Source organism: Eucyclogobius newberryi, unplaced genomic scaffold (genome assembly GCF_026437365.1).
Source record: "Eucyclogobius newberryi isolate DKJ021-1_F unplaced genomic scaffold, fEucNew1.0.hap1 SCAF_6, whole genome shotgun sequence".
Classification (NCBI taxonomy): Eukaryota; Metazoa; Chordata; class Actinopteri; order Gobiiformes; family Gobiidae; genus Eucyclogobius; species Eucyclogobius newberryi.
In genome coordinates this window covers 24,439,161-24,511,249 of record NW_027316278.1, presented here as the reverse complement: position 1 = coordinate 24,511,249, position 72,089 = coordinate 24,439,161, and the positions used below count along the sequence as shown (strand labels likewise).

General features: G+C 40.2%; 1 protein-coding gene across 1 annotated transcript; it reads left to right on the top strand.

Annotated features, from left to right (window-relative positions):
- Window positions 1-21,252: 21,252 nt before the first annotated feature.
- On the top strand, window positions 21,253-59,730 carry cabp7a (calcium binding protein 7a). The gene is made up of 5 exons (XM_072433766.1): window positions 21,253-21,899; window positions 53,107-53,250; window positions 54,339-54,448; window positions 57,531-57,681; window positions 58,896-59,730. Exons 1-5 carry the CDS (start codon window positions 21,791-21,793, stop codon window positions 59,024-59,026), a joined length of 645 nt encoding a protein of 214 aa, XP_072289867.1. The 5' UTR covers window positions 21,253-21,790; the 3' UTR covers window positions 59,027-59,730.
- The last annotated feature ends 12,359 nt before the right edge of the window (window positions 59,731-72,089 follow it).

The window sequence follows — 72,089 nt, the reverse complement described above, 5'->3', positions numbered from 1 at the left end:
ACTTTGTTGTTTCTGCATAAACGTTTACTGACCAATTAATCTCATCTCAGCTTGCCACTTTGACAGGCTTCTGCACCTGCACTGCTACTGTGGCTTAAACCCATGACTTCTACAGTCTTACATCTGATCATTTGATTGAATGGCAAAGGTCTGAACCAGAGATGCACAATATGAGAAAAAGTTCAGATATTCGATGTGATAATGTTTTAATATACTTTGTAAAACAACAAGTTCCTTTAAATTAAAAGGAAAATATGTATGCCTTAATTCCCTCATCAAAATAGAAACTTAACAGTGACCAAAACAAGGCTAAAGAAAAATCATAAATAAAAGCTTCCCTTTTTCATTTTACGACTGTAACTATAAAATGATGCCAGTTAGAGAATGTTGTCTTTGTTGCAGTTTCTTTCTCCAGCTGAACTCAGTCAAGACTGAAGTAATTATCTTTTGCCCACAGAAATGAAGAGAAAGTTTCAGCAGTCAGTCACCTGCAGTCTGACAAATCAAAAGAGAAATGTAGGAGTTATAATTGACTCAACCTTGAACTTTTAACATCGCCAAAATCAAACCAGACTTATCCATGCGTTTGTCTCCAGTAGATTAGACTACTGTAACGGCCTGCTCACTGGTCTCTCCAAACGAGTTGTAAAACAGCTGCAGTACATCCAGAACGCTGCTGCTCGGGTCCTGACTAGAACCAGGAAGTACCATCATTAGTCCTGTTCTCAGGTCTCTGCACTGGCCCCTGTGGCTCAGAGAATAGACTTTAAAGCAGCTCTGCTTGTGTACAAGTCTCTCCATGGCCTAGCACCAAAGTACATCTTGGATATGTTAGTGCCATATGAACCATCTCGGACTCTGAGGACCTCAGGGACCGGCCTTCTGCTGGTGCCAGAGTCAGGACTAAACATGGACCGGCCTCCTGCTGGTGCCCAGAGTCAGGACTAAACATGGACCGGCCTCCTGCTGGTGCCAGAGTCAAGACTAAACATGGACTGGCCTCCTGCTGGTGCCAGAGTCAGGACTAAACATGGACCGGCCTCCTGCTGGTGCCAGAGTCAGGACTAAACATGGACCGGCCTCCTGCTGGTGCCAGAGTCAGGACTAAACATGGACCGGTCTCCTGCTGGTGCCAGAGTCAGGACTAAACATGGACCGGCCTCCTGCTGGTGCCCAGAGTCAGGATTAAACATGGACCGGCCTCCTGCTGGTACCAGAGTCAGGACTAAACATGGACCGGCCTCCTGCTGGTGCTAGAGTCAGGACTAAACATGGACCGGCCTCCTGCTGGTACCAGAGTCAGGACTAAACATGGACCGGCCTCCTGCTGGTGCCCAGAGTCAGGACTAAACATGGACCGGCCTCCTGCTGGTGCACAGAGTCAGGATTAAACATGGACCGGCCTCCTGCTGGTGCTCAGAGTCAGGACTAAACATGGACCGGCCTCCTGCTGGTGCCCAGAGTCAGGATTAAACATGGACCGGCCTCCTGCTGGTGCACAGAGTCAGGATTAAACATGGACCGGCCTCCTGCTGGTGCCAGAGTCAGGACTAAACATGGACCGGTCTCCTGCTGGTGCCAGAGTCAGGACTAAACATGGACCGGCCTCCTGCTGGTGCCCAGAGTCAGGATTAAACATGGACCGGCCTCCTGCTGGTGCCAGAGTCAGGACTAAACATGGACCGGCCTCCTGCTGGTGCACAGAGTCAGGACTAAACATGGACCGGCCTCCTGCTGGTGCCAGAGTCAGGACTAAACATGGACCAGCCTCCTGCTGGTGCCAGAGTCAGGACTAAACATGAGGATCTGCGTTTTAGTTTTATGCAGCTAAAATCTGGAACAGTCTTCCTGAAGCTGTGAGTGAACTGGAAGGATTTTATTAGTACTCGTATTGTGATTTTAAGGCATATTATGTTTTATGGTTTCCTTTTCAAAAGTTGTGGCTATACTGTGGGATCATGTGTTTTATGATTGACTAAATGCAGTACCAAAATAGAACCATGGAAAAGTATAGCATGGCTGAATTTCACTTACCTTTTTGAATTTGAAACACAATGAATCAGTGTAATTTCTCATTTGCATATCAAAGCCTTTGCAATGTATGCAAGAGATAATATAAGCGCCTAACTCAAGTATGTACTGCAAAATTTCAATATTTTCTGTATATGCTTGAAAGCCTTAAACAAATGAAGTGCATCAAGTAAATAATCCTGGATAGTTTACGTCTAACATTTCCTTTTCCCTCAATGATGAATCCATACAGGGTATCAAGGTGCTCAAATGACTCCTCTGTTTGAAGTCAAGGAGATGCATCTGTCTTGTTACAGGAATCATTACGATGCAAATTACAGGAAAATGACATTCATCACGAAAACCAGAAAAAAAATGCAATTTAGATTGGGCTACATGGTGAGGAGAGCTGAGCTGGGCTGAATGCTAATAATGTACCTATGCACACACAACGATCCCCCACGTTGCCACGCTCTAGTTCACTGGACTGATCGAGTCGCATGCTAATAAAGTGTACGAGCTGGTAGAGCACAAAAGATGCCACATTTTGACAGAATTGGCAAGACATTGTGACCACCCGATTAATATGCACACACAGCCAAACTATTATATAATTTATTGTCGCACTAGAAGCCAGATAGTCCACCCAAGTATGAGTTTAATGTTATTACTCAAGAAGAAGTAAAAAAGTAGTGGTCCAAGAACGCATTAGAGTGTTTGGGGCACTTAACATGTCATTTTACATGTAAAGTAACTGGACGGACAAAAGATCAAATCATTCATAGATTCTGGTACTAATAGACGGATTCAGTAGAAGACTAATTCATATCTGAAGAAAAGTAACAACTTTAAGCTTTTGTCACTCACAGTGTGAAGAGTAACCAAAACCATTTCTTACTGTTAAATACGTGCATAAATAATAGCTAATACAATGTCACCATATGTTTTCAACTGTTTATATGATGATGCATAAACAAATTAATAAATAAATAAACAGCATATAAATTATGACATACATAAGCTTATTGTACATTAATTATGTCCAGGGAGTTGCTTTATAGGAAGTTTTAGTGTGATCATTACTATCCAATAAAGGCATTCAAACATAATATGATCATAAGGCCATACCTGCTTGTCAGATCACTTTTGTCCTTAGGCGAGACACTTCAACCACATTGCTTAGTATGAATGTAGTTGTTATTAATATTCATAATAATGGTAATAATAATGATTTTGATCAAAAGAGATACTGACGACCCTGTTCAGGCTTTTTTTATTGAACAACTAAAAGTTAAGGATAGATGGTCTGATGTCAATGTTCGAAAACAAAACGTTTGGCACAGACTATATATTTCACACTCTATGCTACATTTTTACTCCACCTGCCAGTAGCTGTAGTGTTATGTGTGATTTCTGTATTGTTATATAATGTGGAGCCACCGCAGCACAACATTGTTCATTTGGTATTCAGGACAAAGCGAACACAATGTGATGGAAGTGAGAGAAACCTTTAACTGCTAAGAAAGTGTGGGTCTTTCAGATTCTATTCACGGCAATGATTATCTCCTGGTTCATGCTGTAAAGAAGTCTGAAAATCTGTTAACGTATCAAGTGCTCTCAAGCAACTGGAACGGAGCACCAAACTAAAGGGAGACATAATGTTCTTGGTTGAATAGCTGCATTAATTCAAGAAAGCAGCACATTTTGATTTGGTTGTGTTACTAACAATGCTCGGCTCTAGGGTTGTAATAAAAAACTCATATTGAAAAGTTTGAAAAAAAATCACATGCATAAGAAAATTGGATCTACCCTGAATAGTTTTAGAATAGCCTAAAATATGTATCAGAACTAGTAGAGGACCACCTGATACATAAACCACTGATAATTGTCTAAAAAATATGTAACATTGTGATATCAAAATTGGTAACAAGCCTTTTAACACAAAGATGTACACTGTGCTGTGAATGTAGACTCTTAAGTGAACCAGTGGATCTTGTGTAAAGATTTGAGAGCAGAAAGTGCTGCAGAGAGGCTCAATCTGGCTCAACTGTGCACTTCCATCACGCTAAGGTATATTTGTCTGTACATTTGAATTGTGTTTTTCTTGAATTAAAAAAAAAAATCTTCAAATGGAAGCAAGTCAGCCCTCACTTATCTGTCCAGCCATGGGATTTGATGTCTCCTTCACCTTTTCTCATTTTTATCCCCATCATCCTTGCTGAGAAGGAAGGTCAAAGGGCAGGAGGTGCCTTAGACCAGGGGTGTTTTTTCATCAAGGGCCACATATCGAAGTATGTACGGAGCAGTGGGTCATAGACTTGTCAATGCAGTCGATCGTACAAATATTGGCATTTTGAACAAGTCTGACCAAATCACCACATCTTAATTCAGGCTTGAAATTAGATACAGACCAATATATACATATATCTATTGGCTGATACACTGAGTGATAATTGTATCGGTAAAGCTCAAGCAGAGGCCAATATTCAGTTTGGGCCAAACAGCTGCCTAAAGAATACAGATGCTTTATATAATGTATTGCATTATAGTGCAAAGAGGGAACTCCACAACTGTCTAATCCAGTTTGTAGTGAAACAGGTTTTTGGAAGTGTTTTGTAGGAAATTGAAATTATGTAATTTGGGAAAAATAATCAAAACTGGCCCTACATTTCGGCTCAAAAATACCAGCAGAGTTTACCAGTCATGGGCTTCTCTGGATTCTGATTGGTATCAACACCGGCCTTGAACAACAATCAATCAATATCTACTTGGAACCAAAATAGAAGAGCTGTCTCACACAAAAATGTGAAAATACCAAGGCTATGATGGTGGAGCAAAAATATCCAAGATAATTTGGGCCAACTGACGAGGAAGCTTGGGCGACAACAAATATCCTGGTACTCATGTAGGGCTACAGTTTGTCTTAGAGCTTTCTGTGAATGGCAATTTGCATGTATTTTATTAACCAATGATTTTGTACATTTCTGTTTAAATAAAATGCAAAAATGAAACCCTGCGAGGCGACTGCTGTCGTGATTCTGAACTTTACAAAAACAAATTTAACTGAACCAGCAGCTGTTGTATTATGGTGTAGTAACCAGATTGATCTGTGTCTCACCATGAATTTAGCTTTTCACGTAAATCAGTCTGGAAAGGCTCTCGCTAAAAGGGGTCAGGGTGTTAAAAAAATGCATCACGCTGATTGGTCGAAGCGGAAGAAGCAGAAAAATCTAAATTGTGTTAAATTCAGAGAAAGCACAGTCCTATTTCTCATCTACAAATGTACAAAGTGTGTGTGCACATTTTTGAAAAACAAAACGTTCTGTATTACTCCTAAAACAGAACATGTTTGTTTTGCCTTTTGCTCAAACCACAATGCTGCTCTGTGATTGGTTCCAGTCCCGCCGGGGGGCCCTGAATGTCATGTGATTGGCCGGTAAATCACATGGTGCAGACTGCAAACAAATAGCAGGAGCCTAACAAATTGCGAGAATTCATCTTGCTAGCAAAGTTAGGTCCAGAGTACCTAGTGTGTAGATTAACCTATTCGGCATGTTTTAATTTAGAAGAGGAAAACATTCAGACATTGTGAAATATTCACAAAGGCGTTTCACAGACCTTAATTGGGCATTTTTATTTTTGTTTGGTGTGTATAGCCTCTCTAATAGATGTGTTAAAATATTTGAATCCCTTTAATAACTCCCACAGGGACTCCGATAACGTCCCATTCACCACCTTCCTTTGTGTGTTTTCACAGATATCGATGCAGACTGACTAAATTTAACCACCAGCCCAATCTCACTGGTGCAGTTATCAGTGAAAACGAATCCATGACGCACAGCTTAGAGGACACGGCAAATGCTGAGGAAGACATCATTAGGGAAATAACATTTTACTGTTTTATTCTTATAGTTATTTTGATAGCATCTTTATTTTTTTTCTGTGGCTCATAGGTCTTTGGGTCATGTTTTCTCAGAAATAGGATAGAGCTAGTGATGGAGATGCTGAAAAAGATGAGTGAATATAAAATCCTTTTCCGTTTTGATGTGACTGTTCATTTTTGTCAGCACAACATGGATTGAATCACAATTTTCTATGTGGAATGTTTGCACCTTTTGACACAATCCTAGCATTCCACTGGTGCCACCTGTCAGAAATATACGTATTGTTTATTGTACATAGTACAATTTACCTTCTGTACTATATCCATCCTTTAATGCCACAGTAATTAATGCCACAATAACACATTATTCTTAGAAATGAGAAGATGCTTTGCACCAGCTTTATCAAAGGAATACTTTCCATCCACAGTCCCTGGGCAGGTGCATACTAAATGTAAAACATATAAAAAATAATCATATCAGGCAGACCGGTCAACCATAATGCAAAGTGGTCATGCGCCGCTCTCTAACATGAGCTTTTAGAACCAGAGGCGAAAACAGCTTCTTTTCGAGATCTGCACATGTGCTCTGAGGACGACAAACCCTCAAACCCTGTCCATGCTCAAACCACACAGAATAAACCTGTGTGAGAATCAGGGACGTTTGCAGGTTTTGCCCTAACTGAGCATGTGCAAGGAGAAGTGAAGCAACAGCAGCACCAAGTTTCAACAAACTAAAACAAGACTAAAAAAATATATTTTTGAGACCAGTCTTTGTCCGTAGCTAAGGCTCTGTTCCAGTTCACAATGACTAGATGTTAGTTAAAAATACAGCCAGTCATTTAACAATCTGTGTACTCAATTGGTCAATTAAGTCAGCTTATTTATCCATTCAGCACACTCATAGGGTATGAGAGGTTTGCTCAATAGGATAGATCTTCGCCCCTTCACGTGGGATACCGGATTGGAAGCCCACCCTTCCATTATTATTATTTTCTATCATCCACTAAATATTACTGAACACCCCAGGTCTGCTTGCCCATCCATAAATAAAAGTCACTGTACACCACTGAATCACACCATGACCTCTTCAACTATACCCTTTTAATTTGTCATGCTCGCTAAAACAAATTACTTTGGATTCTTTGCTCATTGCCTTATCTGCAAACCCTTTTGCACAGATATACTGTAAATGCTTGTGCTTTTGTTCAAAGTAGCCTGAGCCAACTGCTAGAACTCTGGTGAAGGTTGTGCTTATTAATTCCTCCCAAAGGTAATGAGTTTTGTATACAAAGAAAAAAGGTAATTATCCTCACCTGCAAGCGAAGGCTTTTTGGTGCCAATACTGGTTAGTTTTTCTACACAAAATAGTCTTTTATGTTAGAATAACTCAATTACTAGAGAGTGGACAAAGTTGTTTCACAATTTGGTGCATTATCCATTCACTCCTCAGAAACAGCTGTTGAAGAAAAACTTTTTCCACAGCCACAACTGACACATATCTCCAACCTACTACTACAGATCACATATACATTATACATATACATACATTACACTGTCCTACATGCTGGCGTAACTGTGTTTTCAACCGTAGTGACTAAATCTACATTCTTTATGCTTGAAACCCTGTATTACGGTTTTAGTTCCTAATATCTTTTATCTTTTCTTAGTTCTGACAAGTGTGATTGAATGGAAACATGCATTCAGAACTTGTTCTCAGCTGGAAGTCTTGACAAAAGCTCCACTGAGAAGATGTAACCTTTCCCTATCTGAAGCAGCAGGCCTTTTCAGCCAGACCCATTTTCTCCCAGTGTCCTCCCCACCTCCCCCTTTGCCCCTCTGTGAAAAACGGTCTTAGCCTGAACCTCCTCCTTCTGCATTCTCATGCTCCTCATCTTGTAAAAACTGCCACAGCCCCAACATCCCTTGAGATGACTGTAAATAATTGATTTGAACCACTGAGACATTCTTATTTTCCCTGCATTTCCATATAGAGGAGGTGATTCAATAGTCGACTGATCCATGCAACACTTTGTAAAAAGTTTGGGTAAAGTAGCATATGTTTGTGTCCCGAAGGATTTTAAAGACATTGTACAAGTTCTAGTCGGAAACCTTTTGTGAATATTTCTACCACACGCATGTAATTACTAATCTAGTTTCATATGCATGTACGAAACCCGTCGTTATTTCCATGACATACGGGACTTCGGCTGGGATTTCTTCAGCAGTAGCAAGGAAATGTACGCAGAACAGAATCGCTCTACTTATAACGGTTATCCAATCACACCTTACTTCTTCAGCGAACCGAGAGTTTGTTTAATTATATTTCCCCATATAAAAATCCCTTAGGCTGTCAGTGATTCTTTTATTTCTGGGTCACGTGAGGAAATGGAGGTAAACATGACGCCTGTTCTAGCCGCTTCCTTTCCCACTTTGATGTGAGGGAGATGGAATTGACATGCAGCTGGCAGAACTCGCTGGTGCTTATGTGTCTCATATCTGATATACTCCGAACCAGAAGCTAAAGGCAAAATAATAATAGAGGGGAATTTGGGAGCGCAGCAGTGCTCAGAAGATAGTGTTGCCGCTGGCTTAAGCTAACATGTGCCGCCCGATTCTGAGGGTGGTACTTTTAGGTCTGTATGTACTGCTAGTTTTCATTTTAAGCTTCCATACCTAAGTTTTCATATACTATTACATTTGTTTTGCTCTTTCCCATTAGCTGTGGACAATGTGTCATCTTGAATCAGCATAGGTTTTACATAGCGACATGATGCTAACAGATGACACGGGTGGTCATTTGAATCATTTTGTACTACCATTTGAAAATGGATAAAAATCGTCTTTTTAATGTAATGGAAGTCGCAGTAAACAAACAAGTTGGGAGGGGGTTTCCATTGCTCACACACAAATTGCTCACACACAAATTGCTCACACACAAATTGCTCACACACAAAATGGTAGTAATTACAAACATGTCTTTATTTTTAGTCACGTGCAAATCGTCCATGTCTGTGAATATTATTCTCCCATATTAGCTATATTTCAGCACACTGAAAGGTTCTATAAAACTAAATCTAATTTAAATTTGATAGACATTTTGGTAAAACTATTCCTTCCTGTGCGAATATGGCTTCAATCAGCTTCAAAAGTTTTATTTGGTATTTTTTTAAGACCAAACTATTTTATGTTAACTTAAAAAACAACAACATTTTAAATAAATAAGGCTTAGCAATCAGAAATCCATCCCATATTGGAAAGTTTGTTCACAGGGCTTGGGTTTGAAAAACATATGGTCTTCTGTGTCCACTCTGAAGAACACAGGGAAAGGCCGTGGCTAAAATGGTTTCAGAATCTTTTAAAATGTGATTAAAGTGCTTTAAAGGGACGTTTCATAGAATGACTGTGGGGTAACCCTGCATTGAGGGAGTTTTAATGAGCAGCTCCGGCTGAGGTTTGGCAGCCGCTGTGCTAACTCCACAGCTTAATTTTGCCTCATTTACTCTTAACATTTTTGGAGCAAATCATCACCCTTGCCTTCTCATAGCAAACTTGTCTAATTGTCTATTCCTCTGGAGTTGTAACAGCATATTCATCTATTTTGCATCTAGAACTTGCACAATACTTAAGAGCTGGCTTTTTTCTACAGGACTGATTTATGGAATAATATATTTTAACTCCACGGCAACAAAAACATACTTTGTGATGAGTTTGACATTCTCTATACAATAGCCATCAAGATGCTTTTGTGATTGTAGAATTACAAGGATCCATATTCTGGTTGTACAGTCCAAAAAGCAGAGTTTCAGTGTATGTAACTACACTGTTGTCTTGCCTCCATACACAACAGTTGCCTTCTCAAAGCTCTCTGAGTGCACGGTTCGGTGCAGACTTGTTTGATTCGCTTTGGGAGATCAAAGGCGTGTTGTCCAGTTGGGAGTAAGCCTCCTGCCTGCTCCACCACCAGGGGTTGCTGTTGTTTTTTTCCTCCAAACAAAAGAGCGTTTCCATTCTTCCAAATCTTTTTCCCTCCTGTGTGCCTCCCTGCAGAAACTCCCCAAATAGCTCTGCAGCACTTCAAACAGCCTCCGACATCCTCTAAGTCATCAATAGGGTCCAGCTTGAGGCTGCCCAGCAAAGAGGGGGAAGGAGGAACAGAGAGTGAAGGGCATATCTGGAGATAAACACAAGCCAAACAAGTCAGACTGTGTGTTTAGGCCCGCAGTGCGGCTTCTGCTGATCCTCAGCCGCAGTCAGAAGCAGACTATTTTCTCCTTCAGACTCCAGCTCTGCTCCTTTGATTCTGGAAAATGGCAGTAGCAGGTCATGCGTTTAGGGCAAAGGTGGGCTCTGAACTCATGGGGTCTGACATGGGCCGGTTTTGAGACAATCTGTATAAAACATTCATACTATCTTCTTTTTAAGCTGCTCAAAACTGTCTTATTGACAGACAAAAGGGAAAATGCTACAGGGTCAATTGTGCTGAAAGTATAGTTTACCACATTTAGAGAGGCCATCAAGACCCGGACCTGAACCGAGCAACTGAACGTACACCTTACATCACAACACAATACAATAACTGCAATATTATCTCACAAATGGTCTGTTCAGACATTACAAATGAAAAGGTGAACAGAAACCTATAATTATGTGTTGATAGAATATTTATACAAAAATATACATACAATAATATAAACAAGTTATTAGTGGTAGATTTAACACTAACAGAGTGAGCCCCAGTGGGAAATTAATTTGGATTTTTCTTGCATTAAGTAATAGAGAAAATGCTTGTATTTTACCATACACATTTTGTAGTAAAATTAAAGAATTCTATCTTAAAATATTACATAACATAATAAATATTATAATATATTGCAAGATACAATAAATGTTATTTCTGTGGAACTAAAAGTGAAAATGAATTAATCTTATTGTTGCTCTTTCTCTCTAGTGGATGAATGGGATAAAATCTACTAATCAAATACCAAAAATCAAAACCTTGTTTTGAATAATTATTGTTTGAATACAATAGTTAAATTGTCACCTTAAAAGCAAAAAAAAATATATCTTATTATTAATTGTTACAAATACAGTCTTTTGACCAATTGAAGTAAGCAAGATCTGCAGATCATATATTGATAAAAAAATCTTTGTCTTTAAAAACATTCAGTCAGACTGAACCAGACCCAATCAATTGCTTCTAAAGTATAAGTGTGAAGCGATGAGGGCCAGGTAACATAACTATTTAAATTTAAAGATAATGATATCATGCTTGGACCTGGCAGGTGGCTTAGACCCTGGCAGGATGGATGAGCACATAGATTTGTCAGAGATTCTTCAGAAAAATAAAACATCTCTGAGATTTTGGCGATTGCATTGCTGGGGTGTGCAGTGCTTTGAAATGACCACATCTATCTTTGTTTCTCCCCGAACACACAAAATCTGCCCCTTCTTCATCTGCCGCTCTGGCCCCACGCTCATACTCTGGCCACGGCTGAATGGGCTCTCAGCTGGAGCCATTATTCACTTCAATATGTTTCAGCGCTGTGTTCAATGGCCAAGGACAATCCAAGTGCTGTCTTTATTCCTGCGCTGGAGAGAGATCGGACCAAAGAGCAGGCACTGTGCACTCAAATGACACTGTAGTGGTAACAGCACAGCGTACAGTTTGTCAGCCTTTCCATTTGAAGGTTAGTAAATCTTCCTAAAACAATATCGTTCAAACACAAGTGTCAGATATCAAATGACAGCCTATCTCGCTTTCCCTTTAATCTGAGATAATTCAATCAGGTGCAGTGGATGCTGTGAACGCTACTCAGCACTTTCTTGTCTCCTCGTGCTGTTCTGGTGTCTTGTTGTAGAAATCAAAGCAAATCAAAAAACTGTTTTGTTTAGCTGTGCATATGACTGGAATGTCGGTGTAATCCCTCATTCGTCCAGGCGTGTTTCATTGTAGAAAAAGCTTCAGTTGTAGTCATCTGGACTCAGTTAGAAAAATTAGACGTTTCGACTCTCATCCAAGAGTCATTGTCAATAAGAGAATTTAGGTCGAGAACTCCGATATTTGTACTATTCTGTGGTAAGTCCAGTCCATTGGGCGGAGCCTTCCTGAAGTGGAAAGAGTTGTTTGTTTCAACCGAAACTTACCCTCTTTGTATCTACCGAGCCTATTCAGTCCTTTAATGGGCTATTAGTCTCCTCTTTGTCTTTGTGAGACCCTGGCTCACCCACCCTGAGTACCTGATTAGCATCTAAATGTCCTGGTCCTCTACCTCTCCAGGGGTTCAATATTCCAATTGTAGACTACAGGAAGGTTGAATCTTAGCCCTCCATTTCTGTTTAAAGAAGGTCTTTCTTTTATAACAAAAATAGCTTCCTTAACTCCTCTTTCAAACCATCTTTTCTCCCTGCTTAAAATCTTCACCTCACCGTCTTCAAACGAGTGATTAGAGGCTTCAAGATGGAGATGCACGGCACTCTGTGGTCTTGAACTAGTATTTCTTCCGCTGATAGAGCCTCTTGTGTAGAGGCTGTTTAGTCTCACCTATGTAACGTTCTTTACAACTTTCTTCACTGCATTGGATAGAATAAACTACATTGCTCTGTTTTTGAGTCTGCAACTTGTCCTTAGGATGAACCAGTTTTTGTCTTAAAGTGTTTCCTGGTTTAAAATAAACAGGGACTTCATGTTGTCTAAAAATTCTCTGCAGTTTTTCCGACAGTCCAGACACATAAGGGATAGAAACACCCTTCCTTCTCTGTTCAGTTTCCATTTTCTCCTGCTTCTTGGTTCTCTTCACTCTGTTGAGAGCCCAAGCGGGGTGACCACAGGCTGAGAGGGCATTACGGACATGTTTTTCCTCTTTCTTCTTGCCCTCTGAGCTGGTGGGCACACCTTGAGCTCTGTGTTGTAAGGTTCTGATCACCCCCAGCTTGTGCTGTAGTGGGTGGTTGGAACAAAAGAGCAGATACTGATCCGTGTGTGTAGGTTTCCTATATACTTCTATTTGGAGCTTCCCGTCCTCTCCTCTGATCGTGGAACAATCAAGAAAGGCCAAGCGATTCTCCTTAGCGTCTTCTCTTGTAAACCTGATATGTGGGTCCACAGCATTGATGTGATCAGAGAAGGCTTCTAGCTCTTGTTTCTTAATTGTTACAAAAGTATCATCGACATAGCAAAGCCACAGTTTCGGGGCTATGCCTGAGAATGAGGCCAGTGCCTTCTTCTCAAAGTGCTCCATGTACAGGTTGGCCACTATGGGAGAGACGGGCGAGACCATGGCACAGCCATGAATCTGTCTGTAAAATTGTCCCCGGAATTGAAAGTAAGTGGTGTTCAGACAGATGTCCAACAGTTTACATATGTGTTCAGGTGTCAGTTTGGTCCTTTCCTGTAGGGTGGTGTCTTCCTGTAGTCTGTTCCTCACTGCTGCTACTTACTCAGTGGTTGGGATGCAGGTAAAAAGGGACACAACATCATATGAAATCATGAGGTCATCTGGGTCCAGTTGGAGATGTTTCACTTTGGCCACAAAGTTATGCGTTTCAATGATTGAAGACGGTGAGGTGAATATTTTAAGCAGGGAGAAAAGATGGTTTGAAAGAGGAGTTAAGGGAGCTAAGAAAGACCTTCTTTAAACAGAAATGGAGGGCTAAGATTCAACCTTCCTGTAGTCTACAATTGGAATCTTGAACCCCTGGAGAGTTAAAGGACCAGGTAGGGATGCATACCTAAACCCACGTTCAGGTTCAAGTCCGGATTCGAATCCAGAGGTTTAGGTTCAGGTCCGGACCTAATGAGTCCGGCTGAACTCATGCCATTTTTGCATAATGTTATAACAGCATAACACAAGCTACTTGGCTAAATTAAGTTGAAGACACATGAACAAGGACGACTATCAAACACAAGACTTAACTGCAGATTGAAATAAACTCAATTTATCTGGTTTATTCACTGTTTTTAACAGAAGTTACAACTTACAAATCACAAGCTACGAGCTAGCTAACACACATTCATGTGTTTTACTTGAAGAACAACTTCCGAACAAGAGCAAGTTGAGTATTGGTATTGGGGCAGCTGTTTCAGCTGATACTATGTTTGTCAAGTGTATTACTGGTTTGACTGGGCTGTTTCCCACACCTGAAGTTTAATGCTTTTAGATACATTTCCACTCTTTAATTTTGCAGATCCATTGGCATCAAAGTCAGGTAAAAACCTTCAAAAACTAGCATAAAAGTCAACTCGAACCACTATAAATCAATAAACTTAGCAGTATCAAAAATAGAATATGAAAATATTTTACACTACACACAATACATCATATTAACAGCATTAAACACAAGACCATATTTAACAACTGTAGAATACAAATACTATTACAAAATATAAGCTCCAATTAATGAATCCAGCAATTAAACAATATTACTTTGACTTAGTATTTACTTAGATGTATGAATATGTATCTGGCACATGAACCCACCTAAATAAATGCTACATCACACCACAACATAACAGTTATTTTATTCATATTGTAGCGACCCTAGTCTCTAGTGCGCGTTCTCTGGGGCGGAGCTAAGAGCGGCTCAGGAGACAAGGTGGTTTTTGATGTTCCTGTTCCATCACCATGGTTACGGCCAACAGTAACCAACTCTGTTCAAGAAATAAAGTGACAACTTGTGAGCACTAAACCAGCATTGCTGACCTGAGCGAGAAATTACAATATTTACACCCAAACCAAAGCACAACCCGCTCCTTTAACAAGCGTTAAACTAACTCACGGAGCGGCACAAGCGGCAACGCACGCGGCGGCTAAGACGGTTCAAATAAAGTCAGCTCTCTTACAGCTGCCGCTTCAATGGTCGGTCTCTCGCGTCTTTAAACTCATTGCGCCGGCTTCAACTTCTGCCGCGCGGAAGACGCGTGCGTCGCTGATGGCTCCGGGTCGCGCCATTGACAGCGATGTCAGTGTTTACGTCTTTTCTAGCGCAAATTTCGCGATCTATGGAAGGTTTCAGATGGTTTAGATTCTAGATCGTAAAGGATATAGAATGTGAGTGGTAGATTTTTAATGAGCCCAGAACCGAATCACCGGGGTTTCGGTTTTTTTGGACCTGAACCGAAACGTTTTTACAAGTCCAGATCCGGTCCGTCGTAGCGGTACGCATCCCTAGGACCAGGACATTTAGATGCTAATCAGGTACTCAGGGTGGGTGAGCCAGGGTCTCACAAAGACAAAGAGGAGACTAATAGCCCATTAAAGGACTGAATAGGCTCAGTAGATACAAAGAGGGTAAGTTTCTGTTGAAACGAACAACTCTTTCCACTTCAGGAAGGCTCCGCCCAATGGGCTGGACTAGAATAGTACAAATATCGGAGTTCTCGACCTAAATTCTCTTATTGACAATGACTCTTGGATGAGAGTCGAAACGTCTAACTGAGTCCAGATGACTACAATGATTGGAATGATTTTCTGGAATGATTTTCTATGCACTCTTCTATGTCTTAAACTATTTTGTGATTTCTGTCATGTCTTTGTGATTTTAATGCATTTTTTCCTGTTGTCTGAAGCACTTTGAATTGCCACAAATTGTGCTCTACAAATAAACTTGCCTTGCCAAGAGTGAGACCAACAGAGAAAAGATTCTAAAAGTTAAACTAAGGAAATGCAAAACCGCGGATGATATTTTTCCAATGCCTTGGGAGAGAAAAAATGATAAGGCATAAATGTTTTAAGCGCTCATGTCTTGGGAACCCTAAGTTTTAAAAGGGAGCAAAACTATTTAAGGTGACTCTTATGAGGGGAAACTCCTTTTTACTGCACTGCACTTTTTGGCTTGCCTCCTGCTTGTTTGTGCTTCGCTCTTTGATTCTGCTTAAACACAGGATATTTTTCAATCCCTGTGATCTTTTTTTCCCTTTTCTTTTTTATTCTCATAAGCAGCCATATTTTTTTTTAATACAGATGGACCATGCGTATCTTTGGCTAATCCACATGTAAATCCTGCTCATCTAAACTCGAGGAGATGAAACCGATGACTAGACTCACATGTAAATGTGGCAAGCGACGAGTAATATTTTACATTTGCTTTAAAATAAAATTAATCAATAAAAAGACCAGCAATGCCACTCCATTAATGGATGGATATAATAAATAAACAGTAAAGAGCATTCATTTTTAATAGAATGAGACAAGGTCAAAAACCGATCAACATTTGTTTGGTACAATAAATTAGGATAGAAAGCGAAAATTCATTGGTTTGTCAATTTCATGAAGTACAATTTCCTTGAAGTATTCCAGAATATGTTGGATGACAGAAAAAAAAGCAAGTCCAAAAGACACCAGAGCACAACGACAACTCTCCCTCGACTTTAGGTCAAAGGTTAACACAAGTTGCAACGCTGCGAGGGATCTGGCTCCCGTTCACACACAGGTGCAGTAGCCGAGGTTCAAGCATCACAGACAAGACTTGACAGACACATTAACCTCAGCACAGAGCCACAAACACCAGACTAAACCATGAGCAACAAATAATCTCCATACTACAATAATAAACACCATCCCAGGGAAACATGAGCACACAGCCACTCAGGGGCAAAGAGAGGTTTGGCCAGAGGCCGAAGAAGAGAAAACACCCTCCTTTTCTACCCAGCGCCAACTGGTGACACCACTTGACCTGGATCTGACCAATATTGATAACAGAGACAGGGAAATTATATTATTACAATATTTATAATTGCTCACAGGAACATTTAAGACTCTGAAGCTTCCCATTAAAACAATCATGCTCCTACAAACCCTAGCCCTCTCTTTTCCCTCCTCGCGCCTGCAAAATGATCAATTATTTTCTCTTATCCTTATTCACACTACACACAACTCAAATCCTGATAACATAAAACATCCACTTTGAACATGATTTGAAGCATCATTTTTCTTTGTAATGGACCGCGATGCACCAGAAGTCATTTAGTGGGTGAGAAAACTGCTGTACTGTAATCATGGGTACGTTCATCCTTCCAGCCCAGTTCAGTCCTAATGTAGGATTTATTTGATTCTGGTCTGATCCTGGCTGAATCGTGGTCTCATCTAGGTTTCCGACTTTAGTTCCAATTTGGATATGCTGTTTAAACGCACCCATAATGTATTGGCGTTACTGTATTAATCATAATAACTACAAATAAGTCAATGGGATTAGTCAATACAAAAGCAATTACACAAAGTGACATATTTAATCTAACTAACTTAATTTATAGCTAATTTAACTTCATCAAATAGTCTGTGTGTGTGTGTGTGTCCAGCAGATTGTGACGTCTTTGCTATGTGCTTGATAAAGTTGTATCTACAACTTATGTATGCATTATGTATGTACAACAACTGACTACATGGCGACTTTTGGGTGAGTGTCAGTAATTTAGCTCGTTGGAAGCAGAAGTGAAGAAGTGAAGAGCAGATGAAGGGAGCCTCGTCTGCCAGAGCGCTGCAGGGCCGTGCATGCAGAATGAGTGTATCTGCAAGTTTTAATGAGAGGAATCTTGGACTCTAAATTCGCTGCATCCTTTTGGCTTCAAAACTACTGCTGCTCAACTATTTATCTGAGTCAAACTGGCGCCTATTGCGATAATGTGCTTCTAATCTTAGCATTTCCAGCAGGGAAAAGACAGAGGTTGGTTCTTACTGTTGATAATGTATGTTAGGTTGTTTTTTCCAGAAAAGAAATGAAAACAGACCCACATAGAACGTATCACATTTTAGGCCTTGTAACTATTTTGCGCAAAGGAAATACATGAAGAATAAATAAGGTAATTTTATGCCTTATAAAGTACAAACTGTCACTCAAATAGTCTTTCAAACGTAATACCACACGTAGCAATGACAAACTCTTTTTTCAGATTTCTTCTATGACTCAGATGGATATGCAGTAAAGGCTGTCACAGAGAACATAACTGACATGAAGAATTGAACTCCAATCAGAACCCTTAGTCATTTAATCCAAGATATAAAATAAAAATGGCTTCATAGCATAATGGACTCAGTTGTTCTTAGGTGAACATGAATAGATCTTGCTCCAATGGCTCCATCCTTGGTGGAATTTTACAGGCAAAAAGCACTTTCTGCCTGTGAGTCATCTCCGTGCTAAGTGCAAAGTGTTTCTTTTATCTTTTAAGAAGACGTCTCAATCTTTATACTACACTGGATGCCATGTGTATAGTATGTAATCTCAACCTGCGCTTATGTTCACCCTCCAGGCCTTCACCCTCTCCTCTCTGAGCCCCTGGTATTTCTCTTTCTTCCTTTGATATAATGTCAACCACAGCAGCTCAAATGGTCAAAAACAGCACTTAACACGCCTCATCATTCAAACATTTCAAACATGTGGCCATTATCAACATGTGTCCAAGAATAAAACTGTGCATACACCAAATATTTAACACAGATGGTTCAAAACTGACTATTTCTGACTTAACATACTTGACAAACAGAGTCAATAGTTCATGTCAACAGCGACTGGCCTGTTTCTGTTGGTACCACCTGAGCGTGTAGGCCACAGGGAGAAATCATTACACTTTTCTGGTGACAAAGGAGTTGTGTGTCGCTCTGACTGGGCCCACGGCAGCACTTAGATTTTTAAAGTGCTTTAACCTTTCCTATCTCCTCCGGTCGAGTTGTTTATTTGAACTGTTTCCTGAGCATACAAGGTGCGTCACACTCGGATGTGGTCAACCGGAGCCCTTGGGTGAGCCTCCAGCAGTTTGTGACACGGCTGCACCCGGAGGAGACTGGTCTGCTGAGCTGCAGAGACCAGCCGGCCAAGTGCACGGTTTGATCTGCTTCCACTGTGAGATTGAGTAAATTTGGAAAATGATGAAAGGGTTTAGAGTTTGAGATGGATTATTGCTGATGGGGGTGCATCCAGTTTATTCTTATCACATCTGGTCTTTTGGCAGAGAAAATGTGCAGTGCCTTTTGTCCCACAAACATCTCTTTGTGTTGAATTGAAGATGATCAATACTTTAGTTCAAACGGCTTATTTTTATTATTTATTTTAAAACTTTTTCCTAAAGATGGTTTGCCCCGTAGGCTTTTTTGGAAGGCCGTGGCTGGAGAGCCGCGGCGCGGTCAAATGGCCGCGCAGATTCAGGGACCGCACTTCCCTTATAGCCTCATGGCTAAGCCTAACCTTAACCCTAACCTTAACCCGGCGCAGTCTAAAATGGCGCTAAAACGCGGTCAAATAGCGCAGCAGTTTCAGGAGCGCAGCCGGCACAAAAATAACATGGCAGTTTCAGCCGCGCCACGGCTCTGCAGACACTCCCTTATTGGAAAGAACAGTGTACCGTGAAATGGGGATGAGAGAAGGTAGGACATTCAGCAATTTGTCGGAGTTATAATCAAACTCAGGACGCATGCTCACGGAGCCTGGAATACGTGCTATCCACTAAGCCACCCAGCGGCAGAAGTTATGCTGATTTGAATGAATGAATAACACATTACACAAAGACTTACTTTGTGTAATGTGTGTAACTAGTGTTGTGCTGTGAGATGATGTCCTGTTTTATATTGACTTTGGTACATTACTCCAATGGACACAGATACGAAAGATGAAGATAATTAAGAATATGATGTAATTGTTGTTTGCCTGGCCACTGGAGCCTGGCCACTGGAAAGAGAAGAAGAGGGAAGAGGGGGAACAGGCTGAGGAGGTTTTTAGTTTTGCTACTGCGGCGATACATTTCTAAGAATAAGAGAGTAAGTGAAAGTGAATGGGTTAGAAGTTATTCATTATAGTAACAATAGAACACTGACAGTCGAAAATGTTTTAATCTTTCGGGGAGAAAAGTTGCAATGATAAAATAATTGCTATGGAAGACACCTCTTTGTAAATCCATGAGCCAATTTGAATGCCTTTTAAACATGATTTTGAAATATGTCAATAGTATTGTATTTGCTGTATCACATCGAGGTAAAATGACTAGCTGTATACCTCAACATCTAGCTCATCAATAAAAGCATATATCCAGTCGTGCCACACATCCTGCTGAATGCCGATACATTTGTTTTCTGGTTTTTGATAACCCTTCACAGAACAAAATAAGCCAGCCGTGATGAGCTGGCGCTGGCACGCACCGTGGACTACCCACTGAAATGTACAAGACAATCTGAACAGCCTATTCTTTTACAAGTTTAAATAGAACACAGATCTTGGAAACAATGATTGGCGTGAGTGCCATTTCTTCTGCCCACTCCACTCCAGCCAACCATGACACCCCTCCAGTGTATTTCAGAATCTGCCCGAGCAAAGTGACAGAGGCTCACGCACGGACAGACTGCAGACGATAAGCGGACTGATACAAAACATGATCGGTTTTCGTCTTCTTCCTCTCTTTCACTCTCACACCCACGCGCTATAAAACACTTCCCATTGTTTCATATTTAATATCCCCTGTACTTAATAACAACACTTGCTGGCTGTGAAATGAGCTTTTGTTGAAACAGTAAAATGAGTGCGTCAGAGCCAAACTTGGAGGAAGTGTGGTCATCCGTGGAACCACTTGTGAGTGAAGTGGGCGGCCGCGGTCGGTCTTATGTCCATTATAGCTATATGTATGAGGGTTTAAAGGATTTATATTATATGGACTTTTTTTTTGGCTCCGGGACCAACTGACCCTTGTTCAGATAGTTTCACTGGGCTCAAATTTCTCTGAGCATCATGGTTCTGTTAATATATACATTGTATTGATCATTATATGTGCACGTTGTCGTCAGCAGCCAAGGCAAACTTCCAACAGCAGCTTATTTTAAACAGCCAAATTAAAGAGTACAAATTAGCTTTGAGACAGTTACAGTGAAACTGCAATTCTCTCTCCAGAATGCCTCTTGAAATTGTCCTCATTGTGATTATTGTCATCAGTTGCTATGAGCCTTGTAGAGGGCAAATTGGAAAGACACATTGTCATCCGCAGTTGGAGAGTTAGTGTGGCTTGAGGATAAAGCCAGCCAACAGCATAAGAAAACACTAACCACTCTCAAATAAATAATCACCAAGAAAGAGATTGTAAAGACCACGTTGCCACAGTTACTATGTGCATTTATTGCATTATTAACTTCATGAACAAGTCAGGTAATAGTTAATTATTCACATATTGTAAATATATATCAAATAGCATTTTTTGTAATTTGTATTGCCTTAATCTTATAATTAGCCGATTATTTTATTTATTGTCATTAATTTTAATTGGTGGTGGACAGTCAACACAAAGCCCGTAATAAAATGCCAGAGACAGCGTGACGGTGAGACAGGGACTGACTTCATGTAAGCGCCGTGGACAAACGCCCCTCTCTCTCTCCGCAAAGGGGGAGACACTTGCAGTTGTGAGAACAGACCTGTTTCACGCTTTCAACAGGAGGCACGGCTCTTCCCGCGCGCACTGAACGTCGTTGAGGATTACACGAAGCCGTTGACTAAAAAAACAGCGAGTGCGCCATCGAAGCGCACATCCAACAAGTGGATACGGGGAAAGCCCTCGCAGAGGACCGAAGAGACGGCGCGGAGGGGGATATAAAACTGAGGATCCGTGAAATAGTCTGTGCCATTTGGAGTGTCTTTGATGTTGGGCTTCGTGCGTGCGTCTGGCTAGTTTCCAATGACTTCTGCTTTCGTATCATTTAGTAATCACAGAACCACAATGAGGTAGGACATCAGAGACTTTTAAACCTGTATTTTCCTCCGCTCTCCGCTGACCAAAACCTGGGAATTTGGGGCAGTGGAACCACTACTCTTCTGCTTTCCTCATCAATGATCTGCTTTCCCGGATCCCCAGTGCTTTGAGCGTGGAGGGAAGTCCTCTCTCCTGACAATTCTGTATGACGAGGTCGCCGGTGGCGCTCAAAGGTCGCAGCCAAAATGCCGATGCACCCAGTGACATCCACGCTGATGTACCGGGGTGTGTGCACCATCCCCGACATCCTCTCGTACAGCGCACCGGTCAACCTCGCCGAGGACGAGGTGGAAGGTGAGCGTGTGGAAGGGCATTTCTCTCATCACATCATGATGCAGTTGTGCTAATGCAGAGCTGATCAGGACCTTGGAAAGCTCACGATGAGATTCACTCAAGACCGAGTTTTAGATCTTGTATAAAGACCAACAACTCAAGGGTCAAGTCGATATAAGACATGGAAATAGAAATATAAACCTCTATACTTTTAAAAATATAGAGTTAAAATAATGATACGTCTTTTTTTGAATCCACAAGTTTGACCATGTTTTTTTTTAAATTATGGTTGAACCCAAAATATAGCTTGGCTTTTAGCTGTTTTTATGTTGTGTGTATTTAATTAATGGATACATCAACAGTTTTTAGCTGGTTGCCATATATTTTCAAGTGATCTCAGAGTAAAGTAGGTATAGTCTCTCACTACCAAGTACTCTGAACTGCTGTCATCAATTAATTTACACACTGCCCATTCAAAATGATGTTTTGATCAATGCCTTAAACATCTTCATATATTTATACCAGTATTTGACTGACATAATATAGACACATTCATATGTATACTGTTGAATAGGCATCCTTCTGTGTATTGTTACAATCCGATACCACTAAATACTTTAACACAAGCAGCAGTTCTGTTTTTCCCAAAGCATTGCCACTCCCCCTGTAATAACATTCATGACACATGACTAGTCTGAGCTCTTAGTATCATGGGCATATATGTCTGTACCTGCAGCTTTTTCCATGTGTACATTACCATACAGTGAGGCCTCGAGACCAGGCTGAATCCCCTGGTGTGTGTTTGACAGTCAGCTGTTACGCATTTGGCCTGGTGCTGACGTCTATCACCCAACTCATCTGTTTTCAGCATTTCTCATCCACGTTCACCTAATTTTGTACATACTGTGAGACAAACAAGGTCTATGCGCACAGCACAGCGAGGTTGGTGGAGCTGGAGATGGGTAGAGGTGTGGTTTTGTCAATAGACGAGCCTGTGTAAATTGTGCCTTTTCATATTTCAGATGTAAGTGAGTATGGAAAATATATAATTAGCAATGTATGAATATATACAATTATCAGTGAAAAATAATAAGATACAATCTAGATTTGTCTGTGCAATACCACATAAATCTTGAATAGCAATGTGTAACCACTCAAGTCCCCTCATTCTTTTTTCTGTTTGCAAGTGACTTCCTTTTTATAAGAGTGATGATACATACTGAAGCTGATTAATGGTACATCATTTCATATAAAGTCTATACTGACATTATTTTGGTTGCTTGAATTGGTTACTGTTCTTAATGTCTATAATATGTACAGACCCTGTTGAGTTGTTCAGCACCTCGGACAGCAGCCCTTGAAAATGCAGTAGAACAAGCTTTAGATCTTTAGTTTGAAGAGCACTTCTTACCATTTTAGAAGTATGTTTCTATACTAGATTTAAAATGTAGTTTTGATAACATGATAGATGTAGAACATCATATAAAATATAAGAATAGTGTGCACATAAGAAAAAATTATACAAATAATAATAATAATATTATTATTGGTTTATTTAAACTGGGACATTACACATTAATCACCATTTCTGTAAATGTGCCAGTATTAGCTGTAGTTTAGCTAGTTTCTAACTGTAGTCCCAGGCAAGGTGTAAAAGGCCAGCATTTGTCAATATATTTTTGTTAGTGGATATCATGTCAGATTACTGCCCTGCGCCATTAACAGCCTTTCCTCTAATTTACCACATGTAGCCAGGTTTGCCTGGTTATCTAAACTCTTACAACTGATTCAAACATCTAATATGGCTTAAAGTTGAGCTTTGTCCAACAGCTCCTTGTGAAGGTCTTGTTGTCTGCAATGGCTTACTTTAGGGAGAAAAACACAAAAGCAATAGAGCTGTGGTTCTCAAACTGTTCACACTATATTATTGCTAAAAGTTTTAACCAAGAAATTAAGAGGATGACCAAAAAGTGGATAGAATCAACTCTGAAATTAGGCAGAATTATTAGGCCCGAGCCCCAGCAGGGCGGAGGGCCTATTGCTCCCGCAACGCTGCCGAAGGCAGCGTTGCAAGTGTCTGACCAAACATGCGGGCACAGCCCGCATGTTTGGTACCCCGTCGCCCCTGGCAAGTACAGTGAACTAGCCCATGCCGAAGGCATGGATCATGCATACTTACTCCTGCTATGACAGAAATAGTCAATGGGCGTAGCCCATTCACTAATTGTTGACAACAGCAGCGCGAAGCGCTGCATTCCTCCAAAAACCCTCCTGGCATCGTCCCGTACGCGAGAATCCATGCCGCAGGCATGGGCCATGCTTGTATCTGCTCAAATCAATGGAAGTCTATGGGGAGTGGGCGGGGCATCCCGACGGAATAGGGAGTGACGAGCGCGTAAGCGCTCGTAATGATGATTCCACCCCATGGCGGCATGGGGAAGGCTTAGAGCTTTCAAACGATGTATAATTTGTTGTTATAGTGGAAACGGCTATATTGTTTTTGCTAAAAATATTATTATTTTTATTTTTAGGCCCGAGCCCCAGCAGGGGGAGGGCCTATTGCTCCCGCAACGCTGCCGAAGGCAGCGTTGCAACTGTCTGACCAAACATGCGGGCTGCGCCCGCATGTTTGGTACCCCGTCGCCCCTGGCAAGTACAGTGAACTAGCCCATGCCGAAGGCATGGATCATGCATACTTACTCCTGCTATGACAGAAATAGTCAACAATTAGTGAATGGGCGTAGCCCATTCACTAATTGTTGACAACAGCAGCGCTAAAAATATTATTATTATTATTTTTCTTGTTCTTCTTCAGCGCTTTGATCTCTAATTTGACCCCCTGAACATGCTCAAAAACTCACCAAACTTTGCCCAAAATTCAGAATCGGTGAAAAATTTTATTTTTTCTGGGCCATTTTTTTTTTCGTTAAAAAATGGCGCGACAGCGCCACCGACAAAAGTCAAAATACATTGCGCCTATGGGAGACGCCCCGAGGTCAACTTTGGCGTAAAGCTACGAAATTCGGGACACGCATTCCTCTCGTGAGGATAAACAAAATAAAACATTGTGGCCACGCCCCCAAACTTACCCTATGGCCGCCATCTTCCTTTGAAAATGAAAACAAGCTGAGTTAGCCATTTTGTTTACGTCAAACTTTGACGAACTCCTCCTAGGGCGTTTTGCCCACCGACTTCAAAATCGGCGTACGTCCTCTGGACAAGTGGGGCATCTAAAGTTATTCAATTTTTTGAGATACCTTTTACGGTCTGTGTGCGGCGCAGCCGCAAAGTTGGACAACTTATTTTGGAATATTGCAGGTCTAAAAATTGCTCCCATTTGATCAAAACCAGTCCGATTAGGACCAAATTTGAATCAGTTGTTAAACTTTCTAGTTTGGACCAGTTTAGGCTGACAAAATTGAAATGGCAGTGATAGCGCCCCCTACAGAGTGACCTTTAAATTAACATTGAAGGTCAAAAATTAGTTTTACCAAAATTGTCTAAACTTTACCCAAAATTCTATTTTGCCGTCCCGATCACAAAAGCCAATCACAAAAATGCCTAAATTTTTACGCCGTAGTCGTAGCGATGACAGAAACCTCCCATGTTATCCCTATGGGAAAACCACAAAATCTCTCAAATTACCACATTTTTATGTTTTACACTTTAACGAAGTCCTCCTAGTGCGTTTTGCCCACCAACCTCAAAATCGGTGTACGTCCTCTAGACAAGTGGTGTATCTAAAGTTATCCAAATTTTAAGGATAACTTTTACGGTCTTTGTGCGACGGAGCCGCAAACGTTTCCCAGAATTCTGACTATTTGGCCTTCAGAGTGGCCTATAAACAATAGAGTTTTTCCAAATGACATGATATTTTGAACAAAATTCTAATTTGCCATCCTGATCATAAAAGTATGAGAGCCAAAGTCATATTTTGTACGGCGTAACCGTAGCGTTGACAGAAACATCCCATGTTATCCTTATGGGAAAATCGTAGAATCGCTCAAATCACCACATTTTTACGCTTCACACTTTATCAAACTCCTCCTAGGGCGATTGTCCGATCAAGTTCATATTTGGAGAATATCATCTACACAAGCGGGGCATCAAAACTTACCCATATTTTGATTCTAAGTGCTACGGTCTCTGTGTGGCGGACCCGCAAATATATGTCAGAAATGGGAAAACAGCGAAATCTCTAAAATCACCACATTTTTACGCTTCACATTTTAACGAACTCCTCCTAGGGCGATTGCCCGATCAAGCTCATATTTGGGGAAAATCATCTACACAAACGGGGCATCAAAAGTTATCCATATTTTGATTTTAAGTGGTACGGTCTCTGTGCCGTGGAGCTGCAAATATACTGTCACAAATGGGAAAAACGCCAAATCCTTGAAATGTTCACATTTACGCTTCACACTTTAACAAACTCCTCCGTGGGCAATAGCTCGATCAAGCTTTACTTTGGGAAAAATCATCTACACAAGCGCGGCATCAAAAGGTATCCATATTTTTATTCCAAGTGCTACGGTCTCTGTGCGGCGGCGCAGCAAATTTGACTGACACTTGTGTTCATTTGCACTGGATTGGCCATGTCCAATGTGTCGCCGTCTGTCAAGTTCTTTTTTTATTCAAGACACAATAAGGGCGCCATCTTTATCAAGTCAAAAGCGCAGAGTCGGAAGGCCGGCGGCCCGCGAGGGCCGTTGGATGCCGCTTGCGGCTTTAATTTTTATTGTTCTTCTTCAGCGCTTTGAGCTCTAATTTGACCCCCTGAACATGCTCAAAAACTCACCAAACTTTGCCCAAAATTCAGAATCGGCGAAAAAATGTATTTTTTCTGGGCCATTTTTTTTTCGGTCAAAAAATGGCGCGACAGCGCCACCGACAAAAGTCAAAATACATTGCGCCTATGGGAGACGCCCCGAGGTCAACTTTGGCGTAAAGCTACGAAATTCGGGACACGCATTCCTCTCGTGAGGACAAAAAAAAAATATTATTGTGGCCACGCCCCCAGACTTACCCTATGGCCGCCATCTTCCTTTGAAAATGAAAACACGCTGTGTTAGCCATTTTGTTCACGTCAAACTTTGACGAACTCCTCCTAGGGCGTTTTGCCCACCAACTTCAAAATCGGCGTACGTCCTCTGGACAAGTGGGGCATCTAAAGTTATCCAATTTTTGGAGATACCTTTTACGGTCTGTGTGCGGGCTGCGCCCGCATGTTTGGTACCCCGTCGCCCCTGGCAAGTACAGTGAACTAGCCCATGCCGAAGGCATGGATCATGCATACTTACTCCTGCTATGACAGAAATAGTCAACAATTAGTGAATGGGCGTAGCCCATTCACTAATTGTTGACAACAGCAGCGCTAAAAATATTATTATTATTATTATTATTTTTCTTGTTCTTCTTCAGCGCTTTGATCTCTAATTTGACCCCCTGAACATGCTCAAAAACTCACCAAACTTTGCCCAAAATTCAGAATCGGTGAAAAATTTTATTTTTTCTGGGCCATTTTTTTTTTCGTTAAAAAATGGCGCGACAGCGCCACCGACAAAAGTCAAAATACATTGCGCCTATGGGAGACGCCCCGAGGTCAACTTTGGCGTAAAGCTACGAAATTCGGGACACGCATTCCTCTCGTGAGGATAAACAAAATAAAACATTGTGGCCACGCCCCCAAACTTACCCTATGGCCGCCATCTTCCTTTGAAAATGAAAACAAGCTGAGTTAGCCATTTTGTTTACGTCAAACTTTGACGAACTCCTCCTAGGGCGTTTTGCCCACCGACTTCAAAATCGGCGTACGTCCTCTGGACAAGTGGGGCATCTAAAGTTATTCAATTTTTTGAGATACCTTTTACGGTCTGTGTGCGGCGCAGCCGCAAAGTTGGACAACTTATTTTGGAATATTGCAGGTCTAAAAATTGCTCCCATTTGATCAAAACCAGTCCGATTAGGACCAAATTTGAATCAGTTGTTAAACTTTCTAGTTTGGACCAGTTTAGGCTGACAAAATTGAAATGGCAGTGATAGCGCCCCCTACAGAGTGACCTTTAAATTAACATTGAAGGTCAAAAATTAGTTTTACCAAAATTGTCTAAACTTTACCCAAAATTCTATTTTGCCGTCCCGATCACAAAAGCCAATCACAAAAATGCCTAAATTTTTACGCCGTAGTCGTAGCGATGACAGAAACCTCCCATGTTATCCCTATGGGAAAACCACAAAATCTCTCAAATTACCACATTTTTATGTTTTACACTTTAACGAAGTCCTCCTAGTGCGTTTTGCCCACCAACCTCAAAATCGGTGTACGTCCTCTAGACAAGTGGTGTATCTAAAGTTATCCAAATTTTAAGGATAACTTTTACGGTCTTTGTGCGACGGAGCCGCAAACGTTTCCCAGAATTCTGACTATTTGGCCTTCAGAGTGGCCTATAAACAATAGAGTTTTTCCAAATGACATGATATTTTGAACAAAATTCTAATTTGCCATCCTGATCATAAAAGTATGAGAGCCAAAGTCATATTTTGTACGGCGTAACCGTAGCGTTGACAGAAACATCCCATGTTATCCTTATGGGAAAATCGTAGAATCGCTCAAATCACCACATTTTTACGCTTCACACTTTAATGAACTCCTCCTAGGGCGATTGTCCGATCAAGTTCATATTTGGAGAATATCATCTACACAAGCGGGGCATCAAAACTTACCCATATTTTGATTCTAAGTGCTACGGTCTCTGTGTGGCGGACCCGCAAATATATGTCAGAAATGGGAAAACAGCGAAATCTCTAAAATCACCACATTTTTACGCTTCACATTTTAACGAACTCCTCCTAGGGCGATTGCCCGATCAAGCTCATATTTGGGGAAAATCATCTACACAAACGGGGCATCAAAAGTTATCCATATTTTGATTTTAAGTGGTACGGTCTCTGTGCCGTGGAGCTGCAAATATACTGTCACAAATGGGAAAAACGCCAAATCCTTGAAATGTTCACATTTACGCTTCACACTTTAACAAACTCCTCCGTGGGCAATAGCTCGATCAAGCTTTACTTTGGGAAAAATCATCTACACAAGCGCGGCATCAAAAGGTATCCATATTTTTATTCCAAGTGCTACGGTCTCTGTGCGGCGGCGCAGCAAATTTGACTGACACTTGTGTTCATTTGCACTGGATTGGCCATGTCCAATGTGTCGCCGTCTGTCAAGTTCTTTTTTTATTCAAGACACAATAAGGGCGCCATCTTTATCAAGTCAAAAGCGCAGAGTCGGAAGGCCGGCGGCCCGCGAGGGCCGTTGGATGCCGCTTGCGGCTTTAATTTTTATTGTTCTTCTTCAGCGCTTTGAGCTCTAATTTGACCCCCTGAACATGCTCAAAAACTCACCAAACTTTGCCCAAAATTCAGAATCGGCGAAAAAATGTATTTTTTCTGGGCCATTTTTTTTTCGGTCAAAAAATGGCGCGACAGCGCCACCGACAAAAGTCAAAATACATTGCGCCTATGGGAGACGCCCCGAGGTCAACTTTGGCGTAAAGCTACGAAATTCGGGACACGCATTCCTCTCGTGAGGACAAAAAAAAAATATTATTGTGGCCACGCCCCCAGACTTACCCTATGGCCGCCATCTTCCTTTGAAAATGAAAACACGCTGTGTTAGCCATTTTGTTCACGTCAAACTTTGACGAACTCCTCCTAGGGCGTTTTGCCCACCAACTTCAAAATCGGCGTACGTCCTCTGGACAAGTGGGGCATCTAAAGTTATCCAATTTTTGGAGATACCTTTTACGGTCTGTGTGCGGCGCAGCCACAAAGTTGGACAACTTATTTTGGAATATTGCAGATCTAAAAATTGCTCCCATTTGATCAAAACCAGTCCGATTATGACCAAATTTGAATCAGTTGTTAAACTTTCTAGTTTGGACCAGTTTAGGCTGACAAAATTGAAATGGGCGCGATAGCGCCCCCTACAGAGTGACCTTTAAATTAACATTGAAGGTCAAAAATTAGTTTTACCAAAATTGTCTAAACTTAACACAAAATTCTATTTTGCCGTCCCGATCACAAAAGCCAATCACAAAAATGCCTAAATTTTTACGGCGTAGTCGTAGCGATGACAGAAACCTCCCATGTTATCCCTATGGGAAAACCGCAAAATCTCTCAAATTACCACATTTTTATGTTTTACACTTTAACGAACTCCTCCTAGTGCGTTTTGCCCACCAACCTCAAAATCGGTGTACGTCCTCTAGACAAGTGGGGCATCTAAAGTTATCCAAATTTTAAGGATAACTTTTACGGTCTCTGTGCGACGGAGCCGCAAACGTTTCCCAGAATTCTGACTATTTGGCCTTCAGAGTGGCCTATAAACAAGAGAGTTTTTCCAAATGACATGATATTTTGAACAAAATTCTAATTTGCCATCCTGATCATAAAAGTATGAGAGCCAAAGTCATATTTTGTACGGCGTAACCGTAGCGATGACATAAACATCCCATGTTATCCTTATGGGAAAATCGCAGAATCGCTCAAATCACCACATTTTTACGCTTCACACTTTAATGAACTCCTCCTAGGGCGATTGTCCGATCAAGTTCATATTTGGAGAATATCATCTACACAAGCGGGGCATCAAAACGTATCCATATTTTGATTCTAAGTGCTACGGTCTCTGTGTGGCGGACCCGCAAATATATGTCAGAAATGGGAAAACAGCGAAATCTCTAAAATGACCACATTTTTACGCTTCACACTTTAACGAACTCCTCCTAGGCCGATTGCTCGATCAAGTTCATATTTGGGGAAATCATCTACACAAACGGGGAATCAAAAGTTATTCATATTTTGATTTTAAGTGGTACGGTCTCTGTGCCGTGGAGCTGCAAATATACTGTCACAAATGGGAAAAACGCCAAATCCTTGAAATGTTCACATTTACGCTTTACACTTTAACAAACTCCTCCGTGGGCAATAGCTCGATCAAGCTTTACTTTGGGAAATATCATCTACACAAGCGCGGCATCAAAAGTTATCCATATTTTTACTCCAAGTGCTACGGTCTCTGTGCGGCGGCGCAGCAAATTTGACTGACACTTGTGTTCATTTGCACTGGATTGGCCATGTCCAATGTGTCCCCGTCTGTCAAGTTCTTTTTTAATTCAACACACAATAAGGGCGCCATCTTTATCAAGTCGAAAGCGCAGAGTCGGAAGGCCGGCGGCCCGCGAGGGCCGTTGGATGCCGCTTGCGGCTTTAATCTTTTCTTGTTCTTCTTCAGCGCTTTGATCTCTAATTTGACCCCCTGAACATGCTCAAAAACTCACCAAACTTTGCCCAAAATTCAGAATCGGCGAAAAATTTTGTTTTTTCTGGGCCATTTTTTTTTTCGTCAAAAAATGGCGCGACAGCGCCACCGACAAAAGTCAAAATACATTGCGCCTATGGGAGACGCCCCGAGGTCAACTTTGTCGTAAAGCTACGAAATTCGGGACATGCATTCCTCTCGTGAGGACAAAAAAAAAAATCATTGTGACCACGCCCCCAGACTTACCCTATGACCGCCATCTTCCTTTGAAAATGAAAACACGCTGTGTTAGCCATTTTGTTCACGTCAAACTTTGACGAACTCCTCCTAGGGCGTTTTGCCCACCAACTTCAAAATTGGCGTACGTCCTCTGGACAAGTGGGGCATCTAAAGTTATCCAATTTTTGGAGATACCTTTTACGGTCTGTGTGCGGCGCAGCCGCAAAGTTGGACAACTTATTTTGGAATATTGCAGATCTAAAAATTGCTCCCATTTGATCAAAACCAGTCCGATTATGACCAAATTTGAATCAGTTGTTCAACTTTCTAGTTTGGACCAGTTTATGATGACAAAATTGAAATGGGCGCGATAGCGCCCCCTACAGAGTGACCTTTAAATTAACATTGAAGGTCAAAAATTAGTTTTACCAAAATGTTCTAAACTTTACCCAAAATTCTATTTTGGCGTCCCTATCAAAAAAGCCAATCAGACAAATGCCTTAATTTTTACGGCGTAGTCGTAGCGATGACATAAACTTCCCATGTTATCCCTATGGGAAAACCGCTAAATCTCTCGAATATCAACATTTTTCTGTTTCACACTTTAACGAACTCCTCCTAGTGCGTTTTGCCCACCAACCTCAAAATCGGTGTACGTCCTCTAGACAAGTGGGGCATCTAAAGTTATCCACATTTTAAGGATAGCTTTTACGGTCTCTGTGCGACGGAGCCGCAAACGTTTCCCAGAATTCTGACTATTTGGCCTTCAGAGTGGCCTATAAGCAATAGAGTTTTTCCAAATGACATGATATTTTGAACAAAATTCTAATTTGCCATCCTGATCATGAAAGTATGAGAGCCAAAGTCATATTTTGTACGGCGTAACCGTAGCGATGACAGAAACATCCCATGTTATCCTTATGGGAAAATCGTAGAATCGCTCAAATCACCACATTTTTACGCTTCACACTTTAACAAACTCCTCCTAGGGCGATTGTCCGATCAAGTTCATATTTGGAGAATATCATCTACACAAGCGGGGCATCAAAACGTATCCATATTTTGATTCTAAGTGCTACGGTCTCTGTGTGGCGGACCCGCAAATATATGTCAGAAATGGGAAAACAGCGAAATCTCTAAAATGACCACATTTTTACGCTTCACACTTTAACAAACTCCTCCCAGGGCGATTGCCCGATCAAGCTCATATTTGGGGAAAATCATCTACACAAACGGGGCATCAAAAGTTATCCATATTTTGATTTTAAGTGGTACGGTCTCTGTGCCGTGGAGCTGCAAATATACTGTCACAAATGGGAAAAACGCCAAATCCTTGAAATGTTCACATTTACGTTTCACATTTTAACAAACTCCTCCTAGTGCGTTTGGCCCACCGATCTCAAAATCGGTGTACCTCCTCTATACAAGTGGGGCATCAAAAGTTATTCAAATTTTATGGATAACATTTATGGTCTCTGTGCAGCTGAGCCGCAAACTTTTCGCAGAATTTGGACTATTTGGCCTTCAGAGTGGCCTATAAACAAGAGTTTTTCCAAATTACATGACATTTTGCACACAATTCTCATTTGCCATCCCCAAAATAAAAGTATGGGAGTCAAAGTCATATTTGGTAAAGCGTAGCCGTAGCGATGACAGAAACATCCCATGTTATCCCTATGGGGAAACCGCAAAATCTCTAAAATTACCACATTTTTACACTTCACACTTTAACAAACTCCTCCTAGGGCGATTATCCGATCAAGTTCATATTTGGGGAGAATCATCTACACAAGCGGGGCATCAAAAGTTATCCATATTTTTATTCCAAGTGTCACGGTCTCTGTGCGCTGGAGCTGCACATTTGACCGATATTTGTGTTAATTTGCACTGGTTAAGCACAGCATTGTACATGTCCAATGTGTCACTGTCTTAGTTCTTAGACAATTGCGTTAGCGCCATCTCTGTAAAATGCAGAGAGCAGAGTCGGAAGGCCGGCGGCCCGCGAGGGCCGTTGGATGCCGCTTGCGGCTTTAATTAGAAATGTAACCTCACGTACCAGCAGAAGGAGCTCGCGTACCACATTTGAAAACCCCAGCCATAGAGCATTTAACCGGAGTGAGAGAAATGCTCTGGGCTGCATGTTATGAAGCATTACTTTTCCCATATGCCTTACAGCAGCGTAAATGAAAAGTTGCTTTAGTGCTCTTGAACTGAGAACATGTGGGTTTTTTATTATCACAATTGTAAGTGGATTCTCAACAGGCAGTTCCATGTGACGGATACATGACATCAATTGGTGACTACTTTGAGTAATATATTTGTAATTTGTTTTTCTCAAATCTGGTGCTGCAGAAAGAGGTTGGCACAGAGCCTGTTCATATTCAGTTATACTGTTTTTAGTTTTACAATAATGCACAACCCATGAGGTCCATATGCACAAAAGAAAATGGTAGACATTTTGTGTGATTTATTCTCAAATTATGTCAACTGGACATAAATACCTATGGCAGTTATGGCAGTAATAATAACTGTTACAACATATTATCAACCGGAAATTTTGGATTGGACTTTTCTGGGTTTTTCAATAATAGGCAATATGGTGTAGTAGAGACTAAACATGCCATATGTTATATCACATTTCTCTGCGATTGTGGCAGGCTCACCCAGCTTTGTGACCTCTCTGCCAGGGCCTGGGTGGCCTTCATTTGGTGCCAGGAGGTTGATCCATTGGATGATTTGAGTTTATGTGTTGTTGCCCCATGTAAGATCTGACTGGGGAGGGAGCACGTTCTCTTGGCTAGGATTGCCCTTCAAACAGACTTGAGATTGGGAGAGCTGCGTACAATTGGGGGTTTTTGTGCGATTTCAAAAGGAAAAGACTAAAAACTGCCACTGCTTTTAAAGGCAGACTCTGTTTTATTTGTTCTTAATGTCTAATTGGTGTAAATGTTTTTATAATTTGTGTGCTGTCGTGTATTTCCCTTTGCCCCAGGCTCCCATTGTAAACAATAAATGAATACATGTCATACTGTGAAACATTCCAGGCAAAGCAATAACATCTCCATGGAGACAAGCATGTGGTGTTTCCTCCACCAGAAACGTTACGTCACTTTGATCAAAAACACTTGATCTTGTGATAACAGTAAAAACTTTTTTTTTTTATCATTTAGTAAATTATTATTATTCAGGGTATTGTAACTTTGACCTACCAGTTGCACCTGTTTTGAATACTTTGTGTCGGTGGATATTGCTGTCATAAAAACTTCTAATTTCTTCTAATCTGACACTCAACAGTTTAACTTTTCATTGATACTTTTCTGAGTACCAAGTTTAGACACCCCACCCTCCCCTCTTGTCTTGTTGCACGGACGTCCAAACTCTAATTGATAATTGACAATCTTCCCACACTTGTCCATCCCATTCTGACACCGGCGACATTTTAAAGTGGACTTACTGATGAGAGGCACACTGCTCTGGCTGTCACTCTGCATGTCTCCGTTCTAATCTCACGAGGGATGGACCAAAATTGGTTCCACGTCTCACGCATCAAATACATCACCCAAGCCATTGGGGAGACAGGCCTTTGTCACCACCATGAAATTGCACATTAGTGAATCATAAGTGTGTTGGTGCATGTAAGAGGGCAGCAAACTTATGACTTATTGTCATGCATAGCCCAGGATTTGATTTTCAATTACTGCCTTGTGTTTCTCTAGGGCGTACGAACTGTTAGCAGTACCATACTTTGTCTATCTGAGCAATAATGCAATCGAAATGCAGCTTTTCCGATGAGCGATAAGCGTACATGTGTGGTGAAAATTGGGCTTCTCCACTACACATCCCACACAAGAAGGCCAGAAAAACTGTTGGTGATATTGCGGCAGTTCAGTGTAGTTCAGACCTCCTCCACCATCAAAATATGTACAAGTGCATCAGGGCGTACATGTTTTTCAGTGGCCGGTTTTCTATTAGGATTCATGTAGGCAGCTTGGTCATTTTGGTCAGCAGAAGGTAAACCCTCTGTTGTCTAGTAGGGCTGTCACTAATGTTTTTTTTAATAGCCGATTAGTCAGCGATTGTTTTCTGTTTCGACTAGTTAAACGGTTATTTCTACTGGACACTGAAAATGTTTAAATACAGTCACGATTAGCCCTAAACAGGAGGCCAATATCACGCGTACCACATTCACACAGAAGAAGTGGAGTGTTTGGCAAAAGGCACTTCATTGCGTTGAGTGGAAGCTGCCAATCGATACACGCACCATAAAAGAGTTTTAAATACGGGCTTGAAACGTATTTATTCAGACTGGCTTTTAGCACTCAGACACTTACTTTGTACAGTTTGTTTTATTGTTTGCACTGTTAATTGTATCGTATTATGGTTCCGTATTGACTTGATTTAATGGAAAGCACTTTGCTCATCTTGAGCGTTGTAAAGGGCTCGATAAATGAAGGTCAATTGATTGTATTGTGAACAGAAGAGAGCTAGCTAGATTTGAACTTTCCGATTAAAAGCCACACTGCTGCGACATTAGTCTGATTTGCTGGTTCTGTTTAATTTAGAAAATAAAAACATAATAAGATTTGAATTGCTGTCTTAGTAACATTCTGTAAGAAAGATCTTGCCAACTGGAACCAATGTTTATTTCCGAAATCCTGTTTAACTCCAGGGAGTCTTGTTACTACACTGGCCAAATTATCAGTTCACTACAAACCACACAATTTCATTTATATACTTTGAAAAACAGTTTATACTCTTAAAAACACTTACAATATTTTATCATTTTAAATCACAACCATTGGCTTCCAGGATTTTATCAGCTTAAAGGTGTCTTGAATGATTCCACAGTATGTTTTTTTAATGATCTTTCTGGAGACAAGCATATGGTGCCACCGGTCCAAGACTCAATGCGTGTTTTTCGAGGAGATTTTGAACATTACAAACACCTGTGCTTGAATAACAGAAGATATTTATAGGCTTCCGCTTCCAGTTTGATGCAACATTTTGAAGACTTTGCCCATTATATTTAGTTTTAAAGGGGACATAGTATGTAAAATCCACTTCTGTGCTTTTAACCATAACAACATTCCTTCAGCGTTTTTTAAAATCTTTTTATATTTATTGATTCATGCATGTTTGAGTAATCCTGTTGTTGTCCTGCATTCGAGACTTGAGTGCTCAGAAAAAGATCTGTTCTCTGCCCACTTCTTTGTGGGTTATTCTACAACAATTAGAGGCCGGGTCAAACATGTATAGGGTAAAAAACAATAACAAGTAAAGGAAAATCTTCAGTTTGATAAAATATTTTTTTTACTAGCTTCTTTGTTTAGAATAGGAAGTCAATGAATCTGTTTCTATTTTTAAAGTAAATTGCCAACAATCCCAACGTTTCATCAGTCTGTAACTCATGGATAGGTTTAATTTTTCAAAGCAATAATTGGAGACAAGCAAAGGGCAGAAAAGTTACATTATAAACCTTATAATATTGCTTATTTTTCCACACCGTTCCCATTATACCTTCATCCACAAGAATAAGTAGCAAACTGCAGCAGGTTTTATTAAAGAGGAAGCTAAACATTAGCTCCAGTGGATGAAGTAAGAGCAACTCATTAGGTCCTAAAGTGTCAATAAAGCCCATAGTAGATAGACAATGTTTAATTGAAGAGTTTATCATGCACATCTGGACTATATACAATGTTTGGCGGAAGAGCAGTGTGGGTTTTGTACTTTGCAGGTTGATCTATCAGTAACTCAAGACTTGAGGCAGTTCCCACCATTTGTCTATAAAAAGTACACATGGGCTGGACTATGATGGGTGGAAAAAATTGTTTAACTAATCACATGCCTTACAAGTTTGCATCTGCTTAAAAAAAAGGAAAGTACACTTGCAATGAAAAATAAGATTGATAAGCACATTATATTTTTGTTAGGTTTCTATGTTCTTGTATAATGGGGGAAAATCGGAAAGGAGGATGATGCAGATAATGCAGTTTAGTTACATTTAAAATATACAATATATAAATTATTGTGGTGACAGTTTCTTTGCAAACTTGAATACAAATATGTGTGTTTGTATCTGTATATTGTGCTATTTTTGTACTTGTAAGATATTATAACAATTTCTACTCCTGATATACTTTTCCCAGTTTTTCTCTGCCACCTCATACAAGTTGCGATCTGTTTATCCCAAATTAAAATTTTAAATGAGTTGCATTTCTCCAGAGAGTTGGCCCAAAAACCTTATTTTTCTTCTTATACCAGAGAAAATAGAAATTATTCATAACTCATCAATACATTCCGACAGAACAACCGAATGTTGTTGGCTGCTTTCAAACACGGTTGTTGAGAAGAATATTGCAGTACATTTGATGTGGCTGGAATGTGTGTAAATCAGAGCGAGGAAAGATACGATTTCAGAGATAATTATCTCTGAAATCGTTATCAAGTTGAAAGTAGTTGTAGTTATTAGTTATTACTATGTTAATGAATGGTGCAATGTATCTTAATACACATAAATGTTACGAATAATACCACAATTACTTCATCTTTGACAAACTTCATCCGAGACAGATATGGATCTCTTTTTTAAAGGTGTTGGGAAGCTGCTCTCCCAGGTAACCCTCAGAAGTGTCTCTTTATCTTTCTGCAAGAAGCCTGCTCACAAGGAGCTACTGGTCACAATTGTGTCTTTTGTTCTTTTGTCTTTTTGTGGTTTAACAATTTAGTTACTTTCATGTTTATGTAAATGTATATCTACACTTTATAAATGCTTGTTATGACTCTTAGTTCATATTGGATTTCATGTCTTCAGATTGCATTGCAATGAAAGAAACGACTGAAATGAGCCAAAACATGATTCCTCTAATTAGTTATTTACTGGAAAATAGTATTGTTTTATAAAAGCTTAAATCAAAGCACAAGAGTCAGTGTAAATATGTTATTTACGGCAACCAGCACTATTACCAAACTGCTCTTGGAGCTATATTATTTGATATAGTTATATTTGCCCTGTGGATGTTGTGGATCTGCATGTTGGCAACACATGCAAACCTTAATCAGCATCAATCTGGAGTGGGAAAAGCATATTGAGGATCCAAAGCTCTGACAGAAGCCCAGCAGGAAGCCCTCTGCGGAAGCATTTTAAACTGCAGCCAGAGCCCTGTCTGCACTGATCAAAATCACCAGTCTACAAAGTCCTCTCTCTCTTCCTCAGTGATGAGGGTTCCCCATCGTCACATCAAACACAGACTGGTTTGGAAGTCCCTTTAGGAGATACACCAACCTGAATCATTACAAACAGAACGTGATCAAAACCAAAGACTCCAGGTCACCAAAGCGTTTACTGCAACACGAGCAGCAGAGAAAATCTATGGTGTCAACCCCAGGGAGGTCAACTGCAAGCTCTAATCACATTTGTTAAAGATATGCTTGTCAATTTAGTAACCAATGTATTATTAATAGCATTTTATTTCATTTAGGGGGAGTAAGTTGTATTAGTTTTTAGACAGAATCCAGAGTCCCAGAGGAGGCCTGTATGGAGGAGAGTCTTCCCATTCCAGCCACAGTGGCAGAGGGACTAGCCTCTGGGTAAGAAGATTGCCGGTTCAACTCCCAGGCCTGACCGGACTTTTGTTGTGCAGACTTTGCAGGTTTCCGTATGTGCCAGGGTGGGTCCCCTCCAGGCTCTGGTTCTATTCAATTCAATTTATTTTTGTAACCCTTAAAATCACAACAGCAGTTGTCTCGGAGGGCGACAGTGAAAAACAGATTAAAACAGTGTTCATAGGGACTTGGCAATGTCATAGGGTCCCCTGTCCTTAGACCCTCCTTCTCGGCCAGGAAAAACTACAAAACCTCCTTGGGGAAAAAAGTATAAACCTGGAGGAGTTCCACAGTGAAGGAGAGATCCGACTCCCTCAGAAGGACAGGAGGATGTAAGATAGACAGTGGAGCTGGAGCCAGTTCTTCCAGGCAGATGAAGAACCGTCCATATGGAGTAGAGAGAGCTTTTCCAGGGACTCGAGGAGCATCTGGGTCCACAGGTCATTGATGTGCCTGTCCCACTCCCAGGTGGCGGGGAGTGGGACAAGCACATCAATGACCTGTGGACCCAGATGGGGAAAAGAAGAAGAAAAGGCAATGAACAGATTGCCGTGTTCCCCCCAACAACTGGAAACATACACCACAGGTAAAGTCTGGAGACGGGTCCATCGGGCACTGCACAAGGACAATAAAGTGCACCTTAACCTTAACTTTACACACTATGATAGTATAGTCCTATCTGGATACTTTCTTTTTCAATTATTCAATTAGAGGTGTTTTTATTGCTCAAAATAACTCACCTCTCCACAGACCTGACCTGTCTCAGCTTTGTGGTGCCACATGCTCGTCAGTCCATAGAGCATGTGGCAAAAGTATAGTATATTGGATAAAGTATATTGGATAATGGTGAGTATTTTAATTCACCATTTCATTTAGTGCTAGACATTGAAAGACGTGTATTCCTACTTCAGTCATTATCTATTCTAAATGTTAAAAATGGTTGTAAAATAATAACCGCTACCTGTTTTCTATCTCCCACCATATATATTGCTGTTCTGTTGGCACCGTTTTGGAGTTTTTTGTGACTGCTTATGACTGACAGCTGCTTGTGTGTTCCTATTTGCCTAAACTGCTGCAGAGGCCATCTTGAGCTCGCCGCCTGACTCCTACTGTAGCTGCAGTGCAAAAACATTGACTCATTGCAGCGCCCTGAGGTATGCGCTTGACTTCCATTGCTTTAAACACTTACATGAATACAAATGAAGATATTTAAAGACACCGGCTTCTGCAGTGAAAGAAATATGCTCGTATCAGTGTTGCAGTTTGAGTGGGTAGATGAGGAGGTGTTCTTCCAAAGGGGTCCTCTAAGAACATTGGAAACATTTGCAGCGTAGAAGACTCACAATGATCAGACAAACTCACCACTAGCATGTTGTTGGTTGTCGATTTGTCAAAAATCAGATATTAATTATTAATATTAAAACGATTAACACAACTAGATACTCATTTAAAAGACTACTGATACAAAAAATTAAAGTAAACTGGACATTTAATGTTTCCTGACCAGTTATAGTGACCTGCATTATGTTCTGTGGGTTTGTTTATACGTTCAAAAATGAAAAAATAAAAGAAATAAAATCAATGTATATATAATTATGAAGAGATAAACATATCATTTAACAAACAGTCAACAAGTTTGCTCATGCTGTCCTGTTTCATTGGCATTGATTAAAAACACTGTCTTATTCTAGCAGGTGTTAGGAAGAGTTTCACTCAGGAATAGTTCAATAGCCTCAGTCTTTCCTCTTTTAGTTTAGAGTGAATCATCAGACAAGATGCTTGTTTCACAGCCCAAGCATAAATAATAGTTAACCATTGTGATGAATAATTACACTAAATATATTGTGTGAATGTTTTCAACGGAGAATGGCTTAAATAAATCCATGTTGATACAGGGGTAGTTTAAGTATTGAAGGGTCTGAAATACATGGCTCGAGTCATGGCGACAGAAGTCCAGCTCTTTCTCTTTCAAATATTTTGACTGAATGACATCTTGTGACAAAATGCCCAAAGCATCCTTTTGTACATGTTCAACAAAGGCGGCAGACACACAGCATCTACAACATTGTCTGCAATAATTATGAAGTGACAGAGGCAAGGCTTTTCACATAAACTTCACCCATAATGGCAATTTTTACCTTTATTGTTTTATGCATGCACTTTTAGTCAAACCACAGAGGCACAGAGGAAAACGTACCCGTGTGTGTTTTACATAAGATGTGGTTTGTGACATTATAAATGAGAGGCAGCAATGCTATCCCTCCTCATATCTAATCAAGTGCAGGATGATAAATCAAACTGGGTGCACTTCGCTGTCACACTCAGCCTGGAGGGTTTCTGATGACACAGTGGCACCGTGCTCAGAACCACTCACCTGCTGCAGAAGAGACAAGCGGCACATAACAGGCTCTAAAGACGTGAGCGAGCATCAGGATGGGAGTCAACTTGACAGGGAGTGGAGTGACCCAGCACCACGGAGAAAGTGCACGGTCACTCAGCTTGACAGCAAAGATACAAATGAAATCCTAAATTGTGTGGCTAAAATTGTGAGCTAGACCACACAATTAAATTTCACTTTTCTTCCAACAAGACAGTGGTATACAAGCGAAAGCTCATTTACCTGACACGTTTCAGTGGCAGGACTTCTACCATTTTCAGATTGAATTTAATTTGGAAAAGAAGGCAGAATTGTTTTTCCAAATATATGGATCACACAATTTATTAATAATAAATTGGGTAAAAATCTTTCGCAAGCCTCATGCCTCGCCTCGTCTAATGGGAATCGAGTCACGTTCAGCCCTTAAATTACTTCAAAGAAATAACCAATATATGCATAGTACAGTTTTTATTTAAAACAAGAAGATAATACTTCTAATAATAGACAATCCCCAAAAGGAGAGGGTTAGGGTTAGTAAATGTGTATTCACCCCAAACTCTTTTATAAAAATAATCATGCTTGATTCTAAGCCCTTTGGTCAATTAAGCTTCAATTTACAAATTAATTACTCCGTCCCTGAGGTTTTGTGTATCCTGCATGACAACATAAACTAAATATAAACTAAAACAGTTCCAACAGTTCTAGGGCCAGGAAAACATATCCCCCTTTTCCGTGGAGACCCTGTAACTTGCAAACATGAGAATTTGGTAAAATTTGTATGGTTTCTGAGACACATTCTAGAAATATTTGACTTGCCAAGAACCATACAAAACCAGAGGAAACAGAATTATAACGGCAAAAGACTTCTACTAGTATTATTAGTACGCCGCAGAACAAATGAGATCGAAAAGAAATATCTCAAATTCAGGGTTCCATCAAGCTAAGATTTTTGAGACTATCGAGTGGCAAGATTGCAAAAACTAAATTGCTGTCTTGATCGTAACGGTACTACAAGGTTTTATTACAAGCGGTGAGTGTGTGCGTACAAAAAATATGGTATGACGGTCTAATAGTCTAAAGCATTATAATAATTTAAAATATGGCATATGTCATCTCATCTCCCCAAATTGCACTGTGATGAAACAACACACGGAGCAGATTCCGGACAGATACCATGTGATCCAGCGCTGTGATTAGGGCTGTCTGCTCGGCCAAAGTTAAGTCATTTATTTCCATTTTGATTGACTGCTTGGAGTGGAGGAGTGTATCTATCCGACTTTATTACCTGTGAAATGAACTGTGATGGGTTCTGGAAGGTGAAGTACTTTACTCCCATGGTAATATTTCCTCGCTTTGATGAACAATACCAGCAGGCCTTGGCCTCCGGTGATAGCTGCCTGCAGTCTGTTTGTGCTGGAGTGGTAATATGGCGGAACAGATGATGGTGCTGCTGCATAGAGCGCACTGCAGAGAGGAGGCTCTGACCTTAGTTTGAGGTACTGGGCGTTATTGACATTGCTTTGCTTGGTTGCCGTTGTCTGATGGTTAAAAAGGCTCAGCTTTGAAAACAGAACGGAGTCAGAATGGAGAAAAAGTCTGGTCTGAGCAATGGATCTTTACACCACAAACAATTATACTTTGATTACAATTGTCATAACCCGCCAAACAGCAAAAGCTGTTAAAGGACACATAACACCAAATAAAGTATGTCCTGTGCTTTTAATCATGTTCTAACATTGTTCCCTCATCAAAAACATACCTCGGGCAGCATTTAGCTTCATTCACACAATTTTATTGGTTAGAAAATCCTCTCCCCGACTGTAAAAAACATTCCTCAGATGAAGACTCATAAAAGTCGATGTTCACCATTTTCCTCCAATCAAGCACACACCCAACTCAGAAATCAATATGAGGGAAAATGCTCACAGTGACACATGTGCACCTGACGGACAGACCTAACTACAAACTTAACCCTCAATTTTCCCTCAACTAACTGTTAATCCTGCTCCGCTCAGTCCCTTCTCTCACTGTCTTGAACAATGACAGCACTGATACGCTGTATCAGTGCTGTTGGTCACATGGATTGCTTGATGCATTGGGCTTATTTCGTTTTTTCAGTGAATAGGAGGCTGATTAATAGTGCCTGACCAGCCTGTGTGTGTGTATTCAAACTGTGGCTCTTCTGGACTGTCACTCATGAGGCTCCACTCCCAATTTGAGATGATAAACCACCAAAGACATGTGGCCCTGTTTATTCATTCATTAGATTCATTAATTTATATAGGGGAAACCCAATGAGCAAAGTTCTCTTTTTCCTGTTAAAACATAAAATAAACAACAAAAAAACACAGGATACTAAAACAAATAAAACATTCTATCAAATTAACCAATACATAAAAACACATTTAAACATACAATAAGAGATAAATTATGTATGCAGGTAGTCCTTGACCAGTCCTTTAAAATCATTAAAATCGGCAAATTGTTGACATAATTGTAACATTTCAAACTTCATTTTGATACTAAGGAAAAGGCATACTTTTACATACCAATTTCAATGCCACTATATACCAGTAGCGCATGGTGACTTTTATGGATGGGCAAACAGATTTGGGGATAACGTTTGCATGCAAATGTGAAAAAACAGAACAAAACATAGTCCAATAATAGTCAATAGCAATAGTCCATCTTGAACCCCAGTGTCCCACATGAAGGGCAAACCCTCTATCCTAGTGAGCTAAATGACCTGGCTTGTTTTGGCCTTGGATGGATTCTCACTTCACCAATCAACTCATTACACAAACTAGCACTCTATGTTACTAAAATACTGCCTGTATTTATAACTAACGTCTAATCGTTAGGAACGTAAACAGAGCCTTAGCTACAAACAAAGACACTGTGACTTCAGCCTAGCTTCAGCAACAGAAACGGCATATTTGGGACAGAGCAATCAAAGGACCTCAACCAGTGCCTCCTTGCTAAAGCTACGCTAGCTAAGCTAAGAGAGGAAACAAAGACATTCCAGAGACACGCCTGTCAAAAGCTCTCTCCCGTATTAATTCTGTGCCCGTCTTTGGATGTGTTTTTTGCTTTAGACTGCAACATGCAAACTCAAGCAAAGGACCCTTTTGCAACTTTTCAAGTCTTCAACTGACAAACACTCAGCTTGTCTGTGAATCAGTACAATGGCCTTTTTGTTATCTTCGGAACACCTCAGAGCCAAGGAAAACACAGATCAAGAAGGGCTGATCAGATCTTCATCAGCCTGAAGTGTCAGAGCCAGTGTGTGGACCGAGCTGCAGCTGCCTCCTGCATTGACTCCTGAGTGAACCATGGTCACATGGTCACAGCTCCCTGAACATGGAACACAGGCCCGTCTGGATCAGGCAGCTTCTTCTGCTTCTGGTCATATGAATATATTTCAGTTTGACTGATAATATCGTCATAGAATCAACATGAGCTCTAACACACAACAGGGAGGATCTAGAACAATCATAACTTGTGTCTCCATCTGTTATCGACTCATTTGCATATTCCATATTCATATTCATCTGTTTAATAATTTGGTCAATAAATCTTCATAAACCACCTTTGGTAAAGTGTTCATTCATTTCCAGAAAAGGGGTCAATGTCATGGTTACGTTCTCACAAACCTTCAGATTAACAAGCACATTTATTTTTAATAAATTCATTAATTTATATATTTGATTATAGAATTGTTAAATGCCTAACCAAGGATGGTGCCCCAAATTACTCTTAAAATATGACAATAAACATACCCACAGTTATGCAATGTTTGAAATCTTGATCCACTTCTTTATCAACTTTGAATGTCACCCTCAGAATAACAGTACAATACTTGTACTTGAAGGAATCACTAAAATACTCTAGAGACAACCCTCTGTAGTGTGTCACATACCATCACAAGGGGACCGGAACTACAACTACTGATACATAAATAAAACCACGCTTCGCCCTCACCATCTCTTTCTCAGTTAGTCGTCAAAGGTTCAAGTGATTCCATTTTATAAAAATAAAAAAGACGGTAGTAGAGTCTTTATCCTAAAATTGAGATGGGATTTTTCCTCTAAGACTTATCCTGGTTCGTATCCCATCCGCCTCAGTACTCCAGAGCCTTGTTAGGAGACTGTTATGGTAATATTTAAATCTTCCGGGTGCCCGAGTCAACCCACATCCAGCTAAAGATGGATTAAGGTTGCTATGGGTGTTATAAAAATAGTCATCCACAGTTCACATGCATCGAGCAAAGTGGTGTTTTTCTCACACCGACAAGGTTAGGTCTTACATAAAGAGTGGGTGTGTGGCAATTACAGACATGATCTAAAGCTGCAGCGGTGGGCACAGGCAGGTCTGATGGAGAGGATCAAACAGGTATTGAGTATGTTCACCGGATTCAGAGTCCACACTGAGCTCTGGAGAGGGAAAAATCATTACCCTTTACTCAAGTCAGTCATGTGATGTTTATGACCAATTTTTTTCCTTTTGAACCGCTCCTTCACGTGGCTGGTTCAAATTAGATCTTATTTTTTAAAAGAGACATAAACAAGTTCACAAATGTATAGCAGGGAAGCAGGCAGCATGTGCTAGCTTTTAGCAAATAAAATGTGAGGTGTACAAAGTCTTTTTTATTTAACAAAGTATTCCTCTTCAAGGTTGGAATTTTAATTAAATGTTCACCTTCAACATTCCCCTCAATGCCAAGTAATTAAAATAATAATAATAAAATAATAATAAAATAGACTGTCTTCCTAAATATGAATAAATATTAAAAGAGTCAGTAAGAACGGCTCTTTTCAGTGAACACAGTCCAAAGATCTGACTAACATCAAAGAGCCAAAATTATTGGCTTAAAATGTTGAAGTTATAACCAATAAATTAGAGGCAGTTTTTACTGTCCAGAATAGTTGTTGGACAACATATTTTTGGCAAAATGACAGACAGGAAAAATATAATTCTCCAAAACACAATTTGTGATTATTTTGTGCCAGAATTCTACCTTTTGATTTCAAACTCTTATTCAGTTGTTAACATGTTGCCAGTTCCTTGCCAAACACCCAGACTGTTCAAAAATAAAATGATCTGTCTTCAATTTCAGCTATCACAATTTGCATGTAATCATTGTCCCAAAATATTACAACGTATAACTTTATATGGTTCTATAATATTTCCTCCTAAAATGTAACTGGAGTAGTTCATTCACATTTATTTGATTAGATCCAAACAACCTCCTTCTGAAAATCTTAAAGCACATTTAAAAAGCTTCTTCTTAACTTTTGAATAAAGGCCTACCAATGAATATATATATATATATATATATATATATATATATATATATATATATATATATATATATATATATATATATATATATATATATATATCGCGTCTATTTGTACTTGTTAGTCACACAGTATTGGAAGATTGAATACAATTTGAAGAAAATAGAATAGACAGAATGGAATAAATCTGTCCAAAGTAGAGATGCAACTTTTTAACTAATTTAGTAATCAATAATGTTGTTAATTGATCTATACATAGTCTCCATACTCCACCAAATTCTAATTCTAACGAACCAATTAATCAAAAGAATTATTGCTATCATCGTTATGCAAAAGTATTGTACATTTTTGCCTGTTATTAGTTTGTCTAAAGTTGTTCAAAAGAACAATGTGTCCAAGGAGAACAGGTAGTGACCGTATCCTAATGCTCTGTGAATATTTATGTGATACTCTTTTCAAAGTGTTTTTATCTCTTCTGTAGTTGATACAAACCACAGTACCACTCTCCCTCTACCACCGAGGCTCATGAGAATACACCTTCTATTCTGGTGATCTTCAGTTCAGCTTTCATCCTCCATCATGACTCCGCAGGGGGCAGCACAGTGTTGTCTTTGAAAGCCACCTCCCCACTTCAAAGGAAGTACTATACCAACACCACAACTGTAAGAATCTGTTGACAAGGACAGCTTTAAACACGCAGCAGTGGTGAACAAATAGCCAAATCTCACAAATCAGTGCTGATCAAAAAATGTAGTAAATTGTCCAGAATAGCGTATAATATGTGTGCTCACAATGTTGCCAAGATAAACAGGGAAAAACATTACCCAGCATGCCTATGCCTTTATGAATCAACATCATTGTTTGGGCAGAATCTTGCAAATGAAGTATTATACGTTACTGTAAGTAGCTGCACAATCTGTCATGTTCTTTAATACAGATTACATGCTACAAATACTGATTGTTGATTGTTTTGAATTAGGACTGTGAAATAAATCGACTTTTTTAATCAAGATTGAGATTTCTAATCACCAATGAGCTGCTTGGGACTGTTTAATCAAACTCCTTCAGGCATTAGGGGAACACATTTGATTATTACTATGTTAAATGGCAGAATAAAGGTTGTATCGCTTATGTGCAGGAAACGTTGAAAGACATGAAATAAAAAAGTTATTATAAAGTTTTTGTCATATCGCTTAACTAAATTATGACCTTGATTTGACCTTCTGTGTATGAAGCCTGAACATGATCTGACTATGACTTTTTCAGATGTTTTTCAGACATTTTTAGAACTTCATAAAACACCAGCATGTGCATTCTAAATCAGTTGAGCTGATGAAGGCGTCTTACTTTGATTGGAGTCATTTTCTGCTGTTGCATCTCTTTCTGCAGAAGAAGGGAGTTTGGCATTCTGGCAGGAGCGGCTTCTCATTTACACTGGAGTTACTTTGGGGCCATGCTCATCCTCAGTGCACAAATACTGAGGCAACTTTAACTGTTCCATTGTGCCGTTTTTATTTTTGGAATTGCTGGCTTTAAATTGTACTATAGCAGTTTTCAATCCCCAAACAATGCAATGACAATATCAAAGTCGTTCTCTAGATAATCCAATATAGCCAATAAACAAAAGCTTTGAAACAACTCTGCTGTTATTGAATATTGAATTTTCCACTTCAGTTCATGCACTCAAGGTAATAGACACACTGTCATTTGATGTGTTTTTAAGTGAGTTACCAAAGGTCCACCCCTCGTCTCCATGGAAAGGTTCTTACTTGTTACTTGTTTCATGGCATTACACTCAGGTCAAGTTACAGATCAGATCTCTGGAGAAGCAGTCAGAATGCATGTTGCAAGGGAAAAAAATCCGACATTAAATTGGTGTAATCCGTCATTCATCCAGGAATAGTAGAAACGATTTCAAACTTTTGGACGCGGACATTTTGAATCCCACCAGAAGTAATGTTCAATCTGAAGGTACTGGTCTGAGGTAGATTAGTCCTGCCCTAAGGGAGGAGTGTTAACTGCTAGCCTTGTTATGTCTGTATTGTTCTCTGTTGGCTTTTCCCTCGCATCATGTTTACCCATCGGATCGTTCTAACCTTTTGTTCTCTACGCGCTCTACCTCGCAGCTGTGACTGGCTTGATTTCTCACTTGACCAAGGTTTGATTGTGCTATTGTAAACAGAAGGTAGATTGCACCTCAGCCCACCATTTCTCCAAAGAGATGAGCAAGGACCACTACAGTTACATAGTGCACCTTTAAACAAGACTGGTTATTCCTCATCGGTCTGCCTCAAGAAATGGTCCAGAATCCTTTGCAAAGACGGACAGAATAAACACAGCTCGACCAAGCCAAATTTCATCATTTTGTCCTTGGCCCATTACTCATATTTCCTCAAATGTTCACCTCAAAATGAAAATAATATTGAAGCACTCTTAGTTAACAGCATTTTTCACACCAAAAGACAAGCCTCTGAGTCTTGGCTGAGTCTTGTGTGAGAGTGAAGTGAACAAGTGGAAGTGTATATTTGTCCCTCTCAAGGACATGTGTGATAGTGCTCGCTCTGGTGCACGCTCAAAGACAAAACGTGAATTCTTTTAAAGGACGGTTACTCAATACGGATTTTACAAAGCCCACTTTATTTCAGTTCTTTTTCTGATGCAGATGAGCCAAATGCTTCCGGATCACTTCTGGCTATGTATTCTTTTTATACACCACATTTCTCCTGTGCCGGTTGTGTCCATGTTTTATTATACACTACACGTTTCCACCACAATGCTCTCCTGCTGTAGGCATATTTCACTGTGCCCTATGATCAGTAAATAAAGCTTACAAGAGGAGATCGAGGGGGTAAAACAGTTTTGGAACCTTATTTAAGGGTGTGCTTGTCTCCTGCGCAACATGTTTTCTTTTCAATAGAAAGAAGTCTGCAGGAGAGATGATATTTTCTAAACACACACGTGGGGCATTGGACCCCAGGTGGATAGTCTATTTACAAACCATAACATCGCAAAGGATTTCAATGACTCAAACGTTACCTCCAGCAAAACATTGTGAAGGATAGCGTGTCACTCCAATGGCTTTCATGAATTGCGTAACAAGAGATCGTGATTGCCTGGTTGCCACTATTCAGGCGTCTATTTGGTTGCATCGAGCCATTCTCGCGTTCGTGCCAGTACACAGGAAATAGCACATTTTCAGGCATTCTGGGGATTTTGCAATTGCACTGAAGAATTTGTCACACAATGTGGCATCGTGGAGTCCGTCCCCAGGCGTCACCATTTGTTACTGTTGTGACATTTTGGTAAATTACCAGTGGAAAATTTGCTCTTGTAAGATCCTGGATATGAAGAGCACTGCAGGGTTTACTTGGTGTTTCTATTTACAACGTAATGTGCCAAGCTAATAAACTGTATTGTTTCAAGATCAACAATATACAAACGTGATATTTTTAAGTTAAAAAGCCTGATACAGTCAATTTCCAATCATTATAAAGTGTTTTTAATGGTTTAATTGACAGCTGAAATCCTTCCAAGTGTGGACCATAATGATCAGCATCATCATAATGATCAATGTTGTTAAGGCTAAATATTTCTTCATTGAATGGTAGAAAAGAGAACATGGAATACATTGTGTCACTAATTTAGCTGCATAACAACCTCAAATAGTGAAACATTTTACAAATAAGTTGTTCTGCAAGGATTCTGTGTTTCTGTAAGGGCCAAATGTGACTAAATTAACACTTGAACTAACAATGCATACTTAAACTGACTGACAAGTAAAAAGATGAGAATTACCAGTATTATTTGAGTCCCAAACTGCCTCCAAACCATAGCACTAATCCTAATCCACTTTCACCTGGCCTATAAAAGATTAGAGAGGTGATACTTTCTGCCACTTTGTGCCTGCTGTGCTCAGTGCTATCTTCATCTGATTCTGCTTTTTGTGTTCTAACAAGAGTCACTGTCATTTGAGGTGCTTATAAATGAGAAATACCTGGGCAAGGACATTTTGGGTTTAGCATATGTATATTAACCTCATTATAATTCTACTAACCAGGATTGGGAAGAACACAAGGTAATGTACGTCTGCTATTATCAGACTGTTATAAATACAATATACCATGTTATTAATTTGTGGGATTTTTACCATGAATGATGTAAGCTGCTATCAATGAACATGTAACATACATGACTAATCACAACTATTTACACATTGTAGTTACTTGTTGAAAATTGTATTTAATGCCTTTAAATAAACTGGTACATTTTAGACTATTACTATTACTAATTATAATATTGCACAAATTCAGATTGTTTCGTTGTTTGGTGAAGACAAGTGCAGGTTAAGTAGCATGATGTCAACACGCCGGAATGAAGTCATGGGCTAATTTCCACCCGTTGTCTCACATTCATTCTCACAAACACACTCTCTTTTACACTCCAGATGGAGGCAAGTTGGGTGAAGGGTCTAGCCCAAGGACACAACAACAGTATGCACTACTGCCCCCTGTGGCACCTGGCATTCCAGTGGTCTCTGCTTAGCATCCCAGATCTGACGAGATCGGGCATTGACGAGTTTGTATAGCCACATCTACTTCTATGTTATATTTAAATAGAGGTATACTGCAAATAAGTGATGTTTTAGCACCAACAACAGAAAAGTGAACCATCTCCAAAACACTACAAACTGCTTATCTTAGCATTTGAGGTGGTTACCTAAAACCATAAGTAATATCTATCTATAGTTTATTTTTATTTTTCAGTTAGCCCTCTCAAGTTGCTCCTGGTTTAAAGTGTGTCATGACACTCGTTTTCAGAGTTACCTGCTTTTCAATGCCCAATCTCGTCAGATCCCGGGGGATAAGCCATGTATTTGGATGGGAGACCAATGGGAACACCACAGTGAGGCAGCAGTGGCTCTAGAACAAGCTGTCATTGTGTTTTTAGGAAAAACATTTCACCCACATTGCCCAGTAAGATTCTGGTGTGTGGGTGAATGATTGTTGGAGTGGACAATGGCACAGATTGGAAACCTCTGTCGGTCTACCCAGCTTTAGCTACAATAGCAAAGGTCTTGAAATAGCCAAAGACTTTATAAGTAATGATTTTTGACGAAGTTCTCCAATAAATATACTCAAAATATGCTTTTACCTTAAAGCTTTTAATGTTAACACAACTCCAGGTATGTTCTGATGAGGGAACAATGCCCTCATCGGAACATACCTGGAGTTGTGTTTCGCTTCCTTCAGGCTATTTTGTTGACTCCTAGTTAGAATGGCTTCTCCTCTGGCTCCAAGAATAATCTTTCCTGTATTTAAGTCCATAAATCATTGCTGTGTGTGCATTTCTACCATCAAATCACGATCATTGCAACTGCATGTTCGAACAAAGAAGTCGGCAAGCAGCTGCATTAGCAAACAGTGTTTAAAATAGTGTAATTCCCACTGCAGCCAGTAGAAAGAGCCAGCACTCCGCTACTCTGGCATCTCCCAATGCTGTGGCAACGTTTTATTGGTTTTTTTTTGTTCTAAAACATGAAATGCAAAAGTAAAGGTACTCAAGAGCATGTTTAAAGGCCAATAACAATACAAATAATGAATAATATTTTTATTTGCACTTATATATGTATTTTTAAAAAAGGTGTTTTATGTAATTAACTAACAAATGATTATAACAATTAAATAATGTGCCTTCAGGTGACTCTTGTCATTTCTAATGGCTTTAATTGCCCACTCCATTGGTATCCATAATGATATTGGATGATGGTGATTTTATTGCTCAAAAATACTGTGAAATACATGCATTCTTACTGACTATGAACGCCTCTAACAGATCTGATCACCTGGTCCTGTGGCTACTCCTGCCCAAAGAGAAACGTATGTTTAATAATATACTGTGGAACATTCCAGGCAGTAACATCTTATTGCAAAACTTGATATTGACCATTGTCCTCACATGGCCGAAGAATGCTAGCTCCGCACTTACATCTGGGACTCTCCTTTGGCTTGTTATTCAGTATTGTTCCTCATAATCATGGTTTGGTTGATGAGGCGTTTGTCACCCGCCGGTCTTTCTGCCTGATTAGGAACGATTATGAATCCACGAGCAAAGGCACCAAAATTAATAGTAAATCCTTCTAAACTCAACTCATTAACAGTCCATTTCATCCCGCTTTATTTTTGCATTCCATTTGAAACACATGAATGCACTGTGATTGCCAATTTGTCCTGGTCTCAGTCTCAATATTTGCTAACATTTTTGAAGTGCTTATGTAGACTGATTGGTTCAGGCTGTGATATGCCCCATAGCAAATGCAAATATATAGTATGACAAGGAACATAACTCACGTATTTCTGTCACATTATCGGGCTGACTTGTTGTTGTTGTTGTTGATGTTTTTTTCGGCAGAGATTCGTGAGGCTTTCAAAGTCTTTGATCGGGATGGGAATGGATTCATCTCAAAACAGGAGCTGGGGATGGCCATGCGTTCTCTGGGCTACATGCCCAACGAGGTGGAGCTGGAAGTCATCATCCAGAGACTAGACATGGACGGTAAGAACACATGTCCCCAACATTTACATTTACTTTTGCCTGATGTAGACACGGTGTAGTCACAAACTGGATGTCATGTGTGGCCTGGGATCCAAGGCAAGGCAAGTTTATTTGTGGAGCACATTTCATACTCAAGGCAATTCAAAGTGCTTCACACAACAGGAAAAAATGCATTAAAATCACAAAGAAATTAGCAACCACACACATATCATTCCAGACACTCTTCCCCATATTTATTTGACATTGCGAGACAGGTGTCTCCGGGATGGACACATCACTTTTAGATTGATTCTTTCCCATATCAACGCGCTATCTGCAAACTGCACACGTCTGTGCTGAGCGTATGTTTCTTTTACGACGACTCTCTCGTCGACGCCTCCACCTCATGTGTGGTGCTAGGACCTAGTCTGGTCTGATTCTTTCCCATATCAGCGCGCTATCTGCAAACTGCACACGGATCCAGAATAAACACTTCTCCAATTCTTTACGAAGAGTGCAATCAGATTTATTTATTTCCGTGAAGCATCTTACTGGTTGGTCACTTATAAGTTAGAACAAAATCAAACTTCTCTCTCCTCAGATTAACAGCACTTTCTTTTTTCCTCGTAAGCAGCCATATCTGTTTTTGATATGGACGGAGCATGCTTGTCCCTGATTGGCTGATCCAGAATCATGCCCATCTGAACTTGCGAGGATGAAAACGGTGACCAGACTGATATCGATCTGTACACGAATATATAGAGTTATAATATTTTCCATGCAAGTACTGTCCTTCAGGTGAAAGTATGGAAAGTCCTTTATTGGACAAACTTGAACAGGGCATGGAGATGAATAAGTCTTCTTATATGTATATGAATATGAATATGTATATGTATATGTATATGTATTTGACAGCCTTATGAAACTGCTGCTTAAATCATCCAAATATAGCACTTAATTTGAACCTTCTTTAGTGTGTGCATCAGAATACATGTGCACTGCAACATGTTTGAACTGTTTTAACTTCTCCTGTAAACCTTGAGTCAGGCAGATCACTGATCCAAGTCTAAAGCCACCACAGTAACTGCATGCATCTCTTCTCCCCACAGGCGATGGGCAGGTGGACTTTGAAGAGTTTGTCACGCTTCTGGGTCCCAAACTGACGGCTGGAGTGCCTGATAAATTCAACGGCACCGACTTTGACTCGGTCTTCTGGAAGGTGCTCATTGCTCCAATTTCATGCCTTTTAACAATGACAGACTCCAAAGAAACCATAGCAAACCACCAGACGCAGAAGCGTCTTTTAATTTCCATCTCCACCAAGTTATTATGGGGTGGATGTGCTCCCCAAAGTTTATGAAACGTTATGAGTTATTATCCCTCCCACCTCAATTCTTAAAGGCTAATTTCTGACTAGGAAGCAATTAATTCACTTTAAACAAACAGTGAATTTGTTTGAAGTGACAAACATGTCAGATATAAATAATAATGTGGGGAAGGCTTTAATGGTGTTAGTTACAGCATTAAAGCACAAGAGTAGCCATGATATTTGACAGTTGTTCAGAATAAATCTGATGAAGAGAATGGAGCTTTGCTCCCAGGAGCATTTGGAGAGTACAGTAAATAGATGAACGGCTTGTTCAATGTTCATTATGTGAAGATGTTCCAGATATTACCAGTCCTATTACCATTTTTGGAGCAGCAGCCTCGTTTCAATTCCATCTAGTTCTTCAGATAAAACTTTTAATTACCAGACATCCTCATGTCCACATGATGTTCCACACGACAGTCCGGCCACAGGCTTAAGCAGGCTATAGGACAGACAGATTACTTTAAATTCAGAGAGCAGGAGTATATTAGGTGTGAAAATAAAAAATAAAAAAACATTGAAATTTTGCTGTTGCAACAGAAATGTAAATATTTCATTCACAAACTACTGCAGTGTACATTTTACTTATCTTTTAACACATTCTCAGACACACCATAAGAAGAAGGAAAACTCTTGTGAAAGTCACCTTTATTTTACATTTTTATAGCTCAGGAAAATGAAAAGAGGAGCAATTTATAGAAAGACAGTGTTGGAGTGTTGGACAAAAGAAAGACAGCTGAAGACACCTACTGTGAGAGTCAGAATCCCTCTGGGACTTCAGTCTTTCACAACATTATATAAGAGAGAAGTGGTACAAAGCGTACACTGAGCCCACGGTCACTCCACCATCTCCACTGACAGAGAGGGAGTTCCTGCAGGCTGGAATTTGTACAGGGATTTACTTTCACCAGCATGTTTTATTTAAAGGTTCCAGCTGACATTTCAGACGGTATTTATGCACTCCCCTACAACCAGTTTTACGTTGTTCAAAGTGATTCAAGTGAAGAATCGGCAAAAGACAAAAACAAGATGGAAATAAGATTATATCATCACTCCAAACTATTTCGATACTAGGAAAAGGCTTGCCAATAAAATGTTCACCGCTGAATAATAGTTGTTTTGTGTTACCAGTGTCTTCATATTTGTTTTATATAAAGATCAAGATCATTGTAAGTTTAGTTTTGCTGTTGGACTGTATATTAGATATTAAAATATCATTCAGCACAGAATTCATGTTCAACTGAATGAGAGAATGTGAGATGTTCCCAAAATAACATCCAAATTTAGAAGGCATTACATAACGCACCATCATCAAGACTAATATCATTATCGCTGAAAGATACAGCAGCCTAAATCTAAATTGGCTGAGAACCTCTAACATGTAGCGTTAGTGAAGAAAAATCCATCCCTGCCATTCATTTAACGGTAAGTCACGTGCAGCACCAACAGACATCAAATTAAAACATAGTGAAAAGACAGTGGACAGACGAGGCGGACACGCTAAGAATGTGATCAGGGAAGATGACGTGTCTGGGTGTGTTTTTGAAAACAATGTAAGGCAAGCCAAGTTTATTTGTAGAGCATGATTCGTACACAAGGCAATTCAAAGGCAATTCAAACAGGAAAAAAAAACATGCATTCAAATCACAAAGACATGACAGAAATCACATAACAGTTTAAGACATAAAAAAGAGTTCAAAGAAAATAATTTCAGTCATATGCACAGCTGAACAAAAGTGTTTTTAGCTTGGATTTGAACAGTACCACCAAATCTAAATCAGGTCTGTTCCAGGCCTTTATTTTACCAGAAGAGTCCCATTGAGAATATAAAATACATTTCCACTTTTCCTGAGAATTTTTAGACAACACGAAGTCCCTGTTTATTTTAAACCAGAAAACACTTTAAGACAAAAACTGGTTCAACCAAAGGACAAGTTGCCGACTCAAAAACAGAGCAATGTAGTTTATTCGATCCAATGCAGTGAAGAAAGTTGTAAAGAACGTTACATAGGTGAGACTAAACAGCCTCTACACAAGAGGCTCTATCAGCGGAAGAAATACTAGTTCAGGACCTCAGAGCGCCGTGCATCTCCATCTTGAAGCCTCTAATCACTCGTTTGAAGACGGTGAGGTGAAGGTTTTAAGCAGGGAGAAAAGATGGTTTGAAAGAGGAGTTAAGGAAGCTATTTTTGTTAAAAAAGAAAGACCTTCTTTAAACAGAAATGGAGGGCTTAGGTTTCATCTTCCTGTTATTTATAATGGGATTCTGAACCCCTGGAAAGGTAAAGGACATTCAGATGCTAATCAGGTACTCAGGGTGGTTGAGCCAGGGTCTCACAAAGACAAAGAGGATTCTAATAGCCCATTAAGATTCTGAATAGGCTAGCTCGGTAGATACAAGGGGGAGTTTCTGTTGAAACAAACAACTCTTTCTACTTCAGGAAGGCTCCTCCCAATGGGCGGGTCTTACCACAGAACAGTATTAATATCGGAGTTCTCGACCTAAATTCTGTTATTGACAATGACTCTTGGATGAGAGTCGAAACGTCTTTTTTTTTCAAACTGAGTCCAGATGACTACAACTGAAGCTTTTTCTACTATGGAACACGCCTGGACGAATGAGGGATTACACCGACATTAGAGTAAGAAGTCTAAATAATGCACAAAAAAGGATTTTTCTTTATGTTTTTAAAAGTTTAAAACCAACTGACCCATTTCCTCTGTCACATGTTATTGACCAGAATCTTAATAGGCTTCATTCGTCCTCATTACTGATATGTCCAGATCCATATTTCTGCTCCACAGTGGGCGTTCTTCTTGGCTGATTCCCTCTCGTGTCTCTTTCTGTGTCCTTTATAAATAGCAGTGCGGTTTATTACCCATCTGCCCCTGTGTCGGAGCGACCTAACAGTGCGTGTTTGTGTGTCTCTAGTGTGATATGCAGAAGCTGACAGTGGAGGAGCTGAAGCGGCTTTTGTATGACACCTTCTGCGATCACCTCTCCATGAAGGACATTGAGAACATCATCATGACCGAGGAGAACCACATAGAGAACCCGGGGGACTGCCAGGTGGATATAGACAGTAAGGAAACTCGCTACTTTACATGTCTCCATTAGGGGTTTGATGGGGCACAGCACAGGGAGGGTAATTGAGGCACTTTTTGGTGTTTTGGTGTTTCCCACTCACTTCACCGCTGGCTGGTTTTAGGAGTGCAACATCTGTCACAATAAAATCCGTCTGTAGCAGTAAAAGTATCACCACTGTTTTGCTGGATTTTCTTCATTTCAAACTTCTGAACAATACAATACAAAGCGCACATTGTCGTAAAAATAATGTTGAACACCTACTATGATTTATGCAGGAAAGTATGAGCTCTAAAAAGTAATTACCGGTAGTTTCCTCAAAATCAATTCAAACTCTTGAATGTATTACCTTGTGGAGCAGCTTCACTGGATTTAAACAAATAAAAACCTTGTTCTGTTGCTTATCTGACTGGCAAGGTGAAAACAACTTTATTTTACTCAAGACAATTTTCTTTTCCTCTAAAAAATATGTTTTCTTTGTTCGTGTCAAGTATTGTGTTTGTGATGTGTTTCACTGTATTAAAGGAAGACACGCTTGTCCTACTTGGGCAAAAGCTGTGTCCATAGAGACAACTCTGTACTGAGACATGCTGTCAACTCTATTCGGTCAAAATAGTTTGGTGGGGTTGCTGTGCATAGACAGTACATACTATCCAACATTACCTGTCCAAATGTTCCCAGGAATACACTTACTATGCAACTGGTAAAACATCGGAAAATTCCCGCATTCAATTCATTGCTTTTACTTTGCTCATTTACTTTAAACCATGTTCCAATACATTAAGAGACAATACAAGTTGTATTATTGTCTACTGTACGTGTTTTGTTTATTAATTTGTGAGTAGTATTTAACCTTTGTCAGTTTTCTCAGACATTCCCACATCCCAGCCATTTCTTATAGTTCAAATAAATGCAGACTACACATATTATAGACATTTCATAAAAGCACACAAGATTAAATTCCGACAAATACATTTATTTTTGTTTTTGTACTTTATACAGCCAAAAATGAGTACAATGTAGTATAAATTTTTGTTTCAAATATTTTCTTTTTAAAGTATGGTTAGAGATAAAGATTGTTTTATTGTGCTGTGGAGTCAAAATCATTAAAACCTATAAAACACGTAGACGAGTTCAGAAGTAAAACCATTCAAGTTGTGACCAGTAGTTGCTATGTTGATGTTGGCATTGAAGTTTATATTTTCTTTACAGCTTCAAGCCCGACGCAACAAGTCAAGCAAACCTGTGTCCGCAAGAGTCTCATATGTGCTTTCGCCATCGCGTTCATCATCAGCGTCATGCTCATAGCAGCAAACCAGGTGCTGCGGAGTGGCATGAAATAAGAGCTGCTACTGTGCCCCTTGGCCTCGTCCGTTCCAAGCCCCAGCAGAGGAATGACTGAAGCAAAACAGATGAACACAACAGACAATCAAACAGCTGAGGAAAACAAAACAGAAAAAAACATACGAAAAAGTACTCTGAACAAGCAAGGACACACGTGCACAAGATATCCAGAACTCACGGAGAGTGTAATGTGATTATCTAATTATACATATCATAGTTAATTGTAAGGAATTCATGCATCATTTTGTTTCCACCAAGGGGAAAGAGTACAGTTTGGTTTGAAATGAGCAATAAATGTCTCTATTTCCTTATGTAACAACAGGACCTTTGCCCAAGTATTGCAATGGTAATGTTGCAAAGACTTAAAAATCCTCATTGAGTCAGAAAGATATGGCTTTATTGGAAACTTGCAGTTTGAGATAATCTATTTTGGACTATTCCAGTGTTACACCGAGAACTGTGACGTACCGAGATCTGTGACTGCAGAGGGCGATGCTGCGTCCTTCAGCGTTTGTTCGCTGGGCCATGTCGCAGAGAAGAACACGCATGGCTTGGACGATTCGTTTATTTGCTTCTTTAGCCCATGTATAATAACCAGATTCAAAGACGGGAAAGTAACTCTGCAATGTAAAAATATCACACACACTTGAGAGCATTCATAAAGTGCACTTTAATCTTAACCTAAAGTTTAGAGTTTGTCTGGTTACTAGTCAGAGCTGTGAATGAACGCTGTTTAGGACCAGGTCACATTTAAAAACAACTTTAAAATTATTGCAATTGACAGGTCGCCAAATACTATGTTGCTGCAGCAGGTCACTGTAGCTGTGAAATAGTTCCTTATATATTTCTCACCTCAGCTCTCATATTGGACGATAAGTAACTCGGGGTATTTTCTGAGTTATGGTGAGCCTCAAACATTAATTCTAAGGTTATACTCAAATGAGCTAAATAAATTAAAAAAAAAAATGTCAAGGCTGCGTGTTTTCTTCTGCAACATGGTCCGGCAAAAATGAGAGAGAAAGCGAAGTCATCATGGCTGGTCAGGCTACCCAATCACACAAGTGTTATTCTTCATTTGTTATATTTATAATAGCTCCTACTAGTATATTAGGATTTGCCAAAGAAAATAATATCACAAAAGAAAGATGCATTCACAATTGCACATTTGCCACCTCAAAATTAGGATTAAACCGTAAAAACTACAAAACTAAACATGGACTAGACCAGGACTAATCAAGGACTAGAACAGGACCCAACAGGACTAAAATGGGCTTCATTTAAGATAAATAGTGTGAAGCGTGAACGCACTCTAAATATCAGCATGGAACAGACTTTTATCTTAATATGGACCCAATTGTGTGTTAAGTAAATATTTTATGTAGGGTTAGGTCAGTATCTTTTATTTTGAATGGCGTTAAACACGACAAAACTGCATTTGTCATACTGAAACGTACCGCTTGGTGGAAACGAGTGTTAGTATTCCATGGGCGTATTTGAGCAGTGCTGCAGTACAATACAGTGGCAGCTATTAGAAGTGACGTGCCTGTCCCGTTTTGTATGTGTCTTCTTCAATGAAAAGAAAAACTGTGAAATATTGTTGAGAAAAAAAAAGGAAAAACATTCCCAGTGCAAGCAAGATGTGTTGTTGTACGGTGCAGCATTGTTCAAAAAGCACCACCGAGCCACAATAGGCGGAGAAAGGCCTGAGATAAGTCTGGGGAAGCGGTGTGCGATTGGGTGAACAGAGACTTCTTCACTCACACGGGGGCTTTGAGATGAGCAGGACAGTGACCGCAAGACTCTGCCCCCTCCCCACACCGGACCGTCATCTATGCATGAACAAGTGCATGGATTTAAACTGTTTAAACTGTTGTCTCTGTGAATGTTTCTCTCAGTGTATTTACCATGATGACTGTGTTCTAGCGCTGTTTCAGTAACTTAACGACAACTGTGACAAACTGTGTTGTACAAGGTTAGCAGCAATCACGACAAACATACAACGGCAGAGCAGGACAGTGTCAAAACATGCTCCAGAACTATTTGGACTTTTATAATTAGAATTGTAGATTTTTTGGATTTTTTGGAAGTATAATGCACAGAAGAGTTTAACCCTGGCATGTGTATGCATTATGTAGCATGCGCTTAGTTGATCATGACGTTACAATATCCAATGTTGTCATGTTGCTATTATTGATATATCACCACCTGTTTGGACTATGCTGCAGCTTGATATGATATTTGGAGTTTTGAACACACAAAAAAAATACTATGTCTGCAGGAGGCCACATATACACAAGACTACTGTTTTAGAGTCATGGTAAATGTGCAGGAGACATAATTGCATGTTGCATATTCATTATCTCTATACACATGCTCTACTTCTGAAAATCCAAAAATGATCAACTATTACTCTTTCAAAGACATTTTTAAAAATAATAATACTGAACATTTGTGTGTAATAATCTCTTGGTCATTAAGCATAATGATTCTTCCTAAAACATAGATAAGAGATGGACAGAATTATGTAGCATCAGAAAAGATATAGACTTTGTTTTTGACTGAAACGCCCATATACTGATGTAAACGGACAGCAATGGAGCTAAAAACATCCAATATTCTAATTTATTTTTCAAATATATTACAGAACCCATGATTGTATCGATTTGCCACAAAATAACTTAAATATGTGTGTGTTTATCTGCAATTGGGGGAATAGTTGTTTATACTGTGTTGTAGTGGAACATACGGTGTTCTCCATTGTTAGTCAGGTTCTGCTGCTATAAAGCAATACGTGTGCGTAAAATACACATCTCATATTGGATACAATAAACTGGGACCTTACAATCAAGCTCTTTAAATTACAGCACTTTTCAAAGGAAGGGTCCTGCTTTGCCAATTACGGTAACATTGCTTTGGCAATACTAAACTTACATTCAACAATGTCTGATTTATTGAGGATCAATGGAAGTATGGACCAAATGGTGTAAATTGCAATAACACTATTTTAGTGCCCACATGAAGTCAATTGATGTATTTAATTTCTTTATTGTTGCATTTGTCAGTCATTTGTTGTGATTATACAATTGTAAATACCTCCTATAACCAAAGCTGTGGAGGGATGTGTGAGAAAAAGAGACGCCAATAGATGAGATCGATCCTCAAACTTTATGAAATAGCATTTTCTCATAGTATTTGGTCAATAATGAATCATCAAGCTAAATAAAATTGTCAAAAAAGAGTTATAATACCATATGGTCACTCTATTCAGGGGTTTCAGAATGATGAAGCATTAGGACATTCATCATTCAAAATTAAAAGAAAATACAATGTATTAAGAATGGTGAAAAGTTGCCTATAACAGAAGGTTTAAATCCATGAATACATATGGCAGACACATGTGGATCAATAAATGCCCCAAAATGTGAATGTGGGTCAGTATTGGCAGCTACTGTGACATGGTCTGTACCAAGCTGACACCTTGAGACCAAATGGGACCAGATATCTCCACCACCAGACAGAATAGTGATTCTCTTATGCACTTAGGCCATTTGTCAAAGGTGTCAACTCTCTACTGAATACATGAAAAGAAAAACATCTCTAATCTTTTAGCGAAATCTTTGGTTTCCATTTTGCACTTTAAGATGTGCTGCAGCGCACAGCAACTCACCGCCATGATTGTCCTGTCATTCAAATTCATAGTATATTATAATAGATCTATTTTTTTGATTAGACTAACTAACATGTTCTGTAATCTAAAGCAGTGGTTCTCACAGTTTGGTACCACTGGAAGTACAGAGAGGTATCAATATTAGCTGTTGCCTTATAATTTTAAACACATCAATCATTTCTAGAGATTTAATAATACCAGAGAAAACTGTACAAACATATATTTATTTTCTTTTTACAGATGTATGGAATTGTCAATAGTCTCATGAATGTTCGATCTTCATTGTACCGGACTTTGATTCTTGTCAGAACTGTCTCTGTCTGTGCAATAGATCTTTACAAGAATAAAGTCATGACAACTGACGTGTCTGATTGATTTGCACAGTCACATGACTCCCTGAGGTTTGTGATATTGATTGACATCTTGGCATTTCAGTCTGGAATTCACACACTGCTGAGAGTCCAATAGCTTTCTTCACTTGGAGAAGGTTTGAGTCTTTGGGCCACATCTGTCACTTCTGTACCAAAGAAATTCCTTTGGCTCCTTATGTCCATTGTCTGCTGCTAAGCTCCCCAGACTCTTTAAATAAGAGTGAAACAGCTTAACCTCAATGTTGTAGTGACATCAAACAAATATTGAAACAAAATTAACAAAAAATTATGCAGCGAATTACAAAATTGGCTGTGAATTGAGAGACATACGGATAATGTATTAGCACATAAATACATTAATTTACAGAACAATTACATCCTAATAATATTTCAGTTCAAGCGTCCACTCTATTTCAAAGGTGCACCATGTAGATACTCCAGCTTGTCCCACATGGAGATGTTCTACAGTATGACATTAAACTTATCCATCTCCTTGGATAGGCCATACAAACGCTGTTATTGAATAAATGCAGGATGTAGTTCAATACCATGCTGTTCAACAGTAAGTGGTTCTTAAACGTTTCATATCAAGTACCATCTAAGTAAATACCGGACTCTCCGAGCATCATCAGACACAAACTTGGTCGAATACAGAACAATACCAGGTCCAAACGAGGACAAAACCAGGTCTTAGTTTAACCTAAAGTAGTTAAAAACAAGGATCAATCCCATAAAAAGACATAAGTGTGGTTACTAACAGTTGTTGATCTGTTTTATTGCATGTATTTCAGTTACTCAGTTAAAGTCTCAATTACTGGGCCTAGCCACATGAAACAAAAACTGGCACAATATCTTCAGAAAGTGGTGCAATTTTTCAACTCCAAAGTTATTACGGTTGCCGTTTGAAATGACGTTGAGCCATAATATTAATAGTTAGTTAGAGTTAGTAGAAACAAACCCTAACTTACTTTTAGGTTTTCAACATTTCTGGATCATAAGTTTGGCTGTTTCCCCCCCGACTGGTTCTCGGATGTTGGCTGCTTAGCTTAGTTGGGTCTGTCGGGTTGTGGTCGAATCTGTTGGATTTATTCATCTATATTACGAGTTCAGCTGGGGATATTTCATTTTTCTGTGTGGAAGCAGACATATAATGATCTTTGGAAACTAGCCAAGAACAAGAACACCGCCATGGAGAACCGGGCTAGCCCCACCGCAGTGCTGGCCCCCTCCTCCGCCCACACTGGGCCTGGGCTGGACCTAGAACCTAGAAACATAAAGACATCGGTACAATAGACCTAATGACCATATTCCTGTCTACATCACTATAAAACAATTTACAGAACAAACTCAAAATGTTGGAATCTAAATGTGCTGAAAACAAGAATCCTCAAATGCACAGGAAATTAAAAAAATAAGAGGTGAGACTATTGATCTGGCATCACCTCAGAGGCGACTGTTGTTGTGATTTTGGGCCTTACAAAAATAAATTGAATTGAATTGAATTGAATCACAAGAAATAATTTTGAAAATGCTTTTCACTAAACAAAGATATTATGTCAGTGGATATTTCTTTCAAAAACAGTAAATCACCCATTGAGTTATTAAAAAAAACCTGCCCCCTGAAATTATGACATCATGAAATTATAGAACATGCATTCAAATGACTAATACTGAAACCACAGAGTAAATTGAATACTGCCAGAAGCAACCCACGAAACATAGTTTGAGAAGCACTTTTCAAGGCCAAGCATTAATCTCCATGGGGACAATCAGGTGACTCTCAACCAGAGAGTGCACCTTCTAATAGAATTATTACGATACAACTATTTCTTAATTGTGAAATAAACATTCAAGCAGTTTAATTTTCAGAAGTCATTAAAGCTCCACTTCTTCATGTTGGAATATAAAAAGTGGAAATGCCAGGCCTCAGCAGTGTCATGGCACATGCCGCAATCATTGCTTTGTCCGTCTGGGACTTCATTTGAAAACAAATGACTTTTCGGGACAAAACATGATTTTAAATGGCAGGAAATGTTGGCAGGATGAATTACGACGTGTCATTCCCAAAGGGGGGAGAGGGGAATGGGAAAAGTCTTTCATTTTTCCCGTTTGATCGTTCGTCAGTTTGTTAAGCGCCTGAAGGTGAGACATGTAATCACAATGAAACCACCGCTGCAGCATTTGTCTTTTTCTGTGAGCTGCAGGGAGAATATCAGAATACTTAACGTATATAATTGAAATCCTCTACATGTGAGCAAGGGAACATTACGGTGACCCAGTGATCAATGGCGGTCAGCTTCATAAATCATTTGGGGAATGAGAGGTGATTTGTTAATTTCAGATACAGTCGAAATGGTGGTCAAAGTGCCAGAAATACCATCAGTATCTCAGCGGGAATACTCAACTTTTGCAAGGAGACTATTGCATCAGGGTAAAGGACTTTTTCAAGCTTGGTGTGTCGGGAAAAAAAGAGAGAAGAAAGAGACAGGGAGATTACAAAATGCTCCTTTCACCTCCTTTTTCAAGTGTCATAGTAAAATATTTAACCAGTTTTAAATGTTTTAAAAAGTTCTAGTTGCTGAGTTTCAGATATCGACATTATAAGCCTATAATGGTAAGATTATTATATTCTAATGTGCAGATTTGGGTGTTGTATTGTGCAATCATTAACCAATCATTATCCCTAATTTCAAATGAATGCATGAATGTAATAATTGGTGGTTTTTTACGTGAATAAAAACTGTTAAAAAGCTCTTTCTATCCAAGAGACCTGACATTCAATAATCAGGAAACAACCACTACACATTTTACTCCTATTAAAATATGTATGGTGAAATTGAAATATTCTGCCTTTAAAGACATTGGATGATTTAATTTAAAGATACGGGCACTATGTGAGTGATCTCATTTAATTAATTGAAATTGTATTGTGAATTTTTTACAATCCCCATAATTAAACATCAGTATCAGTGAACCGTTAATAACCACACTGCCATTATTGTCTTTTTAATTAAAGCTTAATTAGGTATCTCGTCACTATTTTAATGATGTGTTTTATCTATGTACAGCTTTTCAAGACACTCAAAGACTACGGACTCCTCAAGATAAAGCCCCGAAAATGCTTATGAATGAGAGAAAATGGAGGTTTACCTGTTTTCATCAATCTACATTTCAGATTATTTAATGAGTTTCCTTGTTGGACTTTGAAGTGTTTAATTGGATCACTTGGGTCATTACCCTTCCCTCTACAATCAATGAACATGTAAGGTGAGAGGGATTAAGGCAATTAGGAAAAGTTCAAGAAAAATCAGTGGTATTGACGATGTTGTTTTGAGACGCAAATCAATTCTAGATTTGACTTGATTGATTTAACGTTCTCCTCGCTGGACTTGGACCTTATTATGCTCAGTTTGTACGTGAGTCACACAAATTATTATTTGTAGTGGCAAATGTATGTGGATTATAACTGAGCTCAGAGGAACGCCACATGTAATGAGTCACCAAATGATGGGACATTTTTAACTAATGGTCTCACGCTAAAAAGCAACAACAGAAAATATAAACAAACTAAACTAAACTTCTAACGCTTTCCCTCGTCTAACCTAAGGATATATCTGCAAAGTTTATTTTTTAAAAGTGCACTGTATAACGTTTTGTGTGGCTTGACTCACGTATGGAGATTTTGTTTTGCCTGGAATGTTTCCCAGTACAACATAAAGACAAATACATGTTAAATTTAGTCACTACTATTCAAACTACTTAAATTATGTCGTTTTCTATTCTTACTTTGAGGGGGGGACGCCTCTCCACAGATATGACCTGCAACTTTTGACAAAGCAATGACATCTCAAACGGAGACCAGCTGGTAGCGGACCTTCAACCACAACAGAAAATATACTTACAATGATTTACAATGTTCTGTCGTGTTGCTAATACTGATCATTGTTGTTGATTAACTTGGTTTTATGCTCAAACATGTCATGGGTCTGTTTGTGGCTATCCAACTTGCAAAATCATTTAAAAAAAAAGTGTATAGTCTTATCTGCATTGCTCTCCCAAACTTCAAAACTCTCTTAAATCTCTTGCAGAACTAAGTGTGCTAACGTAATCTATAACTTTGTTGAAGTAGCTCACCTTCGCAAGCTTTGTTTGGATGGATGTTTTAGCTCCAAAGGGACTGGCTCAAAGTGCAGCTTCAGCTTTGCCTTTGCCACGCTACCCGAACACGTCAATGTACATTTTCCCACCAAGCCCTGTGAAGTGGTGCAGTGCAGATTAAATTGGATATGTTAATTACTCCAAGGTTAAGGTGATAAATGAGTGTTCATGTTGTAACAGAGCATTCCTGGATGCACACACAGACTGGATACTGGTCACAGACCCAACCTCTTGTGGGTCTGTGCACGTTGCAGGTACAGGGGGATTATAGGAGCGATGCCAACCTCCACTGTCCCATTGTATGTCCCGAGAGAGACAATATTCAGAATACAGTATAATGGCAATCCATAAAAACGGTGCTTAACTAGTAAGGTTTAAGTAGGCTAAAGTTAAAAGTGAACGGACTATGAAATGAACCACAAAAAGGCAGAAATATTAAGCGTCCATTTGAAAGACTTTAGTTCATAAGCTTTTTGGTGGCCGTTTTTGGTGCCAATGAGCACATGGCCCATCACACTCATCACAAGCATCCTTACGCAAGTTGGGTGAAGTGTCTTGCCCAAAGACACAAGGGCAGTATCCAAACAAGCACTGAGCGCCTGCAGCAATCATTATGCATTCCTCTATGTATTCTAAATGAAAAGTGTTATTATGATCAGGATTGTTATTATCATTGATGAAACATATTTTAGTTGCTTCTGTCTTACATCTGACTATTTTCCAGCACAATGCCAAAGACAGAAACACAAACATTACAGTAGACATTTTGGTTGTCATAGTAGGATAATTGTGACATATGCTGACTAAATGAGATTAATTTCTGAACCGAGTGCCTCTTTCCCGATCGTCACGATTCCGCCTGTCTCCGTCCTGTCTCGTGCATGGAGCCATTATCATTCATGTCATGGTGGTGGACGTTGGCCAGCTCTGTGATTGGATCAGGAGTCACATAACTTCTAGTTTGTATTGGATTGAAGCCTGTCTGCTCCTCAGAGCATTGCAGTAGCATTGGCTACAAAATAACTAAGATGTGTATTAAGGATATGTACAGTATGTATCTTTTATAGGTATTTATATATTATAATATACAAATATTATGCTATGTCTGGGTATAAATAGGAAGAGTAAATACCAAAAGAGACCTACATTTTAGGGTTAGTTTCAAATTTTAATAGAATAAATAAATACAAATATTTTCTAGCATTATATTCCAAATAGATTGTAAACATATTTTGACAGGACATGATGTGTGTGAACAGGGTGTGAAGAATGGAAGAAGGTGTCATTCCTGAGCGTGAACAGAAGCATGGTGGAGCCCAAAGCTTGGGCTAGTAGGCAATGTAGAACCACATTTGAAAGACAAACTTGTTTTTTCTACATGTCAAGAAGGATCAGTTCCAGTAACCATACTGTTGCTGCCCTAGCGTTGCTCTCCAAATGCTGAAATAGTTGCATCTCAAACCTCAAAAGAATATCAAATCCCCATGGTTCAAATGGCTGCCAGCACCACTCATCCATCCCAGCATGCGGGGGAAGCAGAAATCAGGCTTCATGTGGATACACAATGCTTTTCAACAAAGATACTTTCAAAATCACATCTCACTTTATGGTATTAAAAGGGAAAACATCTGAATCTGGTAGGAACAAATGAAGCATGTTATTGACCCACATTAGAGAAGATTAGAAAGGTGATTATGTTTGAAATACTTCATTGTGCACTATGTAACCTTTTGTCTCCTGCTTGTTTCCATGGGTGTGTTATTGTGTTATTGCTTTATACACATTCATTCTTCGATATTCAATGACGGGAGCTTGTTATAGCGAAAAAGAAAAATATATAGCCTCACAGAGATAAATAAAAGCAATAACATCTCCATACAGGCACTCTATGAGAAACAGTACAAAGTTGCTTCACAATCAAATCATACTAGTCATACCAATTGAACTCAAGCACACCGGCAGAACACAATCATGTTGTGTAGTATTGGATGAAAAAGGCATAGCAGACGGAAGCAGAATGGAAGGGTTCATTTGTTGAGTATCTTTTAAGCCATGTACTTTATGTCCATAAAGGTTTTTTTTCCTAACTCAAACACACTCAATGTTTGTGACGTATTTGAAGATGAATTATTTCTTACTGTTTATTTATCCCCTATAGCAGACCTGGGCATTTGTGGCCATAGGGGGGTTTTAATCCGGCCCCCCACAAGATTTTAGTGTCTATCTTTTATCTGTTTTAGCTATGTAACATGTGTCTGCACTTGTGTTGTTAATAAAGTGTACATGAAATGAATGAAACAATAGATCCAATACCCTATGGGGAATCTGCGTTTCAGTTTTATGCAGCTAAAATCTGGAACAGTCTTCCTGAAGATGTGAGACAGGCTTCTACTCTGACAATGTTCAAATCTAAGCTAAAAACAGTTCTGTTTAGCTGTGCATATGACTGAAAGGATTTTTTCTTTGCACTCTTCTCTTTTGTTTGTGATTTTATTAGTTTAGACAATCAGTTGGATTGATAATTTTTAATTTAGTTAATTTTAAGAATTTGTCACAACAATGATCATGATCCGGCCCTTCGCCACTTGCCAAGTTGCCTCGACTCAAATATGGCCCTTGGAGGAAAAGTAATTGCCCACCCCTGCCCTATAGAGATGTATAACTTTTACATTATAATTCATATTTACTCAAGTGTCACTTTTTTGAACTTTTGCACTATGTAATTGGGCTATTTTTCAGAGAAGCCCCATTTTTCACACTCAAATTTCCCATAATAACAGCTATTTGTAGAAATCGCCAAGGACAAGCGATCTGACAGCAGATGGATTGATTTTATGGCATGGTTAAATTTTCCCTGTAATGGGGGAGATTTATTACTGGAGATGCAGGAGGAATAAACGAGCAGTGGCAAACTTCAAACTCTGCAGAGACGGTATATTCTCTAAGTCGGTCTGAAAGCCACACAATCCAATGTATCTGGTTTAAGTTAAGTTATCCATCCATCCATCCATTTTCTGCCGCTTATCCGGGGGCGGGTCGCGGGGGCAGCAGTCTGAGCAGGGACTCCCAGACTTCCTCCTCCCCAGACACTTCCTCCAACTCCTCCGGGGGGATCCCGAGGCGTTCCCAGGCCAGCCGGAGTCTCTCCAGCGTGTCCTGGGTCTTCCCCGGGGCCTCTTCCCGGTGGGACATGCCTGAAACACCTCCCGAGGGAGGCACCCAGGAGGCATCCGGAACAGATGCCCGAGCCACCTCAGCTGGCTCCTCTCGACGTGGAGGAGCAGCGGCTCTACTCCGAGCTCCCCCCGTGTGGCGGGGAGAAACTCATTTCGACCTCTTGTATCCGCGATCTTGTTCTTTCGGTCACTACCCAAAGCTCATGACCATAGGTGAGGGTAGGAACGTAGACCGACCGGTAAATAGAGAGCTTTGCCTTTCGGCTCAGCTCCCTCTTTACCACAACGGTCCGATGCAGCGACTGCATCACTGCAGCCGCTGCACCGATCCGCCTGTCGATCTCACGCTCCATCCTTCCCTCACTCGTGAACAAGACCCCGAGATACTTAAACTCCTCCACTTGGGGCAAGGACACCCCACCCACCTGAAGAAGGCAAGCCACCTTTTTCCGGTCGAGAACCATGGCCTCGGATTTGGAGGTGCTGATTCTCATCCCAGCCGCTTCACACTCGGCTGCAAACCGTCCCAGTGCATGTTGCAGGTCCGGGTTTGATGGAGCCATCAGGACAACATCATCTGCAAACAGCAGAGATGAGATCCTGTGGTCCCCAAACCGGACACCCTCCGACCCCTGACTGCGCCTAGAAATTCTGTCCATAAAAATTATGAACAGAACCGGTGACAAAGGGCAGCCCTGGCGGAGTCCAACATGCACTGGGAACAGGTCTGACTTACTGCCGGCAATGCGAACACAGCTCCTGCTCCGGTCATACAGGGACCGGACAGCCCTGAGCAAAGGGCCCCGGACCCCGTACTCCCGGAGCACCCCCCAGAGGACACCCCACAAAGCACATGTGGACTGGTTGGGCCAACTCCCATGAACCCTCGAGCACCCGATGGAGGGTATAGAGCTGGTCCAGTGTTCCACGACCGGGACAAAAACCACTCTGCTCCTCCTGAATCCGAGGTTCGACTATCGGTCGGATTCTCCTCTCCAGTACCTTGGAATAGACCTTACCCGGGAGGCTGAGGAGTGTGATCCCTCTGTAGTTAGAACACACCCTCTGGTCCCCCTTCTTGAACAGAGGGACCACCACCCCGGTCTGCCAGTCCAGAGGCACGGTCCCCGACCGCCACGCGATGTTGCGGAGACGTGTCAACCAAGACAGTCCTACAACATCCAGATACTTTAGGTACTCAGGGCGGATCTCATCCACCCCCGGAGCCCTGCCACCGAGGAGTTTGCGAACAACCTCAGTGACTTCAGCTTGGGTGACGGATGAGCCAGCCTCTGAGTCCCCGGTCTCTACTTCCTCTTCGGAAGACGTGACTGAGGGATTAAGGAGATCCTCAAAGCATTCCTTCCACCGTCCGACGACATCCCCAGTCGAGGTCAGCAGGCCTCCACCCGCACCGTAAACGGTGTTGGTGAGGCACTGCTTCCCCCTCCTGAGGCGCCGGACGGTTTGCCAGAATTTCTTTGGTGCCGACCGATAGTCCTCCTCCATGGCCTCCCCGAACTCCTCCCAGGCCCGGGTTTTTGCCTCTGCGACAGCACGAGCCGCGGCTCGCTTGGCCTGCCAATACCTGTCGATGACCTCAGGAGACCTACAAGCCAGAGTGGCCTGAATGATAGGCCTCCTTTTTCAGTCTGACGGCATCCCTTACTTCCGGTGTCCACCACCGGGT

What these genes read in the sequence shown, in the direction of transcription:
- cabp7a (XM_072433766.1), top strand. Translation starts at nt 21,791, where the DNA reads ATGCCGATGCACCCAGTGACATCCACGCTGATGTACCGGGGTGTGTGC. An exon ending in TTGACTCGGTCTTCTGGAAG is followed by an intron (nt 54,449 to 57,530) that starts GTGCTCATTGCT and finishes GTGTGTCTCTAG; the next exon opens with TGTGATATGCAGAAGCTGAC. An exon ending in CTGCCAGGTGGATATAGACA is followed by an intron (nt 57,682 to 58,895) that starts GTAAGGAAACTC and finishes TTTTCTTTACAG; the next exon opens with CTTCAAGCCCGACGCAACAA.